At 42.0% G+C, this 72,089-nt stretch overlaps 1 protein-coding gene and 1 long non-coding RNA gene across 2 annotated transcripts; both read right to left on the reverse strand.

Annotated features, from left to right (window-relative positions):
* Window positions 1-4,261: 4,261 nt before the first annotated feature.
* FUNDC1 (FUN14 domain containing 1) lies at window positions 4,262-18,358 on the reverse strand. The gene is made up of 5 exons (XM_030576509.1): window positions 18,204-18,358; window positions 16,718-16,874; window positions 14,613-14,688; window positions 6,895-7,023; window positions 4,262-4,925 (listed from the first exon to the last, which is right to left on the reverse strand). The coding sequence occupies exons 1-5, from the start codon at window positions 18,232-18,234 to the stop codon at window positions 4,848-4,850; spliced, it is 471 nt and encodes a 156-aa protein (XP_030432369.1). The 5' UTR covers window positions 18,235-18,358; the 3' UTR covers window positions 4,262-4,847.
* A 41,635-nt stretch (window positions 18,359-59,993) lies between these two features.
* Window positions 59,994-63,712, reverse strand: LOC115658085. The gene is made up of 2 exons (XR_004002149.1): window positions 62,655-63,712; window positions 59,994-62,554 (listed from the first exon to the last, which is right to left on the reverse strand). It is a non-coding gene; the product is annotated as an uncharacterized LOC115658085 (long non-coding RNA).
* Window positions 63,713-72,089: the final 8,377 nt, after the last annotated feature.

A 72,089-nucleotide genomic window follows, 5' to 3' on the forward strand; every position in this document is an offset into this window, starting at 1 on the left:
ATGGCCTCCACAGACAGTGAGACAAATTCTGGTCCCTTAAAATTCAATAGCAAAACTCCCATTGAATTCAATGGGAACAGAACTAGGCTCAGTGTAAATGACAAATTGCTTGACATTGGTTTAGCTACCTAGAAATAACTGTTAGAGTGTTGATTATCAAGATATACATATACAAATTGAATAGACAACTTATTAAAGAGCTGTCTCAAAACCCACTAGGCAGAAAACTTCATTATGTTTGTTATATGTTACACAGGGATATAGGAATTGCCTTACTGGATCAGACCTGTGGTCTATCTGGTCAGTATCCAGTTTCCAACAGTGGCCAGCATCAGATGCTACAGAGGAAAATGCACAAAACCTCCCAGGAAGCAGATGTGGGTTAATCTGCTCCTCATTAAGGTGTCATCCTAATCCTTAATAGACAGATATTAGTTTCTGTCTTTAAACATGAAGTTTTAGAACTTTTCCAAAAAATGTATTAGAATTAACTATTATAACTTGGGATAGTCTTGTTATTCATATAAATGTCCAGTCCCTCCTTGATTATCACTGAATTCTTGGCTTCAATGACTTCCTATAGCAATGAGTTCCGCAATCCAAATATGCACTGAGTGAAAATGTATTTCCCTTTACCAGTCCTTTGTTTCTTTGAATATCCCTTTGTTGTTATGTTACATGAGAGGGAAAACAGAAACTCTTGATGTACCTTCTCTAGACCATCTATTATGTTACATATTTTTATATAGTGTTGTTGTTTCCTTTCTAAGGTGAACAATCCTAAATCTTTTCAATCTCTCTTTATATGAGTTTTCCCATCCCTTAATCATGGTCACCTTTCTCTGGAGCCCCTCTAATTCTGCAATATCCTTTTTGAGATGGAGTGACATAAATGCACATTGTATTCTAAATAGTGGCATTCTACTGATTTGTATAATGGCAATGTATTTCTACATTAGTCTCCATCCTGTTTGCTTTTTCTGACCACAATTGCACATTAAGAGGACTTCACTGAGCTGCCTACAGCAGTGGTCTCCAACCTTTTTAAGCACAAGATCACTTTTTGAATGTAAGTGCAACCCAGGATCTACCCCACCCCTTCCCCACTCACTCCATCCACCCCCTCCTTCTGCCGCTTGCTCTCCCCCACCTCACTCACTTTCACTGGGCTGGGGTAGGGGGTTAGGACTAGAGAGGAAGTATGGGCTTTGGGCTGGGGCTGAGGGGTTCACAGTGTGGGAGGGGGCTCCGGCCTGAGCCTAGGGCAGAGGGTTGCGGTGCAGGAGGGGGTGAGGGGTGCAAGCTGTAGGAGGGAGTTTGGGTGCAGGAAGGGGCTCTGGGGTGGGGCAGTGTTGGGGTGCAGGAGGGAGTATGGAGTGCTGGCTCCGGAAAGGGGCTCAGGGCTAGGGTTTGGGCTGTGGGCTCCTGCTTGGCAGCACTTAACCTCAGGTGGCTCCTGGGCAGCGGTGCAGCGTAGCTAAGCCAGCCACCCTGCTTGCCCTGGCCCCACACTGCTCCCAGAAGGGGCCAACACATCCCTGTGGCACTTGGCGGGTGGGGGGGGCAGGGGTCTACGCACACTGCTCCTGCCTCAAGCACCGACCCTGTAGCTCCCATTGGCCAGGAACAGGGAACTGCAGCTAATGGAAGCTGCAAGGCCAGTGCCTGCAGAGAGGGGCAGCACGTGGAACCACATGCCACTTCCCTGTCGGAGCCACGGTAGCCACTTACAGGAGCAGCGTGGGGCCGGCGCAGGCAGGGAGCCTGCTTTAGCGGCAGCTCTACCACACCACAAGACTTTTAGCAGCCAGAGATCTCATTCAACTGGGAGAATCTCCAGGATTGACGACTCGATCGCGATCTATGGGTTGGTGACCACTGGTCTACAGTAACGTCCAGATCCCTTTCCTTGGCTGCTACTGTTAATTTAAAATCCTATGTGATCTAAGAGTAGTTGAAAATTTTCTCTCCAGTGTGCAGTACTTTGTATGAGCACTGAACTTCATCTGACCTCATGTTGCCCATTCACCTATCTTGTTAGTCTCTCAAATTCCTCAGTTGTCTCTGGACTTGACTAACTTTAGGTTGGTTTGCAAATTTCAGATCATTAATAAATTAGTACAAATTCTTGATGTAGTCCGCTGTTCACCTTTTCCCATGATAAAATTTATTCTTACCCAGTTTCCTGCATGAGCCAGCTTTTGACCCATGACAGTATGTTGCCTCTCCTCCATTGTTAATTAGTTTCTGTTGTAGCCTCTTGCAAGGAACCTTGCCAAGGTCAATTTGGAAGCCCAAATAACTTATGTCATTCATCTCTCCTTTTGACATTTCTTTGACATGTTCAAATAATTTTAATAGCTTAGTCAGATACTGAAACTGTGCTGGTTAGACACTATCATATCTCTATCTGCCCGCTGTTCTATTTTTAACTAGAATTTCAACCACATTACCAGATATAAATGCAAAGCTGTCTTGTATGCACTTTCATGGCTTGCACTACAGCTTTTTAAAAATATATGTACACTTGCTATCCTCAAAACCTCTCTGTAATATAGTGATTAATAAAAAAAAGACTGCATGTTTGTAGTAGCTGCACAGTCACTTGATTCTTAAGCTCTTTCAGAACTCTCAGCTGTATACCACCTAGGCCTTGTGACTTACTGCTTTTTAAAATTATGTTTGTTCCAACACCTTATATTCTGACACCTCACACTCAGCACCTCATCTTTATTACTAGAAAGGAGGTTCAGGACAGGAATCTTCCTAACATCCTCTGGCATGCAGATTAATACAAACAAATAATTTAAGGTCTCAATAACATCCTTATCCTCCTTAACTGCTGTTTTAGCCTCTAGTGATACTAAGAACCCAAAGATTCTTTCATTCTAACAGAAGCAGGGAAGCTAATATATTGTTTTCTATCTTTATATATTTGCTCTTCAAAATCTATTTTGGTCCTCTTACATATTACCTGCTTTAATTTATGCTTCTAGTGATTGGTTTCTCTTGGTTAGATTTCTGCATTTTGAAGTCTCTCTGGCTCAGATAGCCCTCTAAGCTTGCCATGTAGTCATAGTTTACTTCCTACTTTCCTTGTTCCCTTGTGTTCAGAAGTAAGCATACCTAGCCCACATATCACACATGCTGTCTCACATGGGGGGTTCCCCACTGTGTATTCTAAAAATATGTTGCGCCATTCAATATATTAGCAAGGGAAAATGGGTTACATGTTCAGGGCTGGTTCACCATATGTAAACCAGACACTGTGGCTGAACCTGGATGAGAGAGACTCAATCCAAGAAATAAGTGAGGAAATGCTTGTTGGTATAGTAGGAAGCAAAGAGTAATTAGGTGAATTGGTATATGACATCTCCTTTGATTGAAGGGATCTGCCTGCTCTTTGCGACACATGTTCATGAGTTTGAGGGCCAGGGCAGGTCTTGAAGTTGGTAGATCCGTTGGGGATAAAGAAGTAACAGCAGACCAATAGTTTCTTAAATCTCTGCTTGGGTGGAAGGTTCCAAATTCATTGTCACATGTAGACCTCCCTCCCTTTAGACTTTCTTCCTGCTTTGGTCTGACACAGCCCCAAGCGTGCTGACTTATGGAGCATGCTGTAAGACTCATTTGCTTTCCCAGACATTTGAGATTGGGATGAGCGGGAATTTGTTCCCAATAGGCTGATGGAGGAGGAGAATCCCTGTTTTGTTACCAATTTATAGTTTTTGATTACTTACATATTAGATGAGTACATTTCTACAAATCAAAGTAAGTGACTCACCTTCTACTAAAAACCTCAGATCAAACACACCAGCAATATAAGCTTGTTTAGTTCCAGCGGTTAACATGAAAAAGTGAAGTGAATAACTATCGCCTACTGAAACTGACTGTGGCAAGAGCTTTTGGATTGCTCAAATTACACTGTACTGACATGCTTTAAAGTCCAACTAAGCATTTTCAGTGTTAAACGGAAACTTCAGCCCTTGAGATTTCCAACAGGGTGGATTAAATGAGCTGTTCTCCCTGGATTACAAAATAAAAAATGTAATTTTAAATGTCAAAGGTTTAAAGAGTACATATTTACATAATAAATACATGTATTTCAATTGAAACTATCTGCACATTTAAGTATGACATGCATTTGATGAAATGTGTGTAGTTTGTAAAATACACTAATTTGTATGCAAATACCTGTGCCGTATCCCTGAATGTTAAAGGATGCAGGAAGTTTATAGAATAAAGTACAGAAAGACCCCCATCAAGGTTTGATTTTCACTTTTAATATGCTCATGATTCTTTGTTACTTAATACTTCCGTAAAAAGTTATTACGGATTTATAGATTATTGCAGTGATTTCTAAGGAAGATTGTCAGCCCTGCAGCTGAAGCTACACATTGTATACATTATTAGTCATTGGCACTATTAACCACAGCATGAAGGACAATACCTTTTAAATAAAGATAAAGCAACATTTAACTGGAAAACATTCAGATTGAAAATGGAGATTTCCTTCTTACATTACTGTAACATAGCTATATCCCACAAATTACATTTTAAAAATGCTATTTTCTGAATGGTCACAGAATAAAAAAGTCATGATGAAAATTAACCAGTTTTGTCCAGAACTGCTATTATGAGCACACTGCAGTTTTTCGGCAAATCTTATGCCAAGCATCAGAAGGCAAAAGCCTAAAACATAAAAGCTTCCAGTTTCTCTGGCTAGTCCATTCTCTTTGCTCTGGAGCGATCAGTGACCCACACTGCTTTGCTTTAAGACAGTGCACTAATCACTACTACTGTTCTTTGTTGTGGTTGATGCCATCAGGAAGACAAAATTCAGGTCCTTAAGATGCAAGTCCTAACAAAAAGCCTCCAACAAATCCACTGGATACTACTATATTCTGTTTGATAAATTCTGTTGACTGAAAAAGAAAATAGTTTTTAGTTATCTATGTAAAAGCATTACATCTAATGGGAACATTTAGTATTTTTATCATGATTAACCAAGAACAGAGGTTTGTACTATTTTTAATAAACTTAATTTTTCAAAACTTGTTAGTTTAGCAGATATAGTACATGTTGGAGTCAGGTACAGTGCACGCAGACTCTGCAAACTTTAACAATGCGCCTCACTTTTGACTTCTAGCAATGCTCTTATGCCAATATTAGCCTTTTTCTGTGCAGAAACTCTGCACTGTACACTTCTTTCGTAAAAATGTGAGAGCTAGAGTAAGACCACTAAACTCATTTCAGTTTTAACCAGACACAGGGAATTATTGTAATTAGATTAATTATAATCTCAAGGTCACTTCTTTCTGATCCACACTTTTGTAAACTTTAATCCTGTAAATCATATACCACAGGAAAGCATCGTACTATATCAACAGATGTTTGGATATAAGTAGCAACACAATATAATCTGTGTGTCATGACAGGTATGCAAAATAAATATGATATACATCTTTTCTATGATGTAACAGGCATTTTGTAAAACAAAAACGTTAGGTATTTCAGACAACAGAGAAGTCTACAATTTTAAAATCAAAGCCATTTGAACATGACTTCCTTCCTCCCTGGTCCACTCCTCAGCCTGTCAAAAAAGACTGATTAAATTACATCTGATTTAAAGAGCTGTATACCAAGTTTCAGACTGGAATTAAAATTATAAAAACAATTTGGCAACCAAGGTATAATTCTATATAGGTTATGTTGGAAACACCAACATCTTTAACTACAGAGACACCAGTGTGGGCATTGCTATGACTCTCTTCAGCATAACAAAAATCATACTTCAAGACAAGTAGTCAGAAAATTAGATACATATGTGTTTCAAGTGTGTGCAAAAAAGCGCACCCACACATCTCCTGGCAAAAAAGATTCACTTTTTCTAATATGCTGTTGGTAGAGGGAAGTCCTCAAACGAGAAACTATTCCTAAAACTAAATGGGCCTTAGCTATACTAGAAAAGTGTTGGTAGTTTCTCTTCAGTGTATCAACATTATGCACATCACAGGCACATTCGCTAAACTGGTTCAAGGAATGAGGTGGACAACTCCATGCAATCTAAAGCATAGTTCCCATAGTTACTTGTACACAGGCAAACTCACTCCTCATTTTAAAAAGTCAATATGAAAACACTTAGGGTTAATTACTTTTAGTACAGTACTTCACCAGCAATTATTTTAAAGATTTTCTGCATTTGTTTGGTTAAGAGTATAGCAGGGGACAGTAAAGCCTTGTAGATGGACGTTTGCACCACCTCCTGTTACCCAGATGTGAAGCTCAAAGATCACTCAAAGATTATTAACACCTATGGATTTAATACCAGCTCCAAAAAGTTTTCACTTAATTCAAAATGGGGGAAAGGGTAACTTTTTTCAAAATCATAATTTTGAGCTGCACTACCACCAAAAAGCAAATTTATTTTACTCAAGTAAAGTCATAAGCAACCAATATTTTACAATACTATGTGGCCTTACAGCAGGATACAAATTCCTAGAACTACCACATGGCTGTTGTACCTCTCTATTTTATGAAGACAATCCCTGAAGCCTGATCAGCATAAGACAAGTAATTGCCATGGTCTGGCATGAGAACAAAAAATCTCACCTGGAAGTGAACCTTAGTATAACAAATAGGTACTGGGCTTTCCTGCAGGATTTCTAACATTTATTACAACACAGAAATATGTTCTGTTGGTGAGATTGTGTAAGCCTTTCCTAAGAAGCAGGACTATGCTCCTGAAATTTTGCACATGCCATCTAGAATTTTAGTTATCAGACATAACTATAACCAAATGCAGTGGAAGGCCAGAACCCTCAATCAATGTAATCTTAACCAAAATGAAACAGCACACAATTCAGAACAATTTATTTTTTAAAAACATCTTACCTCTTCAATGAGGGTGCTGATTTCAGGTGCTGCCCTGTTTGCACGTTTTTTAATCTGTCTTTTTGCTTTGTTTACATCCTTTTCAACTCTCTTCCAGTCAACTTGCACATACCCACTATGACTGGCAATCTAGGGCAATGAAAAAAATATTAAATAAGAACAATTACACTAACCAATCAAATCACAAGATGTTTGTGTGTACTCAATTTTGAAAACTGTTTTGCGTTTTCTTTTTCTAGAGAAAGACAAATGGAAGCTCAAGTACTTTAATTGCAGATGCTACAGATATTGTGTTTTAACATGCCAGAGATTATTTCTGTAATAAATCAAAAATATACTTTGAAAAAGAATTGGCAAGGTTCAATAGATTCTCGTTTCTTTCAACCCTTTTCTACTTTTTATACTATGCTTGAGATTAATTTACAGGTTAACATAAACAGGTCAATTTATATACTCAATATTTATTACTGCTTTACTTGCAGCAAAATAGAAACTGAAAGCACTTTTATCAAAGGACTAAAATGCAGCTTTGTTTCATTTTAGTTTATTTCAGCATCACTGCTGAAATTTTAATTTAGGACAGGAAGCTCAGGAAATCTTATCTAAACCTCATACAGAAATAGAGAGCCATCCTCTTGTCTTTAGTATTATAAACTGTTCAGCATAATAATAACCTAATGCTACAGGACTCTAGCACTCTCCACATCACTAAGCCCCAAATAAATGGTATAAGTATCAGTGAATAACAACATGAACCACTTCTACCATAATGCCCACAAGATATTAGGCAACTAATTATGGGCAAATAGAGGAGCAGTTGCAGTCAAGTTCATCCTAATTTGAAAAAACAATCCCCAGACAGCTAAAAAAAAATCCCACATTTTTTACTATGAAGGTTTTATCCCTTTCCCCCATATTTTTGTTATTAGGCCTTGAACCTGTAAACACTTAAGCAGCTGTGTAACTTGACACACAAACAGTCGCATTGACGTCAATGGGACTACTCACATGAATAAAGTAATGCACATTTAAGTGGCTGTAGGGCCACAGATTGCCCTAAAAAATTTGCAGAGACTGCATTTTCCTATAAGAGTAGAGAACACCTATCACACTGTGGACAATGACTTACTACAAATAATTCCTCTTAATTGGATAACACCACAATTATTCAAGAAAGGAAAATCAAGACTACAAAGCTCCGCGATTGTCTTTTAAATGTTGGGTAAATCAGTCTATGTATCCATTAAAAATATATATTATCCATAAAACTTTATAGGTAAGTTCTATTTTTATATGAACTCAAAATCTGAGATTCATCTAGTGAGTAAGTCATACAATGGAATCCTGTTCACAATCTTAAGTATGGGGCCACAAATAACTCCTCCATAATGTCTTGAACTTAAACACCAAATTTGATTTGCAGTCACTGGTTTCTGCTGAAGCCATTAACTCAAAAGAATCTGCTTAGCTAGATTACCTCGCTGCAGTTACTCACATGGGCTGTGCACATCTTTGTTATTGAACACAATAAAGAGAATCCAGAAGTAGATGGAAATAGGAAGAGTGCACTAAAGAACCAACTTCTCCAACAGCAAGTTTCACCCATATTCAACCAACCAACCTGAGGAAGGGCTTGTTACCATTAGATAGCATTCAGTTAGTTTTACAACAGACAGACAATGCTTAAACATTTACCCTGTTCCAGATTTATAAATCTGATACCTGAACGGGCAGCATTACACATCACACACGTGTACACTTTAACAAGGTGTTTAAAGACGCTAACTTTATCATACAGGCGTTAACAAATGAACTAAAAGAAACAGAAGTAAATCTTCCTTTTGAAGAGTTAAAATCCAGGGATTAGATCCTCAGCTAGTGTCAACTAACATAGTGCCATTAAATATATATGTATATACACACAGATATATATACACACACACACACCGCTACCTTGATATAACGCCACCTGATTTAACACGAATTTGGATATAATGTGGTGAAGCAGTGTTTCGGGGGGGGGGGGGGAGAGGAAGCAGGGCTGTGTACTCCAGTGGATCAAAGCCAGTTCAATATAACACGGTTTCACCTATAATGCGGTAAGATTTTTTGGCTCCCAAGGACAGCGTTATATTGAGGTAGAAGTATATAACAATGGAACTACTCTAGTTTACACGCGCTAAGGATCCAGCCCAAAATATTTCTATTTAAACTTGTCAGACCTAATGCATTTGCTTAAAGGCAAGTTTCCAGTATAAAAATTTTATTTGCTTTGGCAGTTCTGATGAATGCCTCTCAAATGGTGCACAGAACTGTCAAGTCAGATATTCAACACAAGAATTGGACAAATTCTCACCTTTTTATTCCCCCCGCCCCCAACCTCCCAGGTAGCATGTTGCCCTCTCCCAACTTCATTGAGATGTCCCAGCATGCATCATTTTGCAATATCATAGCTATCATGGAACACCAGTGGAGTATGTAGCCAGACCTCAATAGGCCAGGTAAATCCTAGTGTTATTTTTGAAGCTTGTATGGTTTTCAAAGGTTTTATTTGTTACAGAATTATTTATGTGAAGACTTGTATCCATCAATGGTGTTCTACATTGAATGAGTCCAAATATGGAAGAGAAAGAATAAATGACTTACTATAAAGCTTTTTATGATTAAATAATGGCTAACAGAAGATTGACTCAAACACAGACCTTAGTCTAACAGGAGCAAAAAGCAGTAAAAACATTTTGCCACTAAACTGAACAGATATGACTAATATACAAAAGTAAAGGGGCATGCAGCATCAATATCCTCAGATGCCCCAGGAACCTCTCAGACTCTCACTGCTGAGTGGCAACTTTGCATGATTTATTTACACTTCCACCACCAATACAGTCCCATGGAACAATATCGTATACAGTGATTCTCTAACTTTAGCCTCTCCTGAAGGGCCAGGAAGGAACAGAGGTCTCCCTTCCTTGAGATCTTTGCACACATTGGGCTCAGCTAGCCCTGGTTACTCCCTCTCTACAGTTCCTTCCTATGACCTCTTACCAGCGGACAAATTGGCTTGCCCAGCCTGATCAGCCAATCAGCTGATTAATGCCTAAGTCATCAGAGTGTTGGCTCACTTACTAGCTCCCAGCACTCTGCCACAAGTACAGATCTCACAAGTGACAAGGTGCTTTAAAAACCACCACCAAAGTCACTTTTCAGAGGGGAACCACATTTTAAGGATTTGGCATGTTTCTCCATAGTTCTCCCTAATATAAGGAACCAGTTAATCTAAAGGCTATAAAAGGAAAGATGTTAAGTTTGTTACCGTTTGTTATGAGAAATGAATTATTTGTGTTATTTTTATTTTTCCAGTGCCTATCTATTATAGTGGACTTGAACTGGCTTTGTATCAGCCACATTAGGAGAATTTAATCTTTTTATAAAAAAAGAGATACACAATTAATCAAATTAAATTGTTCAAAATATCAAACTTCCATGACATTTGATGAGGAAAATAAGGTCTTGACTTATAAAATCCATGCCAATTCCTTAAAGGATCATTTTCCTTCTCTATCCCCACCCCTACAAGACTACTTTTTAATAGAATCGGTTGTAATATTGTAGAACTGATAAATGAAATTGTTTTCAATTGTTCACTTTATTAATGTAACTTCTGTTCACCATTCACTACACTTGCCTATACTGTTCCATATTGTAATTCAAACCCCATTTTAAAACACTCACTCCATTTTGTAAAAGCTTCCTCCAACCTTCATTTTTGCAAACCCTGCTGTAATCTTATTAGTTTAGTTTAGATGTGTGAATGAGGTATGTATGAATGCCCATGTTCAGACTAACCCGCGGCATCGGCGGGTTAAAATCGATTGCTCGGGGATCAATATATCGCGTCTAGTCTGGACGCGATGTATCGATCCCCGAGCGCGCTTACATCGATTCCGGACCTCCATCAACCCGAACGGAGTTCCGGAATCGACACGGAGAGCCGCGGACATCGATGCCGCGCCGTCTAGACTGGTGAGTACCTCGATTTTAGAAATTCGACTTCAGCTACGTTATTCATGTAGCTGAAGTTGCGTATCTAAAATCGATTTTAATACCCTAGTCTGGACGTGGCCAATGATGGAATCAACCTCCAGCCCCAGCCTGTCCTGATGAGATAAAGTTCAAATACCAACGGCTGAAGACCTAGGCAACAGCCCTAAACAAAGTAAGAAGCATCCACCCTAAAAAGAAAAGGACAACAGAACAATAGAAGGAAGATCAAAGCCAGGTCCAAGGCTGAAAGTCACGCCTGCAATTGATGGGTGATCAATCTAAAGCCAGAGGCAGCATGACACAGCAAGACCTATAGACTTTGAATCCAAACTAAAAGCCTATAAAAAAAGAAGGGTGAGATGACAGACTCTCGGTAACATTCTGCTGCCAACATGGAAGAACATCGGTGCCTGCCCAACAGAGATCCAGCTCAGCCTTCTGCCCAGCTTTCCTGGCCAGTTAGCTGCCACAATCTACGAACCCAAGCTGCAAAATCAAGCCATGAACTTAAGCTATCTTCAGGACTGGTAACTATGCAGCAGCTGCAGAACACCTGATCAATGTGGATGTGTGTGTGTGTGTGTATATAGGTATTAGGTATAATGTGTGTGTATAAGAATTAAGATATTAGTTATTAGTCATAAATTGTTATCATAATAAATGTGGCATCTTTGTCTTGTCCCTTTTAATAAGATCCTGCTGGTTGTTACTGATCTAATATAATTGGTACAACAATATTGCTAATTGAACTAGCCTGTTTTCAGAATTTGACTTATCTGCTATCTGTGAGACACTAACCATATAATATATTTTGTTTTTAGTTTCCAACTAGATCCCTTGAAATCCATTTAATATACACTAAAAAGAAGTTAGGTTTTTCTTGAATTTCAAAAACTACACAAATAGGACTCTACTTTAGTACGCGTCCCCCTTTTTGTTCCAGTGGATTCCTGTGATATCTGTAATTTCTCAACATTTTGAATTAACGAAACTTGCAACTTCAACGAAACTTTAAAAAAAGTTAATTTCTAGTCACCTGCCAAAAACCCTTCTACCTGTTCAATGAATGCATTCAGCATATTCCTGAATTCAAGTGAATTTACACTGTGTATTTACAGATGATTTTTAAAAGGAAAAACTTTGAAGACTATGGAAATGTAATTGGATTACCATGCAACTTACAACTAATCTTTAATATGCAAAGTACCTAGAATTAAATGACTAAGACATTTACTTCTATCAGAATATGATCTGAATCAAAGATGGAGACAACTGAACCTAAATGTACAACTGAGGTATAACAGTTCAACTCCGTCCAATCCGCCCCTCATAAGTTTCCTTATCAGATATTTTTCACAGAAAAGGCCAACACACACAAAAAATCAAGATGTACATAAACAGATACAGCAAACCTGTTTTCCCCATTTATATATAGGCTCATTAGTGATTTACAAGCTTTTTGTTTCTTTTTTTTAATTCAAAATTTGCATGACACAAATTGATAAGTCTAGCCAAGTGGTAGAATGTTGTACTGCTAAGCAGGAAAGCCATTCTGAAACACAAACCTATGGTCTTCTGGACAAACGAAATTTAAATATTGAAGTGCAATGAGCACTCCTAAACCCCACAGGTTGTGCCTACACAAAGAACTGAATCATTATCAATTGATCCAGAGGTGTAATGCACTTGCTTAAGCAAACAATTCACTGTATCCATGCTAGTCAGATTGATTTGTGCACCATCTCCATATGTGGGTGGTTCTAAATCATTCAGATGCGACGCCCTTGGGATACATATCCCACAGTTCCAGGCACAACTCACAGCAATAGTCAATCTTAGGCCATGTCTACATCTAAATTTTTTGCAGCGCTGGTTGTTACAGCTGTATTAGTACAGCTGTATAGGGCCAGCGCTGCAGAGTGGCCACACTTACAGCAACCAGCGCTGCAAGTGGTGTTAGATGTGGCCACACTGCAGCGCTGTTGGGCGGCTTCAAGGGGGGTTCGGGGAAAGGAGACCAGCTTCGCCGCGGTTTGCTCTCGCGTTCCCGGAACCCCCGCAAACCGTAGGGAAGGAGACCTGCTTGTCGGGGAAAGAGATAGCAACCGGGGAAGGAGACCACCTTCGCCGCGGTTTGCTCTCGCGTTCCCGGAACCACCCTGCAAACCGCAGGGAAGGAGACCTGCTTGCTCGGGGGTTCCGGGAACGCGAGAGCAAACCGGGAAAGGAGACCAGCTTCGCCGCGGTTTGCTCTCGCGTTCCCGGAACCACCCAGCAAACCGTAGGGAAGGAGACCTGCTTGTTCGGGGAACGCGATAGCAAACCGGGGAAGGAGACCAGCTTCGCCGCGGTTTGCTCTCGCGTTCCCGGGACCACCCTGCAAACCGTAGGGAAGGAGACCTGCTTGTTCGGGGAACGCGATAGCAAACCGGGGAAGGAGACCAGCTTCGCCGCGGTTTGCTCTCGCGTTCCCGGAACCACCCAGCAAACCTCAGGGAAGGAGACCTGCTTGCTCGGGGTTCGGGGAACGCGAGAGCAAGCTGGGGAAGGAGACCAGTTTGATTACCAGAGGCTTCCTCGGTGATGCTGGGATACCTGCTTATTCCACGGAGGTCAAGAAAACGCTGGTAAGTGTCTATACTTGATTACCAGCGCTGGATCACCAGCGCTGGATCCTCTACACCCGAGACAAAACGGGAGTACGGCACAGCGCTGCAAACAGGGAGTTGCAGCGCTGGTGATGCCCTGCAGATTGTACACCTCCTAGTTGCAGCGCTGTAACTCCCTCACCAGCGCTGCAACTTTCTGATGTAGACAAGCCCTTAGATATTTCAGAAGGTCATCAGTAGAGAGAGACAGACACATTTTTTGGAAAACTATCAGAACCATTTCAGTTTGACCCATTTCAGTGTTGTCCCCACTGGCACTAATGGCTATTAAAGCTGATAAGCTATTATCAGCAGGAGGAAGAAAACCTTTTGTAGTGATAATCAAGATGGCCCATTTCAGACAATTGTCAGTCAAATCATCTTATAGCTCATCTTAATTAGCCTCTTAGGGTTGGTAGGGCAACTCCCACCTTTTATTGTTCTCTGTACATATATCATCTCTTACTGTATGTTCCATTTATGCATTTGATGAAGTGGGCTGTAGCCCACAAAATCTTATGCTCAAATAAATTTGTTAATCTCTAAGGTGCACAAGTACTCCTAACAATAAACTAGACACCTAGACTATGACTGAATTAGACTCCTTTGACACTTAAGTACCTTTGAGATTCCATCCCCCTGTTAACAGAAAATAAAGATTGCTTACATTCCTTGATCTCTGCAACCACAATTTTATAATCAATTTGCTAAGTCTGGCAATATCAACTCAAAAATAGTATTTCAATTTCTGCATTACGTTTTCATTCTTTCAGCTCACTTGAAACTATTTTTATTAAAAACATTTGATTATTCCTGATTGTTATAATATTTTGATCAATAGCTTTAAGAAACTGTAAGTAAAACTAAGTAAAAACATACCAGCACAGCAGCGGTAAGGCTAATATAAGACATAGATATGGAACTCACCTTCCCTTCCCACCCCAGTATAAGCCAGTAGCTGAGTTTTTTCCATATAATTCAATTATAAAACATTCCCTAAATATTAAAATATGAAATTCTATATACCTGAAGTAGAAGAAATCCACCACCTACTGCAGTTGCTGCAAGTTTTCCAACTTTCTGGAACAAAAATCCTGCACACCTTAGAAGACCCAAAAAAACAACATTCCAATAAAGTTAAGATTGTCTGGCCCACAATGCCATTTTTCAGAATTTTCATATTAAACCCTACTAAAATTTTGGATTCCTAAAATGAGAAACGTTTCACTTTCCTATTTCTTACTCTGCAACCTGCAAATTATGAGAAATTATAGATTTATGTAATACAAACACTTTTTGGTGATATAGATCAAGCACAAGTCTAGATCAGTAGGGATGTTATCAACTAATGGTTATCTGATGTCCTCTGGGAAGTGAATTGGTGGCTTCAGGCCTTGTCTACACAAAATAATGTAATTAAATTGCACTACTTTAACTGGTACAATCAGTTAAAAGCATTACAAACTCCTTAGTGCAAACAGTTATATCAGTATAAAGTGGCCTTTTATAGGTACACCTCTACTCAGATATAACGCGACCCGATAGAACACGAATTCAGATATAATGCAGCGCTGGGGGGAGGCGGGGGGCAGGGCTGCACGCTCCGGCAGATGAAAGCAAGTTCGATATAAAGTGGTTTCACTTATATGCAGTATGATTTTTTTGCTTCCTGAGGACAGCGTTATATCAGGTGTAGAGGTGTATATCTATTCTGGTAGGGAAGGAGAAATAAGCTATACTGGTTAAAGAGACTTTTGTACCAATATAACTGCATCCACAGTAGGGGCTATACCAATTTAACTATTTCAGTAAAAAAATAAACACCCCTCCCCCAAAAAACAAAATAGTTAAACCAGCACAAAAAACTGGCATGTAGACAAGGTCTTAGTCTGTTTTCAAGTGGAGAAAAGCTTCCATTCTATTTAACATTCTTGTTGGCAGACTCTGAGATCAGTCTACCACCTTGTCAGTTCTAGCACTGGCCTGTGCATGCCAGGACTGAAGTATTTTTCTAAGCCTGTCAGAAACAGGTTTCACTACCACTCCACAAACTGCATCTGTTTTATAGAAAAAGTACTTCAATTTCTAGACTCCTCATTTAGGCACTTCTTGTGATTTTGGCACTAAATTCCCATTACACTTTCTTCTAAAAACTCCAAAGGCTTTTGTACATTTATCTATTATTTATAAAAACTGGAGGGAGACATAAATAGGTTAAAAATCATATTGAAACTAATAATAGAGTTGGGGAATTAGTAAACACCTCATATTATTTAAACAATTTAAAAATAATAATGGTCTTTTCACCATTTATGCTGTTTTGTGTGTTTTTACACTTTATCCAGCGTGTACAACAGAGATTCATTCCACTGTCATTCAGCCCGTTCTACTTTCAGGTTATCACGTGTTTGTATTTTAAACATAATAGCATTGTTTAAATCCAAAAATATGTTTCATTAACTTAAAAAAGTGTTGTAATATAATATTAATGTTTCAATATTAGAACTTAAGTTAATACCTCGTACTTATGATTGTAAACTTTGTTAAAACAGAACACTCAGATGAAATATCTTTTTAGCTAAACTGATATAACAGAACTTCACATTTCACTATCTGTAAGAAAAACTCTATAGAAGTTGTTCAATTTCAAGCGGCTTTGCTTTTAAACAAAAAAGCACCTTCATCTAAAAAAAAATGTATTTGGGGCCCTTGACTAAGTCTGCCCCACATTTCTTCTGATCTGTTTTACATGTAAGTAAACATGTAACAAAACAAACAGGCCCTCATGTCTGTATTATAACTAATAAAATATGCCACTCATTAGCAACACTAGCATTATACACCATAATTTTCCATTTGTTTGTTAAAGACATGATCTTAAGAGTTTTGTCACGTCTTCAAAGCTCTTTTGCAATAATTGGCAAGGGCTCTTTTTTATAATAGGTGTGTTTTACTGACTGACACTAGGCAGTGCTTCTGAGGTGTGATCTAGTGCCAGTTCTTTCCTTATCTCTTGAATTTACAGTTATTAATTAGGAAACCATGCAATCTCAAACAGTTTATAATTCTGAATGATACAGAACAGAGCAGTCAAATGCATGGCACAATAATCAAAAGTGATCCTCTCTCACCAGCCAGTCACTCCGCCCATTACAATCTGAGTGGCTACAGAATACTTTTCTACAATTGGTCCAGAATTTCGGCCAAACACACGATTCCACCAATGGTGACGCCTTGCATATTCTGTTAAATCCAATACTTCATACGAATCATCATCACAGTCGTGCTCTTTAAAAAAATAAAAATTACCATAGGTGATTCTCCTTTTAGTGAGTGTGCAAAGCAAGTTATAAAAGCATTAGTTCTAAACTTCTCAATTGTGTAGTAAATTTATGCTTTATGGAATTAAAACAATAAAATCACTGTAAGTAGTTGGGTAAAACAGTCTCAGCCTTTTTTAAATTTTGAGGTAAATATGGGTCAACAGGCTAGTAAATTAAGATAATACCATAGTTTGATGTGTGTATCACATTACTATCAGTTGCAATCAATATTTAATGGGCTTGACTACTTAAAATGGAGGGCAAGTGACTCAAATAACAGAGACAGCAGCTCCAACAAGCTGGCACTGAACTTTCCTGTTACCAGTAACCAATGGTAAGTAGCTGCAACTACAAACTGTTCACTTTAATACATAGGGGACAGAAACATCACATAAAGATCATTTGTATTAGGCCTGGTCTAGATACAGTTTTTGTACTAGTATTATGATGGTTAGGGGTGTGATTATTTTTAACCCAAATAGTTATAGTTTTACACCCCCTACTGTGGATGCAACTGTACTAGTATAAAGATGTATTACTCTTGTATAATTTACTTCTCTTCTTGACCAGCGACACATATACCAAGATAAAGCACTTTTACATCAGTATAACTGTGTCCACACTAGAGAGAACTATACCAACTAATGGTGGTACAACTTTCATATTCAGACAACCCTAAATAGGAAAAAAGCTATGGCAATTAATTCACCCTCACCCCAACTCTGCAAAGTACCTTGTAAATTTAATCTCTTGGCTTTAATGGGCTTTGAATAATACCCTAAATGGCAAAGTCTATTCATTTCTCTCCTTTCTTGCCTGTACTAGGATTTCTGGGGGCTTTTGTTGACTACTTGACATTTCGATGGCACATTTTAGCTGAAGATCTGACCTTGCATTAAACACAGATACGCCTTGCAGCACTGACCCCCCCAAGCAGCCCGGCTGTCCCCATCCCACAGGCGAGGAACCGACGGGGCCGCACACTGAGCCCCAGGGACTTCGCGAGAGACGCCGCCGTGGCAGCAATGACGGATCCCGGGAGTCCTGGTCCCGAGCCCCGCCCGGCAGCTTCCACCCCCGGGACAGCCACTTCCCAGCAGCACAGGGCGGCGGCGGCGCTTCCTCCTAACCCCCCTCCGCCCCGCCGCTACCACGGGCCGCCCCGCCAAGCCCCTCCCCCGGCCGGGCAAGGGGGCAGGGAAACTCCCACTAGGGGCCCGACTGCGGCGGGAACGAGGCTCCCCGCGAGGGGACCAGGCCAGGCCTCCCCACAGCGGCGGCCGCGCCCACTCACCCGACGCGGAGCGAGGCCTCCGAGCCGCCATGTTAGCGACTGTTTACTGGGGGGGGCTGGAGTGGAGCGGCTCCGCCCCCCGGCCGCTCTGTACCGCCAGACGCCGCGCTCTATGATCCCGCCGCTCCGCTCGGCTGAGCCGGAGGCCGGCGCAGAAGGCTCCGCGAATAGCGGCGCGGGGCCTTGCCGCCGGCCGACAGGGTGTGGGGTGACGTCACCACCACCTGTGCCCCCGGGGGTTGTGGGGATTGTAGTTCTGCTGGCTGGCGTGGCCAGCGGACTTCCTGGCGGTGGAGGGCTTTGCGAGCCTCACCCTGTGCGGGGTCGGGAACGCTGTGCTGCTCTATCGTGATGCCAACTTTTCCCAACCTAGCGCTAAATATTTCCCAAAACTGATGAAAAATTCTCAGATAAAGTTTTTTACAGTGCTTCTGTGTGCTGGGAAATGTCCCAAAACCTGGGAATTTGTGAGTAAAATGTTTTGAAAAAACATTCCCAGATTTTGGGACATTTCCCAGGATATAGAAGCACTGCGGCAGCGCTGGGCCCAGTTAGATGCCCTCTCGCCCCACCCCCTCCAGCAGGGATGCCAACAGCTGGGGGGGCGGGGTGGTCCCGTCCACTATTTCCCAGCACAGCTAGCCCAGGGCACTAACAAGTGATGGGGGCAGGCCCGGACCCCACAAGCCATGTCACACACGTACAGGATTCCTTGTTTTCACCCGCTGGCTTCTGCTCCCTCAGGGCAGCAGGTCCCACAGGGGGGCAGCAGGGATAGGTGCCAATTTTGTAACCCCCCAAAACCAAACACCTTGAGCCCCCCCCTTCCCCGAAGCCCTGCCCCTGCTCATCACACACGTACAGGATTCCTTGTTTTCACCCGCTGGCTTCTGCTCCCTCAGGGCAGTGGGTCCCACAGGGGGGCAGCAGGGATAGGTGCCAATTTTGTAACCTCCCAAAACCAAACACCTTGACCCCCCCCCTTCCCCGAGGCCCTGCCCCTGCTCACTATGTTCCCCCTCCCTCGATGGCTCTCTTTCCCCCACCCTCACTCACCTTCACTGGGGTGGGGTGGGGCTGGGGATGAGGGGTTCAGGAGGGGGCTCCAGGCTGGGGTGGGGTGGGAGGAGGTGAGGACTCTTAACTGGGGGTGCAAGCTTTGGGGTGGGGCCAGAAATGAGGGGTTCAAGATGCGGTAGGGGGCTGGGGCAGGGAGTTGGGGTGTGGGATGGGGTGAGGGCTCCAGCTGGGGGTATGGGCTGTGGGTTGGGGCTAGAGATGAGGGGTTTCGGGTGCAGGAGGGGTAGAGGTGGAGAGAGACACAATATTAGCAGCTCTAGAAGGAAAACATTCTGTTAGTTGTTGTTTTGATCAATAGCCCTAAGAAGACAAAACTCAAACTTTTCATCTGTTTCTGATGTTACTAGATTTGGAGTGTTCATGCTGGAGGCAGTGTGGCCCAAGGGATAAAGTTGAGACCAAGCGTAGGAGCCTTGGTTTTAATCATGTCTCTGAGACTGACTCACTATATGACCTTGGGCTAATCACTTAATAGTAGGGCTGTCGATTAATAGCAGTTAACTCATATGATTAACTCAAAAAAATTAATCGTGATAAAAAAATAAATTGTGATTAATCACAGTTTTAATTGCACTGTTAAACAAGAGAATATCAATTGAAATTTATTAAATATTTTCGATTTTTATGCATTTTCATATATATCTTGTATTGTGTTGTAACTGAAATCAAAGTGTATATCTTGATTACAAATATGTGCACTGTAAAAATGATAAACAGAAGAAATAGTATAGTTCAATTCACCTGATACAAGCATTGTAGTGCAATCTCTTTGTCCTGAAAGTGCAACTTACAAATGTAGATTTTTTTTTGTTACATAACTGCACTCAAAAACAAAACAATGTAAAACTTCAGAGGCTACAAGTCCACTCAGTCCTACTTCTTGTTCAGCCAATCGCTAAGACAAACAAGTTTGTTTACATTTACAGGAGATAATGCTGCTGCTTAAGCGCAGGCATGGGGCCCGATTCCGGGGAATCGGGGGAATCGGCCTAAAGACGGCCCAGATAAGCAACCTCTGAACAAACACTGGGGAGGCAATTCCAAAATGATGGGTTAATTCTAGGCCCCAGAGGTAAGTAACATAGCTTTTCTGCCAGTGATCGAGAGAAAGAAATCAAGAGAACTCAAAATAGTTAAAAAGCCCTTCTCAGGGAGGGAGGAGGGTCATTTATCATCAGCAGTTCAGGGAGACAGGTTAACTCTGAGAGATACTGTGGAAGGGGTCTAAAGAAGTGGGCCTTCCCCCAGATCCAGGAATTGGTAAGCCTTAGGAAAAGACAGGCAAGCATGTCAACTGTTTATTGTTTTAACATCTATTTTTCTGTGAAATATTTTAGTTCTAAAATATTTACTTGCATGCTTCCACTCTGAGAAAGGTGATGGTTAGAGGATCCAAGAGGTGAAATAGGGTGAAGTCAGAGCAGGGGTGGGCAGCCTGAAGTTCGCCTATCAGGGTAATCCGCTGGTGGGCTGTGAGATAGTTTGTTTACATTGACTGTCCACAGGCACACACCACTTCCCACAGCTCCCAGTGGCCAGGAAAGGTGAACCGCAGCCACTGGGGGCTGTGGGCGGCCATGCCTGCAGACAGTCACTGTAAACAAACTGTCTCATCATGGCCCACCAGCGGATTACCCTGATGGGCCACATGCAACCCACGGGACACAGGTTGCCCACCACTGAGTCAGGCCAGGGAGAGGAGAGAGATGCAGTTAGCCCGGGAACTGTGACAGTTACATTTATCCGTCTTTGTAAAGTTCTTTGAGAACTACAGATGAAAAGTGCTCTATAAGGTCTAAGAATTACAATGGATCATAGGATGACAAATTAATACTGTTTATAATGGGAAACATAAAGTTGTTGATTGCCACACATAGCACAGACATTGCACTCTTGTATACTTTCACTACAGTTGCAAAATTCACTACAGTAATTCTTTAAACATTCACAAAAAGGCAATTCAGAGGCAAAGCTGTTACTCTGTCTTTAACTATCTCCCTCCTGCACCAAAAAAGAGGGAGCTTTTTGTGTTGATTTGATAAATTAAGGCACACCCTTGATATACCTGATATTATTTTAATTAAGGTTCTTTTTTATTACATGTTTCTACAGTCTCTGTATTGGTAACATGAAAGTAGTTGGCATGACTTTAATATAACATCAGGAACATTGTGGCAAAGTAAACACTGGGAAAGCAAAGCTGTTCAGGTATGATAACTTTTAAATATTGATTAAACGAGAGGCTGTTGGTGAGTGTTCTTATTGAAATAGGTTTGTTCGTGGTTAAAAAAATGAGTTCTCTTCTATGTGCAATGTGGTTTTACTTTTATTTTAATAATGTATTTTGTAATGCTTTGTGTTTCAGCTACATACTTAGTTTGTAGCTTTTGTTTGACTTAAAAATAAAACTTGTTTTATCTTTTCCCCCATGATCTAGTGTCTGCTTTATTTTTATTATTTTAGCTAGATTGTGCTGGCACTCATCATGTTCTAAATGGGTTCCAAACATAGAAGAAGACACAGTTCTTATCCTGAAGAATGTAAAAACAAAGAATCGGGTAACAATTTGTTTTTCCAGTTTTTAGAAAGGGTAAACAGGATGACCCGAGTAATTATAGGCCTGACATTCATCCTGGGCAAGATAATGGAGTGGCTGAAATGGGACATGATTAATATAGAATTAAAGAGTGTAATGTGATTAATGCAAATTGACATGAATTTATGAAAAATAGATCCTGCCAAACTAATTTTATCTCTTTTTGATGAGATTACAAGTTTGGTTGATAACAGTAGTAGTGTAGACTTAATATACTTAGACTTTGGTAAAGCATTTGACTTGGCATCACACAACATCTTGATTAAAAAGTGGAAAAATATAAAATTAACATGGCACACAATAAATAGATTAATAACTGGCTATTGGATAGGTCTTAAAAAGTAATTGTAAATGTACTACATCATTACAGAGGGTCACTGAGACAACTCTTAGCCCTGAGGAAACATACACAATATTATTTTTGTGGCAGTATATATCCCCTTTAATTTTATCCCTGAAGCTCAAATATCCTATTCCCTTGGTATGTTTGTCCTTTAAGTATGCAGCAACTGTCTCTGACCCTGACATTTTCAGGTATCAAAGTGATGGGTGTAAGAAGGAGACCTCCCTCTTTCTCTTTCGCTTGTAAACAGAATGGAGATAGTTACTTATGTAGAGAAGCAATGATCATAAATCAATCACACATACTATTTATACAGTTAACAGATGTCCTCATTAAGTTTATGTAGTATGAGTGCACTCAAACTATTCGTCAAAAACAAAAGAACAGTTTTGAATAACTATTTAAACAACTAACAGTAATAGCGTAACAACTGAGCAGGTCAGATTTAAATCAATCCACAGGAGATAAGCAGAAGGTTCTCCAGAAACCCCCTTTGAGAAGCAAAGAGACAATATCATATCATTTTCTACACTCTCAGACACTCATTTTTATTCCTGATACCCTGAGCCGGATTCTTAGTAATAAGGTTATTTCAGTTTCTCATAAGAAAAGAAAAACAATGGAGAATTCTAATCAGTAACACACTACTACTAAACAGCATATAAGGCGAAATTGTTCATCAGAGTCATAGTTGGCAAGGGGAAAACCTTCAATAACTACAAATATTTAGTCATTGTGAAAATTCACTGCAGCACCTGGCTGTTCTCAGGTCATCTCTAGCTTATGGGAAAGTTCCTGAAAAGCTTCTTCTGTGGCTCCCTTTATTTTGGCTGAAATAAAGCTCCACACACTTCCTCCAGGGATCTGAAAACATACACTTGGCCAACACAGTCAACCCTGAGACTGTTGGGATTTAGGACTACTGCCAACAGCCCCATTCCCTGTAGTTGTCTCTCCTTTCCATATGCAGATTTCAAAATAACATTTCTCTGTCCAAAAGACTTACATACCAAAACAGTCCTTGGATTAGTGGAACTGGATCTGTTCTTTGAGGGCAATGTTCTTGCAGAGATTAAGGCCCCCCTGTAGCTTCAGAGACATTCAGCAAATCAGAAATCCATTTCTTGCACATTGTTACCGGGCAAGAGTGCTTTAATAACCAGACACTTATCTAACTTTGAAGCAGCAATATTTAATATGATATAATATAAATAAGTTCTTCAAAAGACAGATTTAATTCAAAATATAGTCCAGAAGAATTTGATCTGTGAGCAATCAGTTTATTTTGCTTTAAAATTTGATTAACAGTTAGGTATATTGTATTGCAGCTTTATGATCTCAGGTAGAGTGGGTATAAATTTTCCAGATTTTAATTTTTGTATGAAATGTTCTTAACATTTTGATTAAAAAGCATATTATGATTATTTTTGAGGGGAGTTGAGAGTTAAATGAACTTGGTGAGAAACAGAAAATGTTTTTTTTTCTTTTGTTTTTCATCAGATCTTTGCTTCAGTGGGAATTTTTTCAGCCAACTGTAGTCTCAGAATTAACAATCTTCAACTCTTCTCACTACATGTTCAAGAGCCTGATGTATCTATCCTCACTGGAGCACTGAAATCAGTGAGAGGTTTGCATGCGTAAACATGACTGGACACCAGGTTTTCGTCCAAGAGGACAGAAAGAGAGGCTATTCTTCTCTTTCTCAAGCCACTTTGGAAGAAATGTAAAGTTCAAAATTTTTACCAAGAGAAAAGTTCAGTTCAATAAATGCAGGAGGTAGCATGTCCAGTGATAAGAGTAAGGGACTGTGTTTGTTTTCCTGACTGTCACTGACTCACTGCATGACCATGAGCAAGTCACTATCCGTATCTACATTGGGCTTTTCCAGCACTGCTGCCACCAATTCATCTCCCTTGGCTACTGTAGTGCAGGGAGCAGTAGTGTATAGAGGGGTCTCGGCAGCCACCAGTCTTTCAACTACTTTGTGGTTTCAAGTTGCTCAGAGCAGGCCAGCAGATTTTGGGGCTTTGCAGTGGGTCATCTTCCAGATGGAAGAGAAATTAGTCACATAGGCCCAGCATAGTTTCTTCTAGTCTCTTTTGATTCACAGAATGTACACAAGACCTATTTTCCTTGACACAGAAATGATAAAAAAATAACACCAGAACTGCACACAGGTATGCTATTTGCAGAAATCCCACCTAGGACACTACTGTGTTCACCCCGGTAGTCAGAAAACAGCTTCCTTTCAAACCTCTGGGACCCTCCCACCTCGCAGGGTCCTAGACTCCAGGCTCCAGCCCAAACCCCGAAGTCCCACACAGTAATGAAACAGCTCTGCAGCCCGAGCCCCACAAAGCCTTACTTAGCTGGCATGGGCCAGCTGTAGTTGTCTAGTTGCTACGCAGACATACCCTTAGTCTCTCTGTGCTACTTTCAGCACACTGGTCTTGTCCACACCAGGGAATCTTACCAAAAGATACTGCTTCCACTGATTCAGCTGCACCAGTGTTGGTGTTGGTGGACGCTATTGTGCAGAAAAGTCTTAGTGGCACTAAACAGTTTTAACTGACGTGATAAAAATAGCGGTCTAGAGCCTTGTCTACACTAGACATTCCACAGGTATTTCCACCAATTCAGCTGAATCAGTAGTAGCTCGGAGAGAATATTTGGAAATATTTCCTAGTGTAGACACAGCCTAACTGCATCTTGCCTGCTTTCATTGTATCCAATAACACCAAAGGTGGCTGTTCAAAGGTAAATTAGTGGGAAACTAGAGCCAAAGATCATTAAGTTGGGTATCAGTATCTTGAATCTTTTGAAAAACTGCTTTACTGCAAGGCACTCCCATGAGCTATCCTTTATAATCTTCAGTAATATCCAGATTTGTCAGCCTACAGCAGATTAGTTTTATTTTAAACATTTTAGTGTGTTCAATGCAGCTTGTATAATTGTTGGGTTGTTTTATTTTGTTTTTTCTCTTTTGATTTATCAAAACCACTAAATAATTTGTAGAAATATATTGCTTGTTCATGTCTTCTTCCTAAATCTGTTTAAGATGAAAGGATGATTTGTTTGTGCTGTCATTAAGAAAACCATATGTTAGTGTGGCTTTATGGGGAAGTGTTTTTATTTTTTTAAGCATTCAAATAAGGTTGACTCCAAAGGAGTCTGAATTGCTCATCCAAGTACAGAGGCTGAACAATGACTGGGCTGCAAGTAATGCCAAAAATCTGTTCAGCTCAGTCCAATTATTTCCAACATTAATATCTGTTTTTAAAAAATGTTTTGATTATGTGATGGGTTGGATCACAGAAACCCCCTGGGAACTGCCACCTGATGTGCCAAGACTACTTCTATCCCTGCCTTCCCTGCCAGCTCGGGGCCCCAGTATCCTGTCCTGCTGAGCTAGACACTCCCATCTGCCCCAGCGAAGACCCAGGGTCTGAATTACTTACCCCAAAGCTGCAGGTTTACCTGAAAGCAGCTAACTAAAGTGTTCTTGTCTTTTACACTCAGATGCCCAATTCCCAATGACGTCTAAACCCAAATAAATCCGTTTTACCCTGTATAAAGCTTACACAGGGTAAACTCATAAATTGTTTGCCCTCTACATCACTGATAGAGAGATATGCACAGCTGTTTGCTACCCCAGGTATTAATACATACTCTGAGTTAATTAATAAGTAAAAAGTGATTTTATTAAATACAGTAAGTAGGATTTAAGTGGTTCCAAATAGTAACAGACAGAACAAAGTAAGTCACCAAGCAAAATAAAATAAAATGCGCAAATCTATGTCTAATCAAAGTGAATACAGATAATCTCACCCTCAGAGATGCTTCAGTAATTTTTTCCCTCAGACTGGATACCTTCCAGACCTGGGCACAATTCCTTCCCCTGGTACAGCTCTTGTTCCAGCTCAGGTCGTAACTAGGGGATTCTTCATGATGGCTCCTCTCTCCTCTTTGTTCTGTTCCACTCCTTTATATATCTTTTGCATAAGGTGGGAATCCTTTGTCCCTCTCTGGGTTTCCACCCCCTCCTTCTCAACGGAAAGACACCAGGTTAAAGATGGATTCCAGTTCAGGTGACATGATCACATGACACTGCAAGACTTCATTGCCCACTTGCCAGCACACATGTACAGGAAGACTTACAGGTAAAACACACCCATCTGTATACAATTGTCCTGATTAATGGGAGTCATCAAGATTCCAAACCACCATTAATGGCCCACACTTTGCATAATTACAATAGGCCCTCAGAGTTATATTTCATATTTCCAGTTTCATATACAAGAGTGGTTCATTTATAAAAATAGGATGATCACACTCAGTAGATTATAAGCTTTGTAATGATACCTTACAAGAGACCTTTTGCACGAAGCATATTCCAGTTACATTATATTCACTCATTAGCATATTTTTATAAAATTATATAAACTGCGATGTCACAGATTACACCTCTAAAATTTCTTGATGCACAAAGAAAAGTATGCACTCATATGTTCTATGCATCCTGTCAAGTGTCTGGTACTAAGCAAAATACACACTTCCATTTACAAGTCAACACACATACAAATATCATGAAATTGCCTTTTCATCCAATGATGGAATGATTAAGAATGGACTAGTAGAGTTTGCAGGATCAAAGTGGGGCTGGAACCTACAAACACTTGTGTATATGAGTAATTAACTCAGGTGAGTAGTCCCATTGAGATAAAGGGCACTACTCCCTTTGGTAAAGTTCTTAATATGTGTACTTGGTTGCAAGATCAACATCATACTTTGTAATGTACATTTAGTGTTTATGGATTATGAAGTTAGAGAGGTTTGAAGTGGACTAACTCAGTGTAACAAAACTTATTTGGGGCCCACTTGGGTCTTTCCATTGACTTCACTGGGAACTGAAATAGCCCTTTGGCTCTCAGCCTGATGAACCATCTATATGGCAGCATTTGGTTAAAAGAAAAGAATCAAGTCAAATACCAGTGCTTGTCTCCAATAGCATGGAGACAGGCACAGCATAGGAATCTAGACAAAACAGAATATGTTGGCTGGGAAATTGTTACCTTCTCCATGATTATTGAAACTGAAGGAACTGCTTTCTCAGCAATGTATCAGTGACCAAGCAAACAGCCCATGGATACTGATGTATACTTGGTGAGTGTTCATAGAAATATCTTTAGAGACTGCAGATTTTGTAGTGGAGGTGGGCAGGAGATGGTTGCTAAGGGCTAGACTTTGACACCCTCATTGACACAGAGTAGCAATTTACTCTATAAATGTAACAGACCCTTTGGAATTGATGAAACTGTGTGCAGAGTGAGGAATGCATAAAGTGAGTAATGGTGGCAGAATTGGGCCTTAAGTTGGTTAGCCTATGAAGCACTGAATATTGTTATGGATTGGTTTAAACCTCTTGAAACAGCATTTTAAGAAAGATGTGAACAAATTGGAGAAAGTCCAGAGGAGAACAAAAATGATGAAAGGTTTAGAAAACCTGACCTATGAGGAAAGGTTGAAAGAACTGAGCAAGCTTAGTTTAGAGAAGAGAAGTATGGGAGGAGACGTGATAGGTCATATCAAAACTCTTTCAGAAGCAGAGATTATATATTAATAGATTAATTATTATTAGAGAGATATTATTAAATTTTTTTCCTCTTCAGATTCTACTAAGGTTAAAGAGGAAGGATGGTTTAGTCACATGGTTAGGGTTCAAGGCTTGGTATCAATTCACTGCTCTGCCACAGACTTTGTGTGTGACCTTAAAGCAAGACACTTAGTCTCTCTGTACCTCAGTTTGCTATCTGCAGAATGGGGATGATAGCATTTCACTACCTCACAGGGGTGTAGTGAGAATAAATACATTAAAGATTGTAAGGCAGTCAGATACAACAGTGATAGGGGCTATATAAGTACCTAGCATAGATAAGTTTATGCTAGTGCTTAACTTCCCTGTAATGATTTATGTAGAGAGCTGATCTCCTATTCCCCCTCCCCAGCCCTTCCAAAAATGAATTTATTCATTGCTGCTTTGTGACTTTCAGAATATTGTAAAATATTAGAACAATCTGAAAAAAAGATGACCATGAAAAATAGTTTGAGTCAATAATTTCCCTCTTGAGAATGTATGTCTACTGCCACAAAGGGTGTGGGAGATCATATTCTGAATTTGCATTGGTCTTAAGCAAGGAACATTTCAGTCATGTGGGAATGGAACTTGGCAATTAGGACACTTTGTGTTAAAATTGGAGACTATAGAAGAGTGCCAATGTGTCAAACTCACTAAGCTGTGACATGAGCAGAACTTCCAGGAAAGGCCAGGGCAACACTACCTTCTGTTCTCACAGTGTCATACACCAGTACCTTCCCAAACTGGTCCCAACATATTTTCCCAGTTTTAGAATTTAAAATAAACAAACTTTCCTGTTTCAGGAAATATGCTTTAATGAGTCCATTTTCCCGCTGTATTAAACAATATAGTCACTTACTTAGGGGAATAAACATTATAGTTCCATGTCCTTCAGAGAAAATAAGTAAATCTGGGCTCTGGTTTTGGCTGGCTCCATAAATACAAACAATTTACCTGTTTTTGGCTAATCTTTCTGATCCTTGGTTTCAGGAACCTTTAACAAAGGCCTTTCCTAATCAGTGACCAGAGTAGTCTTGTGCCACTGTATGGGGAAAGGCCAGCCAAAGATTCTGGGTGAGGTGACTGGCCCTATTGAAGTCAATGGGCATTTTGCCATTGACTTCAATGGGGCCAGGATTTTACTCTCCCTCTGTTATCCTTGTTGTTTAACAATTCCCAGAGAGAGGGCCTTCTCTCCAACATTAGCACTAAGGCAGTTTCTTCAGGCTTTTCCCATGCAAACACATTACCTCTTCCTTGATTGGCAGCATGCTGTGGGATAAATTAATTGGCATCACTCTCGTAACTCCAAATTTCTAATCTGATTATAAAATCAGTGCCCATAGTAATGAATCTAGCAGTAAGAGCAGAAAATTTCTCTGCTAGCTGTCTGTGCCAAAGCAAAAACTGATGTTAAGCTTTTCATGGATATTTTCCTACATGCTGTACTAGCAAGTGCACCAACTTGAAGGCACTGTAAAGCATCTGTTCACTTGTTTAAAGTAGCGGAGAGTTATGGATAAGTTGCATTTGCTGCAGACTGTGCAGCCAATATGATACGTGGAAAAGCAGGGACTGCAACTGTCTTGGCTTAGGGCTATCGCAAAGTTTGCTACCTGACACAGTGCCAATTATTGGTGATCTTGAAGTATCTATTAGACAGGTGTGAGCTTTTTTGGATGAATGATAAACTGTGTTTTTTTTTTAAGGCATTAAAGAACCATGCCTTAAGATCTGATGAGCACTCATCTTCATTTGGAAATAGAACAACTCTGGGCAATAGATTATTTGAATTCAGCATGAAGTCAGTAAAGGCCTTTTGGGAGAGCCATTCTGTATTATGCCAAGGTTTGTATAAGCCACCAAAAACAAACAAGAAAGAAGCAGCAGTTGTTGTTTGAGGCAATATCTCTCTTGGAACACTTTTGTTTCAATTTAGGGTAATGTTCAGTAGCCCTTTCTTGTAGCTAGCACACTTTTATAACTCCAGAAATAATACCGCATGTAATACTTCCAATGTGTTCACATTTTAACAGTCAGAGAAAGGCTCTTGAATGAATGGCTGGCTACTCTGCACAATTTCTTGAGGAGGTGAGAGTATAAAGCCATTCACTGTAACAAGAATTTCTAGGAAGAAAACTGTGTGATGCTAAAACCAATGTCAAACCACTCAGTGCCTCTCAATTGTTTTCCACCAGCTCTACTCAGCACAAGAGACAGTTGTTGCAGTCTGTAGGAGTCAAAGTTATAATGCTTTGTTATCTGGGAATTTACCTTCTTTATTAGTGTGACACTCTATACCCCATGTTCACCACTTTTATATATTATGATATGTTTTGTACAAAGCATGCCTTGTAGGTATCATTTGAAAACTCATAAGCTGCTGAACATCATTGTCCTATTAAGATGTGTGTCACATCACTGCATATAAAATTATGAGATTTTACTATATGATTGTTAGTGAAACATATTGTAGTTCTGGATATCACCCATAAACTAGTTTTTCAGAGACAAATACTCACTGAGGTATCAGCATAACCAAATAATAACACCAGGGGCTATTACCTAGATAATTGGATGTTCTTCAGCAACGGGGAAGTGTTAAAAAAAAATTTACATTTCCTCCTAGATACAGAGTGAATCTCACACAGGAGACTGTTTATCTACACCCCAGCAGGGTGAGAGGAGATAATCCAAAAAGAGTATAAAGCAGGTATAAAAATAAAGGACAGGGACTTCCAGAGGACCCCTCTCTATTCCTTCTATCTCTCTGCTTATGACAGCAACAATTCTCATAGAACTGAACAAAGGAAGGAGAGTTCACTGACTGGAAAGGCACAGCCTGTTAAATATATTGCAGCTCATGGTGAGACAAACCTTTTACTTTTAAGCCTATTAGCCTGATAAACTTTAGGAATTAGCTTGCATGTTTATCCTTTTATTTCTTTTGTAACCAATTCTGACTTTTATGCCTTACCACTTATAATCACTTAAAATCTATCTTTCTCTAGTTAATAAACTTGTGTCATTGTTTTATCTAAACCAGTGTGTTTGGAGTGAAATGTTTGGGAAACCTCCACTTGAGACAACACGGCTGATGCATACAATTATTTCCTTTGTTAAAATTATGGACTACCTACCAGCTTGCAGTGTTCAGTAGTGCTCTGGACAGTACAAGATGCACCTTTCAGGGATGCAAGGCTGTTGATATGCAAGTATCACTCTGTGTATAATTCCTGGATGGCTAGGCATAGCATTCATGTGTTCAGCTGAGGGTGACTTAACATGCTAGGGGCTGTGTGTGAGCAAAGCCTGGAAGGGTTTGCTGTTCACCAGCAAAGCAGTGTGTGACAGTGCACACTCACCCTGCACTGGACAAGGAAGGGTTAACACTACATTGTAGGTTGAGGAAAGCATGCTCCCTTTGCTCTACTGGGCATGCTCCAGGTGCACTGGTATAAAAGGGAGCAGCTTAGCTCAGTTGGGGCTGACCGCCAAGGAGGAAGGATGTGATCTGCTGGCTCCAGCTGAGGATCAGCCGAAACCTGAGGTTGTGGAGGCCGGAGACACTGTAATCCAGACAGATGCTAAGGTACCTACAGAGATCCTGCCGCATCAGGAGTCGTCGGGGACAGCACAGACTGGAGAACCCAGAGACAGCAGAGATGCCCAGACCATAGCAATGGGAACTACAGTAGTAAGCAGCCTAGGTGTAGTAGATAGAGGCTCGATTAGTGAACTGGAGTTTTGAGTCAGCGTGTTTTGGTGAGAAACACCCCCCCTGCTGACTCAGTGGCACATGCCCTTGCCACTACCAGGGCCCTGGGCTGGGGTCCAGAGGAGGGGGAGGGCCTGGACCCCTCTACCAGAGCTGCCACCCCCCTTCTTGTGTGTGACCCCCTTCCTGACTGACTTTGGTCACTAGGCCTCACTGCCCTGCAGAGAAGGGTGAATCTATGGACTCTGACAGTTAGGCCTTACTGCCCTGTCTTCCTGGGGTGAATGTACTGATTGTGGCTACTGGGCCTTACTGCCCTGCTAGGAGGAGCAAACATATTGACTTTGGCCATTGGGCTGCATTGCCCTTACTCATTAGGGCAAAGTTACTGACTGTAGCCACTGGGCCCTAATGCTGACTGGGGCCAATTTATTGATTCTGGCCGTTGGGTCGCACTCCCCTGCTAAGAAGGGCGAGTATATAGCCTGGGGTTAAGAATGCGCTGGGACACACTCTCCCCGCACTGGACAGGGTTTTCCCCAACCCTGTCACACAGTGTAAAGAGCACTCCAGACTGGAGAACTCAGTGGACACACCAGTCCAGATAGCACCCTGGGGAATGTCACAATTAGATGTTCAGTATGCCAGTGAATAGTTGAAAATGCTTAGCAGGATAGTTTAAGTTTTTTTATGAAATAGGATTCAAGGCTTTCAGAAGTTCAAAGATACTTATGGTTCAACTATGACAAATACTTTGCAACAACTTAAGATGGCCACGAGTATTTCTGTTGTTTCTGCTGTTGCTTAGGATAGAGTATTTCATACAAGAGGATAGTTGAACACTAAAACCTGGATCCAGCAAAGCATTTCAGCACATATGTAAATTTAAGCCTCTGAGTACTCCCATTGAAGTGAAGTACTTTGGGCCTTCATCACAATACCCTGTCCATGAGTTGTGAGGAAGTGCTCTGCAAGTAGCCATGCTGATGATGCGCAATACTCTGGCATATTGCATATAGTCTGATAAACTGTTCATCTTGCATAACAATCCTGAATGTAAAATATGCTGATCTGTTACGTCCTCCAGCCATTTTAAAATGTAAAGTGTGTGCATTTCTGAAGAATGGGTTTAGTCTTCTGTACTGGTGTTTCCAAGTTATGCACAGCAGGAACCAATTTTTCCTTTGTGTTTGCACTGCACCTAACAAAATGGGTTACGGATCCTGACTGGAGCCTGTGGAGTCTAACAAAGGGCAGATGGTGACCTATTCTTCGTGCCTGCACAGGGGAACAAGGGAATGTAAGGTCCCGCCTTTTATTCCCCTGTACCAAGTATGTATACCACAGTTAGCTGCAAAGAGAGGAGAGCAGCCTCCACTACACCCCTATCTCTGCTCATGTGGGTGGAGAGTGGATGAGAGGGGACAGGGAAGAAGTGGAGTCTTCCAATGATGTGACCAGCACAGCAGTGCCGATGCACCAGGAATGTACGCTGCACCAGGTATAAGGCTGGCATAGGGCATCTCCCTCTTAGTGCAAGGGGGAACTGGGAGGTAGACTGTAACTCCTGGAGAGAATCTGGTTCCTGGTCTGCTCTTGGGGCAGCACAGCTCAGCACTGCTCTGTACATGGGACTTGAGACCAAGCCACAATTTAAACCAGGGGTTATCAAACTGGGAGTCAGGACCCCTCAGGGGGTCATGAGGTTATTTCGGGGGGGGTCACGAGCTGTCAGACAACACCCCAAACCCTGCTTTGCCTCCAGCATTTATAATGGTGTTAAATATATACAAAAGTGTTTTTAATGTATAAAGGGGGTCGCACTCCGAGGCTTGCTATGTGAAAGGGGTCACCAGTACAAAAGTCTGAGAACCCATGATTTAGACCAAAATAAATAAGTTATTATAAGGCTTAAGTCTGTCACCCTCACTCACACTGAGTAGTATCTTATGCCATTGATAGCTCAAGGACTTCAATATGTGAATGTAAGAGGGGGAAAAAAGGGCCACTTGCCAATGCCACTTACAATAGCACCCTATACATCTGACAATGTCTCACACAGTATCAGTTTTTCAAGCACAGTGGTGTTCTTCAGGATGAAATGGGCTATATAAATATAACTTATATTGTCTAGTATTAGTAAAAATAAAATGCTCTGTGACTCCAATAGGTGCTAAGAGTCAGCGACAGTCAACCTTATTGGCTGGCAACAACCTGAAGTGTGTTTATTTTACATGGGATGGTTTCCTAGTTCTCCTGCACTCCAATGATTTTAGGTCAGTGGTTTTCAACTTGTGGTCTGCAGACCCAGGGGCATGGGCAGCAGGTTTGTACAATTCTTGGTGGTGCTCAAGTGGATCTGTCCCATCCATAGGATGGACCGGGGCAACTGCCCCTGGCCCTGTGCTTTGGGGGGTCCTGCACTTCAGGGGGATGTGAGGTCCAGGGTGGCCTGGGGCGTTAGCGGGGTGCCTGGTGCCGACAGCAGCGAGCAACCCTGCTGCGCCCCGCCTCTTCCCACCCTGCCCCCATTCCACCTCTTCCCCGAAGCCCCTGCCCCTGAGCAATGCCAGGAGCCGGCGAGGTGAAGCAGAGTGAGCTGGGGCTAGGTCACTCGCTGCTGCCAGCGCCAGGCCTCCCGCTAACTCCCCAGGCTGTCTTGGACCCTGTGACCCCTTGAAGCACAAGGTAGGGGTAGGCACTACCATGTTGTGTGACGAACACTTGACAAAATGATTGGACTTAGTGACAGACAATGGGGGCAGGTGGGTATTATGTCATTCAATCATTCAACCCATAAAATAGCACACATTTTGTCACACTGAAAAGAAAAAAACCCAGTAATCTAGCTAATACATAATAATAATAATTAATAATAATAAATTCAACTCATATAATTAATGAAAAATGTGTGTACACTGTATATGAGATTATATGAGAAATGAAAATGAGCTTGCTTTGGGATTTTACAAGGTACTTATATCATTTAAACACATTTGGTACCTTGAGTAATGATAACACTTCTTGCAAATCACATAAATAGGGAACCCATGATCCCCTTCCCTCACCCCATTGCAAAGGCACAGGGGTTATTGCTGGCTGCCAAAAACCATATGGGAAAAACATATGGAAAGAAGAGGATCAATTTATACAGAGGGCTCAAGGGGACTCGCATAGTGTATTAATTAACACTTAATAAATACATCAAAATTAAATACATTACAGAGATAAGAACCTGTAATGATAGACTTTACTTCATGAGAAGCTCCAGAGAAAGAAGACGCAGAGGGAGTAATGGTAGGGGCAGTCCTAGGGACACTAAAGGGGCTGGTAGAGGGAGCAGACAGAGAACAATGGTAGAGGCAGAGTCACTGCAGGGTTGATCCAGTCTTCTGCCTCTTCCCTGTGGGTGGAAACACTGATCACTATTACTATAGGACGGAACAATAGAATGGAATGCCCAGAAGAATGAATGACTTGAGGACAATTTCCCGAAGGGACCCTTACCCTTGCAGAGCTTTTCTGGATCCAACATTTACTTTTCTATACAGGGTGGTTTGGCCCACAGACATAAAAATCTGCACATCTTCCATGTGTTTTTGGACCAATGGAAAAACCCAGGTACAATTCAAGTGACTTTTAAAATTGCCTGTGAAACTGAGTTAACAAAATAAATGAGTTTATGAACAACCAGAAAATATACTGTACTTCTCAAGTGAAAAAACTATAAATGGACTTCTTGGCAAAGAAGCTGTAAGTTTTCTTACAGGAAAAGCCACAAACTGTCTGGAAAGGAAGAGTAGACTGAATTACTTGCCTCAGTGGAATTAAATATCCAGAGAATTGCTGTGCCTGTGATGATGATGATGATGACCAGGGCTTGCTCACCTATGGCTCCCCCGCTCCGTGCTGTGGAGACACAGCCACGCAGGTCTGCATCTGCAAGCAGGCCCCCTGCCTCAGGTGCAGCTCCTATTGGCCGTGCTGGCCAATAGACTGGGAGCCTCCCAGCCAATGGAATGGGCTAGGCTGGGGAGAGGGGTGCGAAAGGCAAAGGGGGAGATTGTAGGGAACTTTGGAGCAGGGGAGGCAGTGAGGGAGGGGAGTTGTCTGGCTCAAAGGGGAGGGCTCTCTGGAGAGGGTGACAAGGGCACAGGGGTCAATGGGGGTCTCTCGGGGGAGGCAGAGGGTTGTGTGCGTCTCTGTGGGGCAGGGGGGAGTGATGGACAGAGCCAACCGCAGTCCAGGTCTGCTCTGTGGGGGGTGTTGCTATAGTCCCCTCAGGAAGCCCATTCTGTACTGTATATTTTATGCCAGCTCCGGGGTGCCCATTGCTGCTCCTTTTCCCCGCCCACTGCTCCATCTGCCCCCACAACCCCCCAGCTGCATCTGTGTGTCTGTCTGTCCCCACAACCCCCCGGTTGTGTCTGTGTGTCTATCTGCCCCCACAACCCCCCGGCTGCATCTGTGTGTCTGCCCCCACAACCTCCCGGTTGTGTCTGTCTGTCCCCACAACCCCCCGGTTGTGTCTGGGTGTCTGTCTGCCCCTACAACCCCTCAGCTGTGTCTGTGTGTCTGTCTGTCCCCCCAGCCCCCCGGCTGTGTCTTTGTGTCTGTCTGCCCCTACAACCCCTCAGCTGTGTCTGTGTGTCTGTCTGTCCCCCCAGCCTCCCAGCTGTGTTTTTGTGTCTGTCTGCCCCCCCAACTCTCCAGCTGTGTCCTTGTGTCTGTCTGCCCCCTCAACTCTCCAGCTGTGTCCTTGTGTCTGTCTGCCCCCCCAACTCTCCAGCTGTGTCCTTGTGTCTGTCTGCCCCCTCAACTCTCCAGCTGTGTCCTTGTGTCTATCTGTCCCCAAAACCCCCTGGCTCACCAGCTGTGTCTATGTGTCTGTCTGACAGGGACAGACTCCTGCTGCTCGCTCTCTGCCTGGGCTGAGAGCAGCTGCCTGTGGCTCCCTCCCCATCCCTGCTGTGGAGGTGCAGCCAGGCAGCTCTGGCACCGCCCCCTGTAGCTCCCATTGGCTGGGAACTGGCCAATGGGCTGTGAGCCGGATCGGCACTGGGGCCTCTCTGCAGCACATAGTGATTCTGGGGTGGGGGGAGCTGCCCCCAAGTTGAGAGTGCTCCACCTTCAGAAATATTGGTGGAGCATGGGCACTATGGGCACATATAGGAGATTGGCCCAAAGCCCATTTAAGTCGATGGAAAGGCTCTCTTTGATCTCAGTGGGCTTTGAACTATGCCTTAGCAGAGAAAGGACAGGATTAGGGAGACAGGACGTGTCTGAGGGAAGGTGTGCTTAGATTTTTGCATTTCTGGAAAGAGGGCTGCACCGGTGACCAGTTGGAACACAAATTCACCCATGCTAGAATACTTACCTTGGTGGAAAGAAGGCAGTGGGCAAGATTCACCCTGGCTCTGGGGCAGAAGAATGCCATTAGCATCCACACAGAGCAGGATAGAGGACAAATTATATTTAAAACCTGAACTATTTTCTTGGCCTTGCACCCTGTGCAGCCATTTACACCCATGCAAAGTGGATGTTAAATGCTACCAAATCCAAAGCTTATGCAAGACAGTGGAGACTAGGCCCCTGTTGGCAGAGTCTATCATTGCCCGACAGTGGAATTCCATTAGTTTAGAACTAAATATTGGGGTTTAGCTATCCAGTTGAACAACAATATAATGCTGTTCCCTCTTTTGCGTGGTCAAAGAAGTGTTTTTAATCCTCAGCTGGCAGAGACAGAGGGAAGATGCCAAGGTTTCATGGTGCAGGTCTGCCTGTCAGAGAGCATTACATGGCTGTGTGGACTTGCTGAGAGGCTAGCTGGGAATACGCCCGAGCAGTGAGGCAGCCAATAGTGGATTTCCAGTTAGCAAGTGATTGGATTGCCAAATCCAAGAGTTCAAAATTTAGAAGACAAACCAAACTAAACCCAGAAGATTATTTTTGCCAACCTGAAATCCATTACCACACTTATTTCCAGTACAGATGTCTCTGTCCTGTCCATGTGCATTATGGCACCAGACCCTGAAATGGCAGAAAATGCACAAGGTGGGTAATGCTGTGCTACATCTTAACCAATTGGGGAGTGGTCCTGTAACCCACACACCTTCTGGGTGTGGTGTTCTGTCTCATGTAGTGGCACCAAGACCACTTAGAGAGAGAGAGAGAGTAAAGAGTCTGCTCTATAGACTTAGTTAAGAGGCAGGTGGCTTTTAGCTCATGTGGTAGAGGCTCATGCACTAAGCTCCAGAGGTCCCAGGTTCAATCCCATCAGTGTTACACTACTTTAGACTCAAACATTTCACCACTCCATCTTCTGTAATCCACCTGGCCTCAGAGTTCTGTACCACTGGGCAGCCCTGTCTGCTTTTAGCCTGCCTGTTGGGAATGTCAAATGAGGCTGAAATTAAGTTTTGGAATAAAATAAACACGATGATGATGTTCTTACAGTGAAATGTGAAGTGTATTAAAATTGACTCATTCATAAGTTCACAATGTGAGGACTAATTAGATATTCTTAGTTGATGCAATGCTTTTAAAATACTTTAAGAGGGTCTTTATTTTAATGTAAAATGTCCAATACATCTTGTTTCCATGTTTACAAAGCAAAAGGCATTTTTCTTGGAATAAAAAATGACATAGAAATGATTATTTGTTTCCAGCCTAAACATTTAAAAATGTCCTATGCACATCACATGTGCTATGATGATTCATTTGTTGTGATTTCCTTATGTTCTCTGAACGGGTAGTCTCAGATCAAAACTGTTGCTAACATATGGAAACATGTTTTATTTGCCTCTACTGTATTTTTACATTACTGTACATTGAAATTATTTGTATAACTTTTTGTAAAATACTGTTCCAGTCCACATCTTAATTCATGTATTGTTTGCCATCTGTATTTGGCACTAGACTGGGACCCAAGTTATCCGAAGGAAAAAAATGTATACACAGTTATCATGGGGGTGGGGATTGTTCATGCTAGTACTAGACTTATTCATTAACATTTGAATAGTGCACAGGTATTCTATTTTATTGATTTGGAAAATTGGTAGGATCCCATGACTGAATGGGATAATCCAAAGATATACTTTTATACCCACAATGGGCCATACGTATTCAGCATTCTTACATACATTTGTAGTCAAATATATTCACTCACTTTTTAAAATTTAACAATAGCATTAAAGGTCATCCAGAACTGGTTCTGTATATTCTAGCTCTAATATACCACAAGGTCAAATAAAGTCAAAGCACATCTATAAAATTTTGAGATTTCTATTAAAAAATTAAATTATCTTAATGTAATGGGCAAATACAAAAATGTGATTTACTCCTTGATCAAATAAAATTTATGATATTGAATATCTAATACAGGGATCCTTGCAGAGCAAGAAATGTTAAATATTATAACAGGTTTTTACTTTACCATGTAACTAAAGGCCAACCCAAATTTACTAACTTTAAGTGGAATGAGCAATTCTTTCTGCAGCCCTTACATACTGTCAAATCCTTAATTAGAGGGTGATCCTTCAAACAATTTGTTCTTGGTTCAACTTGTAATCTTTTTTTAAGGAAACTTACCATTTATTTCAATGGAAGATTCACATGATTTAGGAGTATAGGACTACATATCATGCGGTGTAGCATTAGTTATCTATGCCAGGAGTTATACAGAGCTGGGTTGGAATCAGAGCATGGGATCCCACAACAGACAGTGCTAGAGGAGAAGGAAAGACCTTCAGGACAGATTCCAAATCAAAATTTAGAGCTATTCAACCATAGACTGAAGCATGCTATATTGTTTACAAAGTAGTAAAATTAAAAAGCAAAATTCATTCTGCTCTGCAGGTGAACAAAATTAAAGTAGGCAGCAAGCTACAGTAAGAAAGAGAGAAAGGGAGTAAAGTAAATTGATGAAGGCAAGTGCATTCAAAAGCTTCAGCTAGGCACTCAGGAAAGTTATGTGTTGAAAGGTGATTTGTCCATTATATTTACTTGCACGAAAGAAGAGTCAGCAGCAAGACCAAACCTGTAAACAGCTGTGTTAAACTGGAGATTCCAGCAATTTATTTGTTATTTTAAAAATATGTATTTACTTTTAATAATATAATACAGTATGCCATAGAAATTGCTACAAAGCACATGAGGTTGCGCGGGTATAACTGACGACAAATTATGGCCCCCTCTGTATTGTTACTCCCATTTTCTCAAGGCATTGTGCTTTGTATTAATTGTTATGATGTAGTGGATAATACATCATTGCCGTATGAAGTCAATGAGATTGCATATCTGTAAACGAGGGCAGAATTTGGTCCACTGTGACAAATTAGACCGGCATAAATTGTTATAGTGAAACCTGTGGGCGATAGTAGATTTATACCATATATAAATTTGACATATTTTATGTTATATGGAAGCAGATAACGAAATAACCTTAAATAGGCCTCCTAAAATACATGAATAGTAATTACTAATTACACTGTGGCTTAGCTGTATATAGTTAAAATATCTAGTACAGTTTTAAAGAGCTTTATCCAATGTTCTATAGTACAGTTTTGATCTTTCTAATTTACAGCACATTGTGGTTTTTTTAATATTCAAGACATCGGTCAACATATTTTTCCATGCTTTTGATACTGTAAATTCCATACAATTTCATTTCGAAAAAAATTGCTTTTGTGTATGTGTAATGTTATGGCCACAGTCATAATTTATTTTGAACTAGATTTAATAATGCTTTCTCAGTATATTTTAAAATAACAAGATTTGTTGTAGGGCAATATTTTAGAACAGCATATTATTAACAGGGTGAAAGATTTGCATCTACTATTTCCCAATACATGTGTATCCATACATACTCTTGGGTGTCCCAATCCCAACCGCCATATTTAAATAACTACTTTGTCTTTGATGTAAGGATGAGTAGGCTAAACTTGCTTCTGTAGGAGGCACTAGTTTGCTAAACCCCACCTTTAATATACTACAAATGAAAATATTGTTTGCAAAGGTCTGTGCTTTGCGGGCAGTTCATCACAGGGAAGCAACACCTCAGACCTTGGTTTGGAAGAGTTAATTCAATGTGCTTGGGAATTGATGTGAAGTGATTGGATGAATCACAGTGAGAGGAAGGCAGCTTACAATATGTTATAGCTTTGGTGTGAGAAATGAGCAGAATGGAGAATCAAAAGGGATATTTTGCCTAAAAAACACACATCAAATCTGAAATTATACTTCTGTCTCCCCATGGTAGAATTCTTGTCAATGGGAATGTTAACTCTTAATGCCAAAACTCATGTACTTCTGTACCTTTGTGGAGGACTTGGCAGCTCCAAACCAAGCCCCTCCCTACATCATCAAAACAAGGCAAAATGCTCAAATATAGGCCCTAATTTCTTGCTTGATCTCTAATGAGTCTGCAACATTTTATACAAAGAACTGGCAATGTTCCATGGGCTATCAAATAATAAACAGAATATATTCATGAGTGGGGCAATGCCTAGTTAATAGTGTTACCATTGCTTGCTGTAGGTCTGAGCAGTAAGGTTGGTCTCCAGAGAGAAAGTTGTTTTCTTTCCTGTAAACTTGGATTTTATGGGAATCAGATCCTTAGAGCCAACAAGTGGATTAATATAGCCTTAATGCTAAACTCAAATAGATGACATAATTATGGATGAGATGGGCAGGGTAATTTACCAGGATATAATGTTACTAAAATGTTTATTCTTTCCCATTCATCTCAAGTACAGTTTTTGTCTGTAGCCTTCCATTCTCAAGCAGCACTCAAAAAGAACTTTTTAGTGACTGTTTTGCCAAATGGAAGGCACTGTATTATATCAAGGGTCCGTAACATCATAGGGTCAAATAGGGTCAAATTCTGCTCACTCTCTCCCTTTCTCTGTCCCTCTTCCCCCAGCCCTCCCTGGGAATTGTGTGTGGATATCTAAGGGCATAATTCAGGTAGAAAGTTGAGATGTTAAAATGCTGTTTCATCATTCAATTGTTCTTCCCTCTACCCAAGCAATGCAGGATTGGTCACTACAGTCCATTTTCTAATGTCTTGTCCAATCTAGTTTTAAATGTCCCAAGAAATCAGACATCCACCAGCTTTCACCACTTCGGACAGCCTAATAGAACTTGCTGACTGAAGGTTTCCTGATATGTAGCATCAATTTTCTATTACTTAAATTCATTCTATTAAGTCTTATTTGTTCCACCCTACTTTCCTCCTTGATGTTGTCCACTCCCTCAAATTGTTCTTTAGTCAAATGCATATTAATTCTCATTATTCAAAATTCTTGGGGGTATGGTGTGTTTGTGTGACACCTAAACATTCTGATAACTTGGGAAGCCAAGATAGGGAGCTTGCATAACTTACAAGTTCTGCATCCCCTTTTCTGTTGCATTAATAAGTTCTAGAGACTTCAGAGTTTAAAGACTTCAGCACATAAATTTTCTGTATAAAAATATGTCATGTACTGAAGTCAAACCTTGGTATTCAAACTTTAGGGAACATATTACATAACAGAGACTGAGTAAATTAGGGTCTGGCAACAGGGTTAATTTTTTTATCTTATCTATTTTTTAAATCTTGCTTCATAAGGCAAAACCCTTAACTTCCGTCATTTTTCTGCTGTTCTCTGAACTTCCTCCAGTTACTCAATAGCTGGAGCACAGGCGTGGGGGAGAGCGGAGGGACTGCAGGTGGAAGAAGTGGGGAGGGGCTCCCGCTTGCTCTGGCACAGGGCCCCACAAAACCCTACTCCGCCCCTCTGTGGGACACGGCTTAGGTGAGTAGAGTAAAGACACGCCTGAAGGGTGGGTGTGTACTCAAGTACATGCCTTATACAACTCTTTACTTACCCAAGCTGAGCCTCCCTAGCTACACTGATATTTTTAGCAGTGTACTGTCCTGCTGCCTCCCCACTGCTGGAATTTTTCCCTAGAAAACACTCCAGCAGTGGGGAAAAGCTCTAACGAGAGTGAGGCAGTGGGGAAAGGCTGCATTGCTGGAGCCCTTCCCACCTCAGTGAATGACTCCAACAGCAGGGAAAGCTTCAGTTTTTCCCCACTGCTCAAGCCCTTCCGCAGCTGGAGGGAAAGACTCTGGCAGCATGGACCAGCTGGCAGAGCCTTTCCTTGCAGCTGAAGCCCTTTTCCGCTGCACAGAAAGACTCCAACAGTGGAGAAAGGCTCTGGCAGTGGGGAGGCAGTGGGGAAAAACTGCCTCCCCCCTGCCAGAGCTTTTCCTCACTGCAGCGAAAGGTTCTGGCAGTAGAGAGCTGCTGAAGCCTTTCCCTGCTGCCTTACCTCTGCCAGAGCCTTTCACTGACATGTGCAGCTACACATTGCAGCGTGGACACGGTATGCTTTCCACTGTGATGTATAGCTACATGTACACTACACGCTGCTGAACGTGGTATGTAGTATAGATGTAGCCTTAGCGTGTGGCAGGTTAGTGTGCTGTATATTCACACTCTGGCTTGCCAAGCACTAACTTGCTGTGTAGACAAGCCCTAATACATTATCACTATCATAATCTTTTGTTTGTGGGCCTCCATCTGACAATGTCAGCATTCCAGATCATCTTAGCTCTGAGTGTAAAATAGAGAAACTGTGTGAAATCCTTTACTAAAATCCAGTTGTCTTATATCTGTCATCTTCCCTTTAGCTACTAATTAAATTCAGTATAAAAAACAGTCACATGACTAGCAAGATTTATAGAGGGTTGTCAGGGTTGTTGTTTTTTTAAATTCTTTCGAAATTATTACAAACAGATTAGTCAAAAGATAAGTAGCTGTGATTATGAAATTACATAAAAAAGCTATTTAAACAATTAAATAAATAAATCTCTATGAGAAGTCCATTAAAAGATGCCAAAGAGATAGTCAGTAAAAACAAAACAAATGTGTCAACAAAAAAAGATTTCTGAGCACAATAAAATTTGGGGCTTCTTGGCATATAAAATGAAGACACCAAGGAGCGTATAAAACAGAAAAGGAGAAAAGCAGTAGAGCATTTGTTATAAAAAAAGAAAAATTTTAAGCAAAGAAATTTGTGAAATATCAGAATTTGAGTTCCAGCCTTTATCCTAGAAGTTGTCTGTTTTTTTAAATCACATAGCTGAGATAGCAGAAAAGACTTACCTTGTAATTAAGTGACATCTATGAATTTGGATACTTTGTTAGCCTGTTGTTGTATCAACCAGGCAAGGTATTAACAAGCTTCAACAGGACTTTATTTTTACAGTGGAAACCTCTTTACCAAGCTGCTGCTGCACCCTCTGTAACTCTCACTCATCCTCCTCAATTCCTCCTCCCTCCTTCCTATTTCCTGTCGTTTCAGACTCCCAACAGCCAGTGCTCCCAGTTCTAATAATTACAAGCACATCTAAACACCACATCTGTATTTGGTTGGAAATAACATGGAAGTCTGGAAATGCAAGAAAGCAAATGCAGAAGATCATGTTAATACATTTGTATAACTATTGTGGGTTTTCATGGGCATTTCTGGAAAAAACAAGCTTTTACTCTAATTACAAAACCGAGAAGTACCATACTGACACAGGTGGAGCAGCTCTATGCCACTCCCAAGCACAGTACTGCAGGCACTTCCTGCCTTAGTCCACAAGTTTGGGCTGCCTGCTTGAAGTAGAATGGCCTGTTCCGTAAGCTCAGCAACAGTCTCTACAGTTAAATAAAAATAACAAACCCAGAATTTGACTGTTTGTGCATTTCAGTAAACAAAGAAAACCTCAAAGGCAAATGCTTTGTTACAGCGCTTGAAGGCAAGGCCCTCACCTGGACCTTGGGTTCTGGGCAGGGGCGGCTCTAGGTATTTTGCCACCCCAAGCACAGCAGGCAGGCTGCCTTTGGCGGCTTGCCTGCGGGAGGTCCCCGGTCCCGTGGATTCGGCAGCAGGCCTGCAGGAGGTCCGCCGAAGCCACGGGACCAGCGGACCCTCCGCAGGCATGCCACCAAAGGCAACCTGTCTGCCGCCCTCTCGGCGACTGGCAGAGCACCCCCCCTCTCCATGGCTTGCTGCCCCAGGCACGCACTTGGCGTGCTGGTGCTGGGAGCCGCCCCTGGTTCTGTGGAACTCCTCTTCCCTCTCTCTCATGTCTGACCCTGAGAAGAAGCAGGCAAGCCTTCTTAACTGGCCTACTGGCTCCAAACTGGTCCCTGTCTCCTCCTGGCCCTTCTAGGACCTAAATCTTGTTGGTATCTTGGCCTGAGCAGGAGTGGGGTGTCAGGATGCTGATGCCTCCAGCATGGGGCAAAGAGAGCCTGCTAGACCCCATTACACATATCTTTTGAAATGTCATTAATCAGCTCAAGACTTTATCATATGGTGCTGCACCAGATTCCATAGTAACGAGTGTAGTGTAAAAACCTAGATATATGGACCTAGAATTGTGACAGTGTTAAATTCTATTAGCAGTCATAGTAGAACAATGAACAATTTTAAAGTGTACACAACACGTTATTATATATTAAGAGGATTGAAAATTAACAAAGATGTCAGGAAATCTTAACAAACAAATATTCAGAAATTACTGCTTCATTAAGAATCAAAATACTAATGTTTGTGGGGTTTAGAACATGTTATAAAATCTAATTTATGCTGTATTAACACAGCAGACAAGATCTTCAGCTCTATGCTGGACCCTTTGTAGTGTTATGCTGGTTTAAACAGACTTCCATTGTGAAAACACATCTTGTTCTTTGCATTACCCACCCCCACTTCCCTATTGTCTGATGTGCCCTCATTATAGCATCTTTTAGAATTTTCCAGCTTCCTTCCAATTTTCCTTCCTAGATTTTTCAAAGTTTCTGCCATTACATCTCATCCACAAGATTCTCCAAAATGTGCTTTTCTGAAATCAGATACCCTTGTGCCACTGCATTTGAGATCCCTCTTCTTGCTACATTGATTGTAAGTACTTTTTGGATACTGATTCACCCTTGGGATCCACACCACAGGAACGACAGGGACTGGAACAGCAGCCAACAAAACTTTCAGAACCACAAGTGAAATTAAAAAGTATCTATCTGCACTGGCATTTCTCACAAACTGCTAGTTTCTCGGTAAGGGGCCAATCAATGGTTCAATTAAAATGAATGGCAACATTTCCATTGACTTCAATGGGATCAGGAATCGGCCCCTTATAGAATACAACTATGTTGTATGGAAAAGATCTCTTTCAATTTTGTCAAAGACACAAAACATCCATGTCAGTTTTTACAAATCACTTTGATAGGAAGACTGGTCTGTGGTAAAATATTTTAACCTCACATCACATTTATTTTGAAGCATGCCATATTGGAGTAGGAATTTGGGCAATTCTTAGTATATACCACCAACTGTGAAATGACTATATGTTTTGTGACATAGCAAACAAACTTATTTTGATGATTTTATTTGAAAATGTATATAGAATGAAAAACAAATAATAAATACCGGTAGCTGGTTCTTCGGCTCTCATTTCATGCTATCAAATGCAAAAGATGCAGTATCAACATTATATTTTTGTTACAAGCTTTCATATGGAAAAGAAGATTACGATACTATTGAGACACTAATGTCCAGTATGTATTTGGCATATAGAAAAGTTTGATTTGCGAGACTGAAGACAATAGCCTGTGACTGTTTTGTATTAAATAGGAAATTCACTTTGTCTGCAAATAAAATAGTGCAAAATATTCAAACAAAATTCAAAATAAGTTTTGAAAGTTCTGTTGCAAATTAGAAATTGGTTGTGAAATTGGTTGTGGATTGTTCGGTGCTAAAATGGGACAAAATCATCACTTATTTATCATTTTTACAAAAAATTATATGTGCTGGTTGCTTTACAGAAGAAAAAGAAAGACATTGCTGTCTTATTGTAGATGTGATGCAATAAATGTGGCTTAAAAGCACTAGGGAACAGATAAGGTGAAGAAAGACAAGGACTACAGCCACATGAGCCCTTGGTCACTCAGACAGCATGTGAACATCTTCGTGGTTCAGCTGAGGTATTTTATATGTATCTATTATGTGCCAGATTCACATCTGGGATATATTTGCATAGCTTCATTGACCTCAGTTGACTTCAGTGGAGTTACATTGATTTACTTTTTAACAGGTAGATTTTTTTTTATTTTAAACTTGTTTTCATTCCATGGGTTTTGAAAAGGATCAATTTTTGTTTATTTAAACTTTTGCATGACAATTATAGAAGTGTTTTACTTTAAAAAATATTTTAATTTTTCTTTGTTTGCTTTTTGTTTTCCTTCCATCCCCTTTCTTATTTAACCCTTCTGTAGTGGGCCGGCGTGGCTCCCCTCCTCCCCAGAGAGGGTCGAGCCCTGGCAGAGGCCAGAGTGGGCGGAGCTACAGAGCTCTGAGCCCGCCCCTTAAAGGGTCAGGCGGCAACCCGGAACTACAAAAGCCGGCCCTCAGAGCTCAGTGAGGCCCCAGCGGCCAGAGAGAACAGACGTCCCTCCGGGAGCTCGAAACTGGGAGACTCCGGTGACCCAGGGGAGCCACCCAGACTGGCCTGAGCTTCCCCGCGCTCGCTACCAGGAGGAGCCGCCTGAGCTTCCCTGCACTCGCTACCAGGAGGAGCCGCCTGAGCTTCCCCGCGCTCGCTACCAGGTGGAGCCGCTGAGCTTCCCCAGGCCTGCTGCTACCTGGAGCAGCCGCCGGCGCTACCGTGGCCTGAGTATCCCGAGGAACTCCTGGACCTACCACCCAGCCCCGATCGTGATGAGCCTATGCTCCTGGACCCCGCTGAGGCCAACGTTAGGACCCAGGTAGTTCCTGAGGGGAAGTATGGAAGCAGCCCGGGGGCAGCTGACCCCAGTCAGGCTGCGGAGGTGCCGGAGTCTATGTCAGTGTGTTGCGGCCAGGATCCCCACTGACAGACCAGAGGAGTGATAGCCGCTGCTAGGGCCCCGGGCTGGGACGCAGTGGAGTGGGAGGGCCTGCGTCCCCCCTGCCACCCCATTCTAGGGTGGAAGATGCCCCCCTCTTCCTGGCCTGAGGAGGCCGATAACTGTTACTGCTGCTCAGTCCTGCCCCAAGGCCTGAGCTTACTGCCTCAGCGTTTGCTGCCCTGTCCTGCCCAAGGGCTGGGCCTTAAAACTGCTACTGTTGCTCAGCCCTGACCAAGGCCTGAGCCTATTGACTCAGTGTTTTGCTGCCCCGCCCTGATCAAGGGTTGGGCCTTAAACTATTACCGTTGCTCAGCCCTGACCCAGGCCTGAGCTTACTGATTCTGTGTTGCTATCCGTCCTGACGTAGGAACCGGCGCCTCACCGTTGTTATGGCTCACCCTGCTGGAGGGCCTGAGCCCCTCGCCTGTCGGGTGGACAAGTACCACAAGGACTGCCGGGATAACTTCCCGGACCAACCGGAGCAGAGCGGCCCGGCGTGGCTCCCCTCCTCCCGGAGAGGGTCGAGCCCCAGCACCCCCTCGTTTACACCTTCTCTCTCCCTCCCTTTTACTTTTTTCTCCTTTCCCCACAAGAAGGAGAAAGTGGAAAGTTAGAAGGAGACAAAAAGGAAGAGAAGAAAATCAGTATACCAAAAATTAAAAGGGATTTTTTTTCATTTTCTAGTTTCATTACAAAAACCCAGAAAATTAAAAACAACAACAAAAATGAAAAGGCTGTTACCATCATTTCCAGTTTCAGAAAAAGGTAATTTTTCAAACATAAAAGATCTGGCCCTACAATTTTTATACTCTCACTTCTTGTAGAGGATGCAGAAGATGTTAATCTTAGGAGGGATGTAAATAAAATGAGGCTAATGGCTTGGCATTACAGAAATGGAAAGGCATTCCATGCATTGGGAGGAGCATTGGGAAAAAAACAGATGGGCTTTGGGGAGAAGCAGACAAATGGAACACTGACATTGGCATCATTAGTAATGCAAAGAAGGAGGTGGTATATGTGATGAGTCTAGGTTGATTATGTAAACAGGATGAATGGGACTTTGTAGTTTTTTGAATTGAGGCCAGAGTCAGGAACCCCATTTTTTGCAGCACTGAATAGTCCTTGGAATACCCTGATCCAAGTCCTGATGTGACCTGATGCTGCTGACCTGATCCTGATGAGTTTGGGAGATCTGGCAAAGTCCCAGCTTGTAGTGGGATAGCTCCAGGAAAAACCAAATAACAGATTTTTCATTACTAATTACATGATACAATGTGTGAAATGAGTGCCCAGCTAAACTCTTTTTTTCTTAGAAGATGGTCTTTAAAGAAGATTTTAGAAAGTTGAACATTAATTTTCTGGAAGCTATAATTATAAAATTAAACTTTGATGTGAGTCAGCATGTTGCATTCTGTATTACATTGGACTAAAATTAGTCACATTGTGTGCCATCAGACTGACATGATGTAACAGAAATGTTCAAGCTGACATGGCCCTGGTCATTGCCCTTTGAACATTCTGAAAACAATTAAAATTTATATTTAATCCTGGTGCTTGAAAAGAATATTTTATTCAGGCATTCCTTTAAGGAAAAACTAATTGCAAAAATACCTAAGATCAAATATTTGGTAGAGTAGAGATTGGAAGGGAATCAAATCATTTACTGCCCACGGGTAACAGCAAACCACCTGCACAACTGACAGCTGCAGATGTTCTAAAAAGCAGAGCAATGGCATCATTCCAGGATACACCTCCACCAGAAAGTGGTACAGTACTTCCAGACATAACACCCTGGCATTCTCCAAAAAGCTTGTCCAATTCTGTAAACTCACACCTGGAAATTTTCATCCAAGGCAAAAAATAAGGAGGCATTTGTTGCATATCCCCTTCTTCATGCCTCCTGGGCCTCTTTTGCTAGGTGGTGCCATTCCAGATACCCCTTTGTTTTTCTCTGTGCTGCTCAGTTAATGTTGACTTCTTTCAGACAGGTGATAGTGAGGCTGCTTAAATGCATTTGAACATGCCATTATTTGTAGGCACACATGTTTTTCTGATGTTATCTGGCTTATCTCTTGCTTTCTATGATTTTGTTGTCAGGGAATGAGCCAGGTATGAAAACGAACACTTCTGCTGCTAACGGACTGATGTTCGGGAAGCAAACTTCTCCAGTATCCAGCAAAATTTTTCCAGTAAATTACTGTAGAAAGTTACCATTTCTCTCACTGAATGGCATAACTGTTACTGACAGATTATATGACATCCTATATGTCAAAATGTTTTCCTTAAATGTGTACTTGCAGACGTTACAGCTGACAGTCAAGATTTTGAGCTCGGAGTAAGTTTGTTTGATTTCTGAAAAATCATTGATCATTTAAGATTAGATTCAGTTATCTTTGAGCAAAAATTGAATCTGAACCCAAGGAAAAGCAAGGTTGTTTAGATACATATTGTGCACCCCTTCTTTATGTAAGCAGAGTCAGGATAAGCTTTACCCTATCCCAGACTGCCGAGCTGTGGGACTGCTTGGTGACAAATGACTCAACCTCAGTTGGGTGGTACTTGCTAGACAAGGGACATGAGTTCCAAAACCCAGTGAATTCAGAGAGGCTGGGGACAGGTATCTGTGCCTGGTGGTGCAGTCTCCTTGTGGAGCCAGAAGCACCAGTTCCAGCCCCTCCTCTCTCCACTGTGGAATGTCAGAGTTGATTTTTTATTCCCTTAAGAATCCAGATACAGGTTACTGAGCTGAACTCACTTTTTGCTAATGGTGCACTAGCACTGGGGCTCCCCTACTATGAGCTGAAATCACTAAAGAGCTGAAATCACTAAAGAGCTGAAATTACTGAGGTGAGAGCACTGAGTACTGTGCTAACTAGTGGGGAGCCTGAAGCTATATTGTGGAACAGAGCAGCTGGCGGAGTGGAGCAGTTTGTAGGGACAGCTGGAGCGGATCATGGGACAGCTGGTGGAGCAGAGTGGCTGGCAGAGCGGAGTAGCTGTGGGATGGGTGGAGCAGCCCACAGAGCGAGCAGAGCCAAGCAGTTTGCAGGGACAACTGGAGCAGCTCACGGGACAGCTGGTGGAGCAGAGCAGCTGGTGGAGCGGAGCAGTTTGTAAGGACAGCTGGAGGAGCAGAGTGGAGCGGCTGGTAAAGCGGAGCAGTTCATGGAGAAGGCGGGAGCAGAACCCACAGAGAGGCAGGGCAGTTGGCCCCGGACCACGTAAGGTGCCCCTTTCTACCCAGGCTGGGGGGAGGGACCTCTGCAGATAGACTCTCGAACTTTGGGGCTGCACTGACCCAGGACAGAGACTTTTGGGACTGTGGGACTTTTGGGACTGTGGGTGATTTGGGGGGGTTGCTGGACTCAAGAGCCCAGGAAAGAGGACACAGCCCAATTTCCTGGGGTGGGTCTTTGCTCACGGTTTGGTCTATGAACTCTAGTTGAGGTGTTTTCCCAATTTAGTGTTTGTTGTTTATCTCATGTATTAAACCTTTTCTGCTACACCGAGACTCTGTGCTTGCGAGAGGGGAAGCATTGCCTCTTTGAGGGGCCTAGGGGTGTGTGTAAGATTTTCTCAGGTCACTGGGTGGGGGCTCGAGCTGGTTTGGCATTGGATTATTGAAACGGAACCCCTGGATACTGAACCCGGCCCTTTTTACTGCCAACTCAGAGGGGCAGAAGGGTTACATTTACATAGAAGACTTTTGAACAAAATTTTATTTAAAAAAAATAGCAACAAGCTTTCACAGAGTAGACTGTCCCTTTAAGGGCAAGTATGAGTCCAACCTATCCCTGCTACAAATTCTGACTCTTTATGCAAGTTGTATTCCCTAGAGAGGTCACATGACTGAGAGGTTCATGTGATGGAAGGACTATATGAGGCTCCTCCTTGTCAGAAAGAAGAGAGATGCAGGATGTGATTTGGGGACTCTCCAGAGTGTGTCAGGAAGGAAGTCCAGAGGAACAGCTGAAGAGCAGGAGAATGCCCTCCAAGGAGGGAGTGATATTTGGGCTGGAAAGCCAAAGGCTGGGAGGGAGAACTGGAAGTATTTGAGGGTCTCTACCAGAGAGCTGTGGAAGAAGCCCAGGAATTACTTGTGAGCACCAGGATCAAGGAGGAGCAAGTCCTTCATTTGGGAGGTGAAGGGTTATTTTGCTAAATATTTATATCTGTGAGGAGCAGAGTTAGCACTCTTTAGCTACAAGGTATTATCTTGGGACAGCTGGAATGGTGTTGGCCTGTGGCCTGGTCTATAACTGTGCTTCTTTTAGAGGACCTAAGGTGGATATTTCTTGAGTGAGTGGCAGGAAGCTCCCACACCATGAAACCCAGGAAAAGGGCTTAGCCCAGTGAGGGCTGAAGGACCATTTGTTTTGGACTGTGTTTACCACAGAAAGGTTGTTTTGTGCAATAATCTTACACAAAAACGGTTGAGCCACAGATGCACACACAAATGTATGTAGATGTGACTGTGCTCTTCAGGGTCCAAGACAAACTACAAAGCAGACTCAAGTGAGGTGCAAAAGTCCACAGAGTTTACTGAGGCAGTTCCGCATATCCAATGCCCTCTCCTGGTCAGGAGTTCCCTCCAACAATCTCATTAAGCCCCTCAGGCCTCTCCCAGGCAGCACAGACAGACCAATGGTCTTTAGGCACCACAGACCTGTCTCAAACAGACCAATAGCCTTGCAAAGAAATAGTCCCCAAATCAAAATCAGTAGTCTCCTGTGCCAGGCTAACCTAGAGGAGCTCTAGGAGTCAGCAGTCCTTGCAGAAGTTGTAGGTTGGACTTTCCCTCACAGAGCAAGGGATAGGCAGTCTGGTTAGCTAGGTACTGAACTGTCTTCTTTCTTTTTTAACTGTCCCTTCATTACATTATAGCAAGTGCAGGAATAGCAGGGTGAGGCTGATTGGGCCTATAGCAGCAGCCTAAGAACCTTTGCTTATTGTGGGCTTTGGCATAGCCCATAACAGTAAGTTATCCAATTTATAGATGGTGCGGGCATAGGCAACTCCAGAGACCTGGACTCAACATCAGTTTTACATGGTGCCAAAGTTTTCACAGGGTATATTGGCTGTGTCTGCAACTCAAGGTCACTTGAGTATGTTCTAGACTTTGCTTTATCCACAAAAGAAATTATCAAGAGATGTACCAAGAACATTTTAATGATCTACTGTAGAAACAGACTGAACATAGCTTGACAGCACTGATGTCTCTTCACAACTAAATATTTTTTTGTAATTGTTGGAGTCTCTCCTGACTAGCTTTGACTTGTCAGAGAATTGTTTTTGTGAGCAGTTTGGTTAAAACGTGTTGTTCTGCTCTGTTGACTTTCAGGTGTTCTATGGAAAACATTGTTATTAAGTTTACTTTTTGCTGTTTGTTCAGCATGCTATTTCCATGGTGTTGATTCAAATAATTCATAGCTAATATAAACATACAATCAAAATGTCCATATCATTGGAGACAGATTACATTAGGGAGTAATGTTAAAAACATCTTCAACTGATAGTCTCTAAATAACATGCAAATTATTTCTAAAAAAACTTTGAAACAAATTCAGCCCAGGTGTAAGCAACCACACCTCCACTGATTTCAAAAGAGAGCTGCACTGTCAAAACTGGGAGTTAGGTTGGCTTAACAATAGCACTCAGAGGGTGTGGATTATTCATACTCTTGAGTGACGTAGCTGGGTTGACCTAACTTTTTAGTGTAGAGCTGGCCTAGAATTGTTGTCACATCTTTAGTGTAGGGTGGAAATCACAATCCACTTACTACGGTAGTATAGGAAAACAGAAAGTTATCTATGTAATGAGAGTACACTTTTGAATATTTGAACTATAATGACCCTTAGAACATAGGAAATAATACAGAAAAGTTGTTAATTTTGGTGACTTCTGAGTGAGATGAAAATGTTTTTAGGGGGTGAAGCCAAAACAAAAGTAACCTCACACTTCAAGAGAACAGTAAAGAAACCATAAAATGATGGATAAGGGATAGCCTCCAGGAAACTTGCAATTTTTAGCACTTTGTCCCCAGTTCAGGAAAGCACTTAAGCATATGTGCAAGTGTTTTCCTGAGCTGGGACCTTTGCTAGTATGTTCCTAGTACTGTGAACAGGCACAATGGAAGTGTTTCAGTTGTGTTCAGGAGGGAATGGCTTGTTATGCATGATAATGTCCATGCATTTCTGAACACAAGCCTGAAGGAAAGATTGACTTTTCCACTAGTTTTCTTTGGAAGAGTTGTTAGATGCCAACTGTTTGAGCATAAACAGGATTTAAATGTGAGGGCAAGACCTGAGTAACATAAGCCCTTTTTAAGATACAGTATAGTGAAGATGAGTCTCCTACATAGTATAAAAGTATACAGTTTGTTAATTCCACTCTAAGTACTTTCCATCAAAAAAGTGCCATTTATATGAATAATGTAGTATATCAAAATTTTATTTTATGAAAGAAAATGGTGCTCCTACATATATATGGCTAAAGGGTTTTGAACCCTACCACCAACTGCAACATCCGGATGGGAGCAGAACCTCATTGTAGGGCTTGATTCTATAAAGCATTAAGCACTTTTGTTTGGAACCAGTGAAGCACTCAAGTATGTGTTTCACTATAAGCAGATCATATGCTTAAAATGAAGCATGTGCTTAATGCTTTTCTGGATCAGAGAGACAAGGTGGATGAGGTAATATCTTTTATTGGACCAACTTCTGTTGCTTAACAAAACTAGTTTTCAAGCTACACACAACTCTTCTTCAGGTCTGGATGGAAACAAAGAAGCTAGAAGTATAATTTCCCTTGAGGAAGGGTGTGATCACAGTACTCTTGAGCCATATACTAAGCTGGAGTCACACAATGTCCACTTCAGAGATATGTCAAAATTTCCCCCAGAGAAAGAAAGACATATACAAAAGCTGGAGCTAATTATAAAACAGCAATAGCAACTCAGCCAACTTTTATGATCTAACCACAAAATCCTGACTAATTGGTACACAAATCAACAGTAATTATTTAACAGGGAGTAGGGGTCCAAGTATAGATGATTCTCAGGGTTCATGTGCTTTCAAAGGCTTCCGGCTCCTATAAGAGCATTATTTAAAAGAAAAAAAAGTTCATGTGCTAGGATGTCCTCCACAACCCGGCAGCAATGTAAGGCATGATCTGCATGCTATTCAGTGCAACAGTGGATCAGCTCTTGAGGCACTCTTTATGGTGAACTTTGACTTACACCTTACAAAAAGATCCTGACATTTGGGGGTATTTCTACACTGCAGCTTGAAGGTGTAATTTCCAGTGTGGGTAGACAAACTCATGCTAGCTTTGCTCTAGTTAGCATGCTAAAAAGAGCAGTGTGGTCTTGCAGCACAAGCATGGGCAGTGGCTCTGGCTGCCCACCTGAGGCCAATTCCATCCAACCCCATGGATCTGAGGTTGGGTGGCTAGCTTGAGCTGCTGCCCATACCACAATGTCCACACTGCTATTTTTAGTGCACTAGCTTCAGCAGAGGTGACTCTATAGCAGATTCAGATAAATTTAAAAAAGGGAGATTCATGCTGAATTAAATATGCTAATGAATAGTACAATCAATACAACATCTCTGGTGTTATTTAATTTTTGTATTAAATTCAAGTTATTTTACACTACCCCTAAACTTGCAATTGTGAGACAGAAAAATGAAATGAATAACTACTGTATTAGAAGCAAAGAGTCCTGTGGCACCTTATAGACTAACAGACGTTTTGGAGCATGAGCTTTCGTGGGTGAATACCCACTTCGTCGGTGGGTATTCACCCATGAAAGCTTATGCTCCAAAACGTCTGTTAGTCTATAAGGTGCCACCAGGACTCTTTGCTGCTTTTGCAGATCCAGACTAACACGGCTACCCTTCTGATACTGTACTTAGAGGAGTTGTTAGAGGGAAGATGCAGGTTTCTGCACTTGAGCGTGGGACAGTTAGGTTTTTGACATCCGAGAATGTGGGGGAGGAAGTTTGAGTTTTGTGGAAGAAGCATATTAGTTGGGTGTTAAAATGATCAGCAGTGAAATAGTTTACAGTGTGTAAACAGGGTCTGAATGAGCTCTCTTCTGACGTCTAGTGATGAGCTGGGGGAGAAGACTTCAGGAACCGACCCCTTGGTTTGCATAGACCCGCCCACTATGCCTAGGTGGGCAGCATGTTGGAGCTGCTTTGCCCAAATGATCACTTTTGGGTGGTGCTGGATTGCAAGTCACTTTGCTATTGGGGGGCAGCAGTAATAAGGTATTGTTACACTTGTAGTGTGAATAAAGGGCAACAGAACTGTGCTTCATATGACCTGACTGAGGGATTCATCTTCAACTGAACTGCACTGACAGGGGGAAGGGGTGCCAAAGCCCAATGGAAATGAGAAAGAGTGGGGACAGGTGTTTGTACCTGCTAGTGTGAGCTCTGCCTAAGGGTCCTAGACTTCATTTGAGCTTTCTCTTCCTCTCCACTGTGTAATGACAGAGCTGATTAAGACCCAGATGAGAGTCTTTTGTTGCAGATCAATACAGCTAATATCATCAATGTTTCTGGTGAAAGAGACTGTCCATCCTGCACAAGCAGTGAGGCTCTCACACTCGCAGCTGAAATCACTGAAAGCTGTATTAAGTGGTGGGACCTCAAGACATACCAGAGGTTGCAGTAGAGCGATGGGTGACCAGTGGGGCAAGTGTCTGACTGTAGATTGGCCAGCTGGCATGGCAAGTGGCAGGTGATGGAGTTAGTGGCCAATAGAGCAACTGATGAAGTGAGCAGGCAGCGGTGAGGATGAAAGAGGAGTGAGCAGGCGGTGGAGCAGCTGACAGTGGAGCAAGTGGCTGGTAGGCCGAGTGCCTGACTGTTAGGGTGAGCAGCCAACTGATGGAGCAAGCAAGGTGCCTTCTGCTCTCAGGGTAAGAGGTGAATTCTCACGAATGTACCTCTGAACTGTGGGTCTTCACTGACCAAGGACCACAATTGTGAGTGGGGTGTGAGAGAGCGGGAGATGAGGGGCATGTTATAGGAACTTTTGGTTGTTGGCCTTTCTCATCAGAAGGTGAGAACCTGAGGCAGAGGATACTGCCCAAAGTAATCTGGGATGGGTCTTTTGCTCATGGTCTTATGATTATGAATTGTGCTTGCAGCATTTTCCCAAGTTACTGGCAGGTTACTTTCCCCTTTTTATTAAAAGTTTATTTTCTACACCCAGACTCAGGGCTTGTGAGAGGGGAAGTATTGCCTCTTAGATGTGCCCAGGGGTGTAATTTTCCCAGGGTACTGAGTGGGGGCTTAAGCCAGTTTTGTGTTGCATTATCAAAAATGAACCCCTAGATGTTGAATCTGGCCTTGTTGCCAACTCCACCTGGCAGAAGGGTTACAATGTTGACAATAAAGTTTACAGTATTACATTTTGAAGTTAGAATCATAGATCATAGACCTGAAAATGGACCTCAAGAGGTCATCTAGTCCAGTTCCCCTGGCACTCACCACAGGACTAAGTATTATCGAGATCATCCCTGGTAGGTGTTTGTCCAACCTGCTCTTAAAAATCCCCAATGGCCTGGAGATTCCACAACCTCCCTAGGCCAATGCTTCTCAAAGTCGGGCTGCCGCTTGTTCAGGGAAAGTCCATGGTGGGCCGGGCCGGTTTGTTTACCTGCCGAGTCCACAGGTTCGGCCAATCGTGGCTCCCACTAGCCGCGGTTCGCCGCTCTAGGGCCAATGGGGGCTGCAGGAACGGCCGCGGTGGAGGGATGTGCTGGCCGCCCTTTCTACAGCCCTCATTGACCTGGAGTGGGCAAACTGCGGCCAGTGGGAGCCACGATTGGCCGAACCTGCGGACACAGCAGGTAAACAAACCGGCCCGGCCCATCATGGACTTTCCCTGAACAAGCGGCGGCCCACTTGAGAAGCACTGCCCTGGTAATTTATCCCAGTGCTTAACCACCCTGACAGTTAAGTTTTTCCTAATGTCCAACCTAAACCTCCCTTGCTGCAAGTTAAGCCCATTGCTTCTTGTCCTATCTTCAGAGGTCAAGAAGAACAATTTTTCTCCCTCCTCCTTGTAACAACCTTTTACATACTTGAAACCAGTTATGTTCCCTCTGTCTTCTCTTCTCCAGACTAAACAACCCATTTTTCAATCTTCCCTCACAGGTCATGTTTTCTAGACCTTTAATCATTTTGTTGCTCTCCTCTGGACTTTCCCCAGTTTGTCCACATCTTTCCTGAAATGTGGCACCCACAACTGAACACAATACTCCAGTTCAGGCCTAATCAGCGTGGACTAGAGCAAAAGAATTACTTCTCGTGTCTTGCTTACAATACTCCTGCTGATACATCCCAGAATGATGTTTGCTTTTTTTGCAACAGTGTTACAATGTTGACTCTCATTTACTTGTGATCCACTATGATCCCCGGATCCCTTTCTGCATTACTCCTTCTTAGGCATCATTTCCCATTTTGTATGTGTGCAACTGATTGTTCCTTCCTAAATGGAGTACTTTTGAATTTGTCCTTATTGAATTTCATCCTATTTACTTCAAACCATTTCTCCAGTTTGTCCAGATCATTTTGAATTTTAATCCTATCTTCCAAAGCACTTGCAACCCCTCCTAGCTTGGTATCATCCACAAACTTTATAAGTGTACTCTCTATGCCATTATCTAACTCATTGATGGAAGATATTGAACAGAACCAGACTCAGAACTGATCCCTGCAGGACCCCACTCGTTATGCCCTTCCAGCATGACTGTGACATAACAAACAAACAAACAACAAAGATGAATAGGACAGTTTGCAATTCTGCGAGCTACTGCTTCATCTTTGGACATTCATTTCCCCCACGCCCACCTCTCTCCCCCCCAGGGTCTTCCCCATTCTGTGCTCCCCACTGCAGCCCTGCAACCCTTTTTGCTCCTTTCTTCTCTCCCCCCTCACCACTGCAGCCCCAAGACCAGAGAAGGTCTGTCCATGCCACAGCCCTGGGCCACTGCAGGGAGTGAGAGCTCTTCCAGTCTCAGGGCTGCAGCCAGAGTCTGGACACTGGGGCTTCCCCCTGCCAACCTCTGCACTTTTGCAGTGGACCAGGGTTGGGTGCTAGAGCTTCTCCTTCCCACCTGGTGCTTCTGCTGGAGAGCAGGATCGGGCATGGGAACTTTCCTTGCTGCTCCGTGGCTTTTGCTGGGGACAGGGTGTGTGTGTGCTGGAGCTCCCCCCACAGAGCAGCTTCTGCCAGGGATAGGGTTGGGGAGCTTCTGGGGCAGGGGGGGCATTCCCCCATCCAGTGCCTGCTGCCACGGAGTGGGGTCAGGGCAGAGGGGCTCTGGACTTCTGCCCCAGCTGTGGATTTTTTCCAGGGGCCCCAAGTTGGCCAGGGCCCCTGGACACAGGCCCCATCAGCCCAGTGGCTATTCCGCCACTGGCAATCAATCACCTATTTAAAAAACAGGAATTAAATCCTCAACTGACTCCACTGATATTTTTGATTTTGTAATGATTTTGGTACTTGGTCCTCTGTTTATCCACAGAACATGTACACGAACAGCAGCAGTATAAACTTCTCCATGCTGTCTGCCAATTTTCCCTATTCTTTTTCTAGACGCCCCAATTATAGGAATGGAGGAACAGTTCAGTATCCATAACCATTCAAATCTTGGATGTTTCTACTTACCCCACTGACAATGGTGCCAGATGTACCCATGGTTTCTGTGATGTCGATACTTATCTATTAAAGCCCTAGTCCGGCAAAGCATTTAAGCACATGCTTAACTTTAAGAACATGAAGTCAATGAGACTAGCATAAGTGATTTCCTGAATCAGGTGTTAAAACATCAAACTGGGACCTTCAACTCATTTCATTATAGATTACCAAGAAGACATTAGTTAATAACAAACTTTGGTTATGGTGATGTAAGTTGGATTCAAACTACTGACTGAAAAGTGAAAAAGCTCTCTAGCCCCCTTACAAATCCCCTACCCTGCTGGTCTCTTGATTCACAAAAGAAATTGGTGAAGAAACTGCTCCCTTCAGCATTTAGGTCAAGGCTGAGGGAGCTCTGGAAAATTTTGCCCACTTCTAGGGAAGCAGCTTCCCGAAATTTTCTCTGAGTCCTAGTGCCAATTTGCCATCATATAGCTTTCAATTTGGGACTACATTTCCACAGAAGTATTACATTTGATCTTCCCTCAACCAGGTAAAAAAGAATGAGGGCTTCTCTTTTGAATGAAGGAAATTGCTAAAAGAGAAATATCTGCATACTAACTTTGTGTATTAATGAATTTATATTCAAACAAATTAACAAAACTAAATGACATAAACAGTCAAATAGAACACAAATCATACTTAGAGGCCTTGAAAACATAAGGGAGAAGTTTTAACACTGGAAGCCTTCCCAGTCCCTCCCAAATTAGTCTCCCCCCTGGTGAAAGTCCCAACTGTTAACTGAAAGTGCTGGCCAGCCTTCAAAGAAAAGAGACAAACTAGGAGAGAAAAAAAATTGTTTATTTCATACACATTAAAATGGAGAAAAGAACGAGTTGGATTGCATCATCCCTGTCAAGCCCAGGAATTAGTTGAGAAAAGATTTCTCCTAGTAAATATCTCCATTGCATATTTTCAGTTCCATTAAGGGCAGCTGATTCAGCTCTCATTAATGTCAATAGAGAGGCAGTGGAGTACAGCCAGTTGAGTTCCATAGTAGAATCCATCTTCTTATAGTAGCAATTTTATGAAGGAAATAACCAGATGCTGGTTCAGTCTTTTTACAGGATTTATGTCATTTCTTAATTAATCTTTTCATCTTTCAGACATTTGCACACAATGAACAAACTCACACATTTTGGCATGACCCCATCCTTATTCATTTTGACTCACACTTCATAACTGATGGGATGGCACCCTGATTTGAAAATTTGTGAAATGAAGGATGCTAAAATATGAGACATTGTAACTACTTTTAATTACAGCAAAGAGAAAAGCTACATTCCCTGCAGCAATAATCTCCTAATCTAAGTATATATTCTAAGTATCATGTTTTATTCGATTTGAAATACCCTCAATCTTATTGATTGCTGTAAGGGAATCTTGAGCTGTATTGAGAACTGAATGGAGAAGACTCAACCTTTTTGTCAAAAAAATCCATACAAGCAACGTAGGACTGCCTTTGTATTATGCAACATAAAAACCTTTAGAAGGATTATATATGCCTACTTCTGCACATGATAAAAACATACTCAATACTGTATCACTTACAGATTTAAAAGGGAAGTGGAAAGAAAGATCTAGCTATTCCATTCTAGAATTTGAATTGTTAGTCCCTTCAAGCAGATCAACTTTTAAAGTGAAGATTCTGTAGTTTGAGATGCCTTTGAAGATAGTTATCAACAAAACAGGAAACACAAAGTTTATGTAGGAGTTTTTAAGAACAGTAATACAATTCTAGGGTATTTTCATGAAAAGATGTCATTAGATCACTAAATTAGGCATGAGCCTAAAAAGATAATTTTTAAAAGACTTTTTCTATGTAACAACAGATAATGCTGCACCCTAAATAACATTGCAATTCTATTCCTGCATTTATAAAATTACATAAATGAGATACCCAGCACATAATTTGTGAGTGCCACATAACACTCCTCTTTTCAACCATTTCAAAGAAATAGATCCAAACTCCTGTTGGAGATTCATTTTTGAAACAGTGTGGGTTATAGGGGAGCTTGAACAATTGTTGCCCTTTTGTACCTGTGATGTGGTACACTAAATGAATTTTGTTTAAAAAAATACACACAGTGATAGCTTTTTTATTCTAGAAGAATGCCTGGCAAGTTTCCTGGAGAGCTAGTTTTTACCACAAAGATGATTAAGACAACATCCCTCATATCATATGAAAAAGCTCTTTAAAAATATCACATACAGAAATATCTGTGGTGCAACCATTTTTGAAAAATCATATCCATATTTTTAACAGAAAAAAAGTGAAACCAAAGCACACGTTTCAATCGACCCAAAACAAAATTTGTTTCAGAATTTTGTTTTGTGAAATATTTTGAACTTTTGGGCTTTTCAACCTGATTTGGGATTTGTTTGTAAAATCTTGAAATTTTTTGTGGGACAGAAGTAAATTTTTAAATAAAAAGTTGTTATGGATAGAAAAATCAAAACATGTTTTCCAAAGCTGTCAAATGGGATTGGACATTAAACTTGCATCAAAATTGATGTAATTTTGTGAAAAGTTTTGGTTTTGTCAAAACAGCACTTTCCAACAAAATACTGTTTTGACAATGTTCTGACCAGCTCTACTATCTATATGATTTCAGTCTGATGACTGAAAAATCTAACCTTCACAGATGGTCTAAATTACCATTATGTTGATAAGAAGATTAGTTTACTTCAGACAAACATCTTTCAGGTTTTTTATAATTATTTCTGCATATCTGTTACAAATATTTCCTCTACTGTAAGCAAATCATAATAATGTTTGAACTCTTTTAAAGTGCTCTGGAAAGGAGAACAGAAATCTTGGATGTACAGTAAGTTACAGAAATGAATTTAGTGTGTGGTTCTATTTTGAGAGAGAGAAAAAAAAGAATGTAACTCTATAATTTTAGCATAAGAATTTAACCTGTTAGTGTCATTCCATCTTGGATTGACTTAATCCACCCATGACCCAGGAAAAGAGATGCTGAATCAATTCCCAGACAAGTAGATAGATAATCTTTCTCCGACTAAGCTGCTGTCCAGTTGTATTAATTTACACATCACACTTTTAAGTGTCCTCTTAGACACATTAGATATGAGAAACTATATAGTTAATTGTATTTACTGTTTTTTCAGGAATTCAGACAGCATTACAAAGTCATACAAAGTACTTTTCTACCCTTCTTATAACAAATTAAGGAAAAAAGTATATTGTAGAAATATATTAATTAATTTGGGATATCGAAACTAAAAGTATTGACAATCCATTACTATAATATACCAGGCATAGTCATTAACTCTATTGGGTTATTATTTCAAACTTCTGGTTGTCCACTCTTCTGAGGCTGGGGGGTAAGAAAAATATTTTTTATCATGTCTATTAGAAAAAAGAATGTGCAGAAATGTGGCATATGATTGGATGAGACAAGTAAAAGTCAAACTCACAATAACATCAGCAGCATTTTCTAATGTCCTCTGTGTCCTCCCGGTGTTCTAGACATGTAGAACTGCTGAAACATGTACATACGGGAACGTAAGAAGTTGAGGTACCATTAGTGTTAGTCCCATATTTGTAATAGATCACAGTTTGCACCCAGTTCAGCAGTTGGTGACCGCATATTTTAAGTCAAGCTGACAATTGTATCTTTTCACTATTTTCAGAAATCAAGATTATGGTAATCCAAACAAACAATATGATTTTAAAGAACAGACTAACTAAAGAAAAGACTTCTCTTTCCTCCATTAGAATCCTTGTCCACATTTCTGGAGAAATTTTCCCATGAAACACTTGCCAAAAAATACTTAGAGTTAAATTTTGCCTTGAGCTTTGCAGGGCACGAACTGGCATCTTCTGTTTCCTCACTGAGGGAACTAGCTTTATCTTTACCCTCCACAGCAGGTCTCAAGTTGACAAGAGTCACATTTTTTCTCTTAGTTGTGTCTTTTTTTGCCTTGCTATTGTCAAGATCTGTTCCTCATTACACAAATCCAACATTTTAAAGATAACCATAGTTCAGTTATCTTGTTGTCCCACATTTTTCCTTGGGAACTACAAAACACATTCTACCATGACACAGCTATCCTCTGTCAAGTCCCAACATATCTGGAGTCCAATTTTCTAGACATCAGATCCAGTTTTCTCCACACATTCCTCACTGCCTGATTATCATCTCACTCCAGTGTAAAAAAAAGGCGTGATTTCACTGAAGTCAGTGGAGTTACACCAGCGAACTAGTACGAGAAGAGAATCAGTCTCTGCAAGATTCTAAGAACTTGCTTTTGCAGCTGTTATTTCCATTAATAGTTATACTGACTTTAGTGAAACTATTCACATAGGAAGAGGTCATAAGACTAGGCCTCATATTTGTGCTCATGTTTGGCGTTTCAACTTAACAACTGTAATAGCCTGTACTATGAAAGTGTGGATATGGTCAGCAAAGTGACTATGTAAAAATGGCACCTTCTTACTCAACAGAGCAGTTCTCATTGTCCCCAATTCAGCTAAACACTTAAGCACATGCTTAACATCAGGCACATGTCCTTTAATTGACTTCAGTGGGACTACTAAATGTGCTAAAGGTTAAGCATGTGCTTAAATGCTTTGCTGAATTGGGGCCATGGAGAACACAAGTACTTTGCTGAATCAGGGCTTAAATGTTCCAGGTAACATTTGCTTTCTCTACTGACAAATTTAATTTTACTACAGTGAAGTTACATCTTATGTGGGTGTTAGGTTCTAAAATCAGTGTGTAAGGCCAAAATCGCGTCTAGTCAAAATTACCCTTGAAAATCCCTTAAATCGCCCATAAAATACAGTATACTGTATATGATTTTGTGTACAGTATACAACTCTGTACAGTAATATGTATAAATGTATATTGGATACAGTAATGTACAGTATATAATAAAGAGTACATATGCAAAATATAATTTTACAGTCCTGTATTTTTAATTATGGGGGTAATTGCAGGGGGTCGTCAGGGCTTGATGTCAATCCAGGAGACGGAGGTGACGGAGAGTGAGTCATAGACGAAGTGATTCATAGATTCTAGGGTCAGAAGGGACCAATGTGATCATCCATTCCGACCCCCTGCACAAAGCAGGCCACAGAACCCTACCCGTCCAGTTCTATGACAAACCCCTAACCTATGCCTGAGTTACTGAAGTCTTCAAATTGTGGTTTGAAGACCACAAGCTGCAGAGAATCCACCAGCAAGTGACCCATGCCCCACGCTGCAGGGGAAGGTGAAAAACATCCAGGGCCTCTGTCAATCTGCCCTGGAGGAAAATTCCCTCCCGACCCCAAATATGGCGATCAGCTAAACCCTGAGCATGTGGGCAAGACTCACCAGCCAGCACTCAGAAAAGAATTCTCTGCAGTAACTCAGATCCCATCCCATCCAACATCCCATCACCAACCACTGGGCATACTTATCTGGTGATTGGCTCTGGTTCAGCTCAAGAAGTTGATTGTGTAGGCTCATTTGCTGCTGGTTGTTTTTTCTCGAAAAACATGTTGATCGGCAACTGTCGCTGTTGTCGCTTGAGCTGCTCAAACATTTCTTGATACGGTCTCAAATCGTTTGTAATACTACGTGTGATTTTGAGGCTTCATTCCATAGAGAGATGGTATTCAGAAATTAAATCATTCAAGATTCCAACTTGCTGGCTCTTCCTGTTCGTCGTCATCATCTTCGTCTTCTGTAGACAATTTTATCAGTTCCTCTAACTCTTCGTTAGTCAATGTTTCTCTATGGCTCTCAATTAATTCTTCAATTTCTTCCTCAAGGTTATCAAGGAAGCCATCACCACCCACTTGCCTGGCTACCTGAACAATGCGTTTCACTTCTTTGTCAATGGTCGGGAAACCCTTAAGATCATTCACACATTCTTTCCATAGGTTTCGCCAACATGCATTGACTGTCTCAGGCTTGACTGCATCCATTGCCTCTTTAACATAAGTGATGCAATTGGCAACATTGAAGGACTTTCAACACTCAATCGCGTTAAGATTGGGATCAGCATCCCATAGCGCTACATATCTGTGAGAACGTAAGCCTCGTGTTCATGGCCTTGAAAGAGCAAATCATGCCTTGGTCAAGAGGTTGGAGGATGGAGATGGTATTGGGGGGGAGAAAGACAACTTCAACATCGTTATGTGCACACTGGAGTGCCACAGGAAGGCCAGGAGCATTGCCTACGATCAGCAACACTTTAAAGTCAAGTCTTTTCTTTTTGAGATACCCCTTGACCTCTGGAATGAAACACTTGTGGAACCAATCCAGAAATAATGCTGCCGTCACCCAAGCCTTTTTATTTGATTGCCAGAACACATGCAGGAGATTTTGTTCTTACCTTTATGGCACAGGGATTTGCAGCCCTGGAGAGCAAGCCTGGCTTTATTAAATGCCCAGCTCCATTGCCACAAAATAACAGTCACACAGTCTTTAGCTGCTTTGAATCCAGGGGCTTGTCTTTCTGATTTCAAAATGTAAGTGCGGTTGGGCATTTTTTTCCAGAAGAGCCCAGTCTTGTCAGCATTAAAAAGCCAGAAGAGAGCCCTTTTCTTCCATGATTTTCTTTAATTGTTCAGTGTAGGCTTTTGCTGCCTCTTCATTGGCAGATGCAGCTTTACCGGTAGTCTGCATGTTTTTGAAGTTAAAGCGGTTCCTAAAACTGTTAAGCTAACCTTGGCTGGCTTTGAATTCCTTCTCATCAGAAGACTGTCCCTTTTCAGTGGGAGGTTTGAACAGCGCGCAGAGGCTAAGAGTCTTTTCTCACAACGTGTTGCCATCCATAGGTACACATTTACGGTTCATGTCTTCCAGCCATAAGTTTAATGCCTTTTCAGTCTTCACTAAAGTCTTATCATGCACTTGGTTCGTCACCTTAGCAATTATTGGAGCACTTGATGCCATGGCTTGACGAATTTCTCTCTCGAATCTTGATGGCACGGATGCTAGATTCGTTGTGGCCATATTTACGTGCCATGTTGGAGACCGACACACTGTCTCTCAATAAGTCCAACACAGTCAGTTTTTCCTCCAGCATTGGAACAGATCGCTGTTTCTTCGGTTGGGCACCAGATGTAGGCGGCTTGCGTTTAGGGGCCATGTTGTACGAAAAATACGTATCTTTAAACACTAGAATCACACTCAGCGTGGCGAGATGCTCACACTATGAGAGGCACATGGGAACTGAGACCAACAGAGGGAATAACAGATTCACGGATTCCATCTCACGCTCACTCCGGGGCATATGCTCATTGAGTGGAATGGTGGGTGGAATCGCTTGCACTATTTACAGGTATCTTGTTTCTCTTTTTTTTGCCGAGGGTGTATAGTTGAATTCACGTTAAGTTAAAGGCGCGTATGATGCGACTCACCTGTACTTTTTATACCACTTAGTACTGCAGAGTCAATATGATCATCAAAGACTGAGTTGCATTCTATTCTATCTCATGCATCAACAACAGAACATTTTACTGTCTTCTGATGGCAGAATTTCCATTATGGTGTTGAGGTATGAGCTAAAAAAGTACTGTACAGGTTGACTTTCACATCACAATGTGTGTGCAGAGCAGTTAGTAAAAAAAAAAAATTTAAACTGAGTAAATTTAGGTCTGCAGTATTTAAGAGACAGCCCCCTTCCCCTCCCCAAAAAACCATAAACCTCCATGATGCCACTTTTACAGAGTCCCCTTTCAAAGTATACCTGCACTTTAAAATGAGGACTCCAGCTGGATGTTCTTTCTCTTCTGTATTTTTAGCCACATAGTTTCAGCTGTGTTAGTTATATCCATACATCCTTCCAGATTCTTCACATGGAAGGTACATTGGTCAAAATATATATATTTGATGCTGCCACTGAAATCTCTAACTCCTTGATTTCTTGGCGGAATGGCAAGGGATCCAGGGATTCATCCAGGTTAGCAGAAAGTACTGGAATTCCAGGGTAAAATCCTGGTCCCACTGAAGTCAATGACAAAACTCCTATTGACTTCAATAGGATTTCACCTTAGGTTGCTTTAGTATTAGGTCACAAAGGTGACACACAACTTCTATGACCAAACTCTCATGCTAAATAAATCTAGTAGATCTGGTTTTGATGCCTAATTCACCATTGATCTAGGTGATGTACGGTAAGTAGTCTGCTCTTCCAGTTAAAAGAGATGGGCCCAAACCCAAATGCTGAACAACCTTGAACTGTGGGAAAGTTTTAATCTCGATCTACACTTTGCATCTTGTGCCAACCTGTGTTAGCTAATACTTGTATTGTACTGCTTAAAGCTATTCAGGGATGGCATGTGATTCCAAATGGGAGGGAAGACTGGTCTGAGCGGTCATGAATGTGAAGAGAGGTGTCCATGAGATCATCTTTGTTTTAAGATGTGGTCCACACTATGGAAGGTTTGAGAACCACCTAAGAGAAAAACAAACAATTTTTCAAATATTGCATCACAGAATTTATCTGAGGTGTAGTGTCCTTATTATGTAAAGTTCCTTATTAACATTAGTTATTACTAGTTATTACTCTGGCTTCTTTTTGGCAGTGTGGTCTACTGGTTTAAGCATTAGGTTATATTTTATGTGATAAATATGGAAAGTAGACTTCTGAACAAATCTCGAGTTTCTGAAATCAAGTGGTGTGGGCAGCACACAAAATCATGGCTACTTTTCACGAATAGGCCTAGCACATCCAATGATCTTGCACTCCCTTAAATTAATGAAAGTTTTGTTATTGACTTCCGTGGGTTTGAGAGCAGGCTCTAAGGTTGAGTCTAATTGTTTCCATTCAAATACTCATTTTAAATAACATATATATTAAGCCTTTTGAAGGTAAAGGTGGAAGATGAAAATGAGTCCCCATTTAGTTAGAGGCTAAATTTAAGTCACAATAAAAATCTTGATTTCCTCCCCCCCCCCCAATTTCGTTAACTATACTTTTTCATAGTCAGATACTACAACAAAAATCCATTTCCTCTAGGTGAGAGGTTGATGAATTTGTCTGGTGGAAAGGATTTTAGATCATATATTGAGGCGAGAAGATGAAGCAGTCTGAAAATAGAGAAAGTAGTATTTAAAATAATTATATTCTAATATAAATCTGTTACAAAATTTGAGATTTTGCTCTAACTTTTGAAAGTAAATTAGCAGTGACCTAAAGATTTGAGGAACAGAGATTGTGACATATTTTCATATGGGTAAACAACAACTGTGCCTGCAAAAATCATATGCACCTGTTACAAACTGCATTCCCTGCATTTGGATTAAAAAGATGGTAATAATATGCGTGATACAAAGGAGTATCTTAGGGGAGACAACTGATGGGAGGGTGTGTAGTGCGTGTAGGAGAACTGATGGAGAAGAGAGGGATTATATGCAAATTTGTATATTAATGTAAATACACTTTCTTTTTTTCTGTTTTGGAGACTTCTGTAGGCAGGTGTGCTCAGAGCTAGGTGGTGAGGGAAGCATAGAGATAGGATTTGAGCTGGGTTAGTAGAGCATATGGACACTGGGGTCACGCTGCCACTTTGTTCTCCAGGATCAGAGGGTATGGCTACACTTGCAGCTGTACAGTGCTGCTGCGGGAGCGCTCCCGCTGCAGCGCTTTGAAGTGCGAGTATGGTCGCGGCGCCAGTGCTGGGAGAGAGCTCTCCCAGTGCTGTAGGTGCTCCACCTCCCTGAGGGGATTAGCTTACAGTGCTGGGAGCCGCGCTCCCAGCACTGGGGCAATGTTTACACAAGCGCTTTACAGTGCTGTAACTTGCTGTGCTCAGGGGGGTGTTTTTTCATACCCGAGTGAGAAAGTTGCAGCGCTGTAAAGCGCCAGTGTAGCCAAGGCCTCAGCTTTCGTTTACAAAAAAAAAAAAGTGTTAGGCCTTATATTTGCAATGAAAATCTTCAGAATGTGAACAGAGTATAACTGATCCCATGTTATCCACAGAAAGCTTGAAAGTATCTCTCTGAGATTTATGAACAACTCCTGTCATTCCAGTGAGGAGTTAATGAGACGCTAAATGATACTTTAAATGTCAACATTAATTATTTCACTGATGATGAAAGCATGAAAGAAAAGGATGATAACATTATGGAGATCTGCTAAATCTACTACATTTTGACATTTGATTTTGCCATCCAGCTGTTGAAAGTAGTTGTGAGAATACCACATTTTTTTTTTAAACTAGCAAATAAGGAGCAAAGTCAAAGGAGGCTAGCAGAGCCCAGCAGGGAATCAGAACCTCACTGAGAAACCAAGGAGAGCGTGCATTATTATATAATCAACTTGTATAATCAACAGTGAGTAGGGTGAGGTTAAGGCAATTGAGTGTCCTAAATATACCGTGACATAGGATTCCCTGAATCTCTGCCTCTGCACTATGACCAGCACAGGCCCCACTTGGAGTGGCAGGGAATGTTCCTACCCTGCCAGATACTCAGAGGTAAGGGAGTGGCATAGGGCTCTCTTTTCTTCCCTAGCAAAGTAGGGGTGGGAATGGGTTTAGGCCGTATCTCCCAGGAGACAACTAGGCTAGAGTGCATCTGCTTGGGAGGGGTGGGGAAGCCTGGTACGCTCTTTTTCCAGAGTCCTCTGTTGGGGTAATATTGTCACAGTCCTGTCAGAGCTATTGTTTCAGACTGTCTGCAGACTCAGGCAAACACTGCTGCTTGGCAACAATCACTTCACATTGTCAAGTTTTTCTTCACAATCTTGAGGGCTAGAAACGTACTTTTCTGAAATGAATGATAAGATCCTGATATAATCATATGACTCCAGGAGCAGGGGCTCTAAGCACAGGCCTCTCTAGTTCCTATGTCTTAAAAGTGAGGGATCACAACTGGAGCAAAGCCTATGCAATGGATAAAGCTTGGAAGAATTTCTCTTTTTTCCTCAGTTTCACCCCCTAAGTCAGGGGTTCTCAAACGGGGGGTTGGGACCCCTAAGGGGGTAGAAAGATTATTATATGGAATCATGAGCTGTCAGCCTCCACCCCAAACCCCACCAGCATTTATAATGGTGTTAAATATATAAACAAGTGTTTTTAATTTATAAAGGGCGGGGGGGGGGGTTTGCACTCAGAGGCTTGCTCTGTGAAAGGAGTCACCAGTACAATAGTTTGAGACCCACTGCCCTAAATGAAGATGGGGGTTGAGTGAAGTAGGAGGGAGGGGAGTATAGTTGCATGAAGTGGCTGATGGAGAGACACCTGGAAAGCTGGATGAGGTGCCATGTCAGCCTGGTTGTAGGAGAGGGAATGAATTTTAAGCAGAAGATTGGGGAGCCTAGAGCAGTAAGAGGTGACAGGAAAAGAGCAGATTGACAACTGGTGAACAAAGGAGTTAAGCTGGAAGCCCCAGGTGCTAACTGAGATACTGAAACAACAGACATCATTCCTCTCCTGAATATCCCTGCTGAGGATATGCTTTCTGCCACTCTTATTCACACTGAGCAGTGCGCTACCCCCCAAGTACCCCCACTGATATCAGTGAGACAATTGAGGACTAAGGTACTACCCACTGTAATGGGGCAGAATGAGATACTCTCAGTGATAGAACATCTCCAGCATGTCCCTTTAAAAACCCTTGTATAGAAGAGGTTGGAGATCAAAAGGGAGGCATAGGGCTCTGTCAGAACATCCTTACCTCCCCCTGCTGATCTAAGGCAGGGGTTGGTCTTTGATCCAGTCATCATCCCACCTGCCTTTTCAGAGTATGTGTCTGAAGTCATCTGACTGCCAGAAAAGGAGACAGGCAGCCTTCAGCCACTAAGTGGGGCTGGGCAGAGAAAAGAAGAGTGGTGTGGTATGACAGGAGTTTGAGAAGATTGTTGATCACCCCTTTTAAAGGGAGGATGCAAGCAGTGAGCTATGCCAAGGTACAACTGAGGGTCTACTCCCCAATAAATTTAACAGGCAAGCATGATTTCATCACATGAAAAACCTTGGAATTTCCTGGCTATCCCAATCAGTTTAAATATGGGTGAATTAACTGAATTATTAGAAGTCTTCTGAATTTCTGGGTAAATTGGGGAGGCAGGAACTAAATTATCCCAAACCCTCAAGTGCAAAAACTGTGTACAGGCCAGGCCTTATTCAAGAGCAAATAAACAATGCGAGCAGTTATATTTTAAATCATGTAGTAGCTTTCCAAAAAATTCTGGCTAGCTCCAAATCCACTTGCACAAGTAAAGCTCCAGGAAGCTCAGTGCTGAGGTGAAGCATTAATAGGCTGCTTCACACTTCTTAAAAAAAAGTTCCCCTATTCCTTATCTCATCGCCCAGATTAAAGAAAAAATAAACGTGAGAGGGCAATGGAGATGACCCGCCCCCCCGGGAATTGTCTCTTTCTCTTTTGCACTTTCCCTCTGTGCTCCCGTGGGCTGGGCTCGCTCCCAGCGCTCAGCAAGGTGGGCTGGCAAGGCCCCGCTCCGGACAGGACACCCGCGGTCTAGGCGCTTCCTAAAGGGGAGTTGTGCTGCCCGCCCCACCCGGTGTGTGCGCAGAGCCACGTGGCTACACCGGGGAGCCCCAGCGCCAGCACGCGGCGCCGCAAGTCCGCCTGTCACGGGCTCTCGGGGTCCCATTCACTCATCGCAACCCAGCACCAGGGCGGAAGCTCCTGCCCGCGTAGCCCGACTCCGGTCCCGCTTTCACTGGGGGGCTCGCGGCTGTGGCGGCGCGGGGGGGAGCAGGAGGGAGTCTCCCTAGGGCAGCCCAGCTCCCGCTCCCGCTCCCACTCCCGCAGCTGGGCGGCCCAGGCGGAGGTGGTACAGGGGAGACCTTCTAGCATCGCAAGCGGCGTCCTCCGCGCGGCCCCCCTGGGACTCCCCCGCGAGGCCGGGAACACGGCGCTCCCGCGGAGGGAGCCATGATTATGC

The sequence above is a fragment of the Gopherus evgoodei genome, chromosome 1 (genome assembly GCF_007399415.2).
Source record: "Gopherus evgoodei ecotype Sinaloan lineage chromosome 1, rGopEvg1_v1.p, whole genome shotgun sequence".
Classification (NCBI taxonomy): domain Eukaryota; kingdom Metazoa; phylum Chordata; order Testudines; family Testudinidae; genus Gopherus; species Gopherus evgoodei.

Excerpts from the sequence above, each read along its gene's own strand:
- FUNDC1 (XM_030576509.1), bottom strand. The coding sequence starts at position 18,234 with ATGGCGGCTCGGAGGCCTCGCTCCGCGTCGG. Across the intron at positions 14,689-16,717 it reads ATGGGCGGAGTGACTGGCTG|GTGTGCAGGATTTTTGTTCC; the intron begins GTGAGAGAGGAT and ends GGGTCTTCTAAG. Across the intron at positions 7,024-14,612 it reads GTGGATTTCTTCTACTTCAG|ATTGCCAGTCATAGTGGGTA; the intron begins GTATATAGAATT and ends TCATTGCCCTAG.